The sequence below is a fragment of the Dipodomys spectabilis genome, unplaced genomic scaffold, assembly GCF_019054845.1.
Source record: "Dipodomys spectabilis isolate Male_0828 unplaced genomic scaffold, ASM1905484v1 ptg000341l, whole genome shotgun sequence".
Classification (NCBI taxonomy): domain Eukaryota; kingdom Metazoa; phylum Chordata; class Mammalia; order Rodentia; family Heteromyidae; genus Dipodomys; species Dipodomys spectabilis.
The window spans coordinates 514,837-586,391 of record NW_024871018.1 but is presented as its reverse complement, the minus strand read 5'-3'; the positions used below and the strand labels follow the sequence as shown (position 1 = coordinate 586,391).

The 71,555-nt window shown below is 50.9% G+C and overlaps 1 non-coding gene and 1 pseudogene across 1 annotated transcript; both read right to left on the bottom strand.

Annotated features, from left to right (window-relative positions):
* Positions 1–10,266: 10,266 nt before the first annotated feature.
* Positions 10,267–10,373, bottom strand: LOC122095242. Its single transcript, XR_006145077.1, has one exon. It is a non-coding gene; the product is annotated as a U6 spliceosomal RNA (small nuclear RNA).
* Positions 10,374–33,987: 23,614 nt separating this feature from the next.
* LOC122095232 lies at positions 33,988–46,643 on the bottom strand (annotated as a pseudogene).
* Positions 46,644–71,555: the final 24,912 nt, after the last annotated feature.

The following is a 71,555-nucleotide window of genomic DNA, read 5'->3' as shown; positions in this document are numbered from 1 at the left end:
TCAGTGGTAGAGCGCTTGCCTTGCATGCATGAGGCCCTGGGTTCAATTCCTCAGCACCACATAAGCAAAAAGAAAAAAGCCGGAAGTGGCGCTGTGGCTCAAGTGGTAGAGTGCTAGCCTTGAGCTGAAGAGCTGAGGGCAGTGCCAGGCCCAGAGTTCAGGCCCACGACAGGACCCAAAAAAACAAAAAAAAGGAACTGAAAACGTAAATAACTGCATTGACCACCTTGCCCTAAAAGACATCTACAGAATATATATTCAGTATCAGTATGTACATTCTTTGCAGCAGGTCATGGAAGATTCTCCAAAATAGAACCCATCCTATGTCACACAGAAATTCTGTCCAAATTGAAAGAATAATTAATTGAATTCCCATAGCTTGTCAGACCACAGCAGAATAAACACAATTAAACAGCTAAAGCAAAAAAAAAAAAAAATTGTCAAACCTATGAAAACTGAACAACACATTGCTGAATGACCAGTGGGGCACTGAAGAGATTAGAATGGAAATCTGAAAGTTTCTGGAATTTAAGAAAAATGAAGACACAAAATACCAGCTCCTCTGGGACATATTAAATGCAGTACTTACAGGAAATTTTATAGCTTTGAATGCCTACATCAAATAATTGGGGAAATCTCAAATCAGTATTTTTATTAAGTACCTAAAGCTCTTTGAAGAGAGGAACAAGTCTAAACCTAAGTAGGCTGAAACAAATAAAAAAGTTAATCAGAAATAACTAAATAAAGACAAAATAAAACATAGGAAGATCAACCAAACAGAGTTGGTTCTTTCAATAAATTAACAGACTTGACAGACCCTTACCAAATCTGACTAAGATGAGACCTTATATAGATTGGGAGGTCTTTAGTTGCTCTGCAACATACAACGGCCTCATACCTCAAATATTCTTAGAGCCCCAAAATTAACCCCCCCAAAAAAACAAATCCTCATAGAAACAACAACCCTCATAATATAAGTGAGCTTAAGATTTAAGGAGAGACCTCTCTGAAGAAGAAATATGAATGGCCAATAGACACATGAAGAAATATGCAACATTTCTCGCCATAAAAGAAATGCAAATCAAAGCAAAATTGAGATTCCACCTAACCCCAGTTTGAATGACCATAATGATGTGGCCAAAAAGGAACATTACTACACTATTGGTGGAAATGTAAACTTGTTCAAATACTCTGTAAAGAAGTATAGAGGTTCCTCACTGGAGCTCCCCTATGATCCAGAAATGATGGATCAAGGAAATGTTGTACATATTCACAACAAAATTCTATGCTTCCATCAGAATGATTGACATTGTCCCATTTGTAAGGAAATGGAATCATTTGGAAACATAATAATTTAAACAAGTCAGACCTAAAGAATCATAGGCTACATGTTTTCACTCATTTGGAAAAACTAGGATATGTCTAGGATATTCACAGTAGCTCAATAGCAATATGCATATCACCATAAAATGATGCTTATCAAAATGAGCTCCAAGAAATGGATACAAGATGATTGTATAGTGAACTGTTCTTAGTTATTTCTATTTAGTTTTCCCCTTTGGTTTATTCCCAGTAATCACTGTTTTTGATTTCTGTACCCTTTGTCTTACACATAAGTTAATCTGATTTGGGGAAAGGAAGGGAAATCACAGAAATGGTGGGACAAAGATTAACCAAAGCAACAGTGATATTTACTAGACTCTATGTTAGAAATAAACTTTACAACTTTGTGGGAGTGGGATGTCAGGGTTGGGGGAAGCAGAAAAAAATGAGGAAGGGGTAACACTGTTAAAAATGTACTCATTTGGGCTGGGAAGGTGGCTCAGTGGTAGAGCGCTTGCCTTACATGCATGAGGCCCTGGGTTCGATTCCTCAGCACCACATAAGCAAAAAGAAAAAAGCTGGAAGTGGTGCTGTGGCTCAAGTGGTAGAGCACTAGCCTTGAGCTGAAGAGCTGAGGGACAGCGCCCAGGCCGAGTTCAGGTCCCACGACCAGACCAAAAAAAAAAAAAAAAAAAGTACTCACTACTTATGTAACTGTAACCCACCTCTCTGTATATCACCTTCATAATAAAAAACAAAAACAAAACAAAACAATTAGCGAACTCAACCAAATACAGAAAATTAAAGACAAAAATGAGACAACATAACAGATATAAGCAAAATTGAGAATATTATAAGAGAATACTTTGAAAATCTTGTGCCAATCACCTGAAAAATCCTGGGGAAATTGATGCTTTCCTATACTGGATCTGAAACAAGAAGTAAAACATAAAAAGAAATGAAAATGAAATGTCAACAAACCACTTCCCATTCCAGAAAAATCTACGACTCAATGAATTTACCATGAAATTAAGGCCTGCAAAGAACTTACAATACACAGTTATAACTCTTGAATGGAATAGAAAGGGAAATGGAATTATCAAACACATTCTATGAAGCTAGAATTAGACTCTTCTCCAAATCACATAGGGACTCACCAAAGAAAGAGAACTATGAACCCAACTCTTTGATAAGCGATGATGCAGTGGACTTTCTAGCAAGAGCAATAAGCAAGAGAAAAACATAAAGGGGATCCAAATAGGGAAGATGTAAAACTATCCCTTTTTACAGATGTAATGATCCTGTATTTAAAGGACCCTATAGCTTCCTCCTTCAAGTTACTAAAGGTGATGCTAACCTTCAGCAATGTAGCAGGGTATAAAAACCACAAGAATTAGTAGTTCTGTGTTACCAACAATGGGAAGATCCATGCTGAAATCCAAAAAACAACCTCATATGTATTAGCTTTAAAACCAAATCAAATCTAAACTAAACAAAACAACAACAGCAAAACTAGGAATTAATTAATTTAAGTAAAATGTGAAGTACCTCTACTGTGAAAACATCAAAACTCTAAAAAGGGAAATTAAGTAGACTCAAGGAAATGGAAAATCTTTTAATGCTCCTGGTTGGAAGAATTTACATGATGAAACTGCAATGCGGCCCCCCAAAAATTGACAATGCAATACTCATCAAAATTCCAACTATATTCTTCAATGCAATAGAGAAAGCAATCCAAATTTAATATGGAATTAATAAATTATAGGTGAAACAGAAGGCTTAGAAATTAATTCATGGGCCTATCATGATCTCACACACACACACACACAGTGGAATTCTACTCACCCATCAGAAATGATGACTTTTCACCAGTCTTAAGGAAAATGAAAGGCTTGGTAAAATTATACTAAGAGCAAAGAGAACAGAATGCAGACTCAGAGCAATATAGGTTTCATGGATTCATTCATTTATGTTAGCTAGAAGGTGCCCACAAATCTACAAGTAAACAAGACTGATTCTACCTCGTCACAGTAAGAATGGCCATTATCAAGAAAACTAACAGTAGCAAAATAGCAAATGCTGACATGGATGTAGTCAATTGGGAACTCTATTACACTGTTGGTGGGAAATTAAACTTCTTCATCCACCGTGGAATGCAGTACGGAGTTTCCTGAAAAGACTAAATATAGATCTCCCTTAAGACCCAGTAATTCCCCTCATCAGCAGTAATTCAATAAATAACAAGCAAGCTCACATGAAAGCTATCAGCATAACCATGTTCAGGGCCCAGGCCCAGTGTTCAAGGACTGGAAAAAAAGTTACCACTTCTGGTATTTGTTTTTAAAAATATGAACTTTTGACATAAGAAACCAGATCATTCCATTTGCAGTAGCTAGGATAGGACTTAAATGTCGTGGGTGATAAAATGGCTTCTTTGTTGAATGTTAGGAAAAGATGTAGGCAGTCCAAGAAAAGGGAGATTTTTTTGTTGTTGGTTGAGGGGCTTGAAGTCTGGGCTTGGGCACTGTCCCTGAGGTCTTCAACTCAAGGTGAGTTCTCTACCTCTTTTTTTTTTTTTTTTTTTTTTTTTTGTCGGTCGTGGGGCTTGAACTCTGGGCCTGGGCGCTGTCCCTCAGCTCTTCAGCTCAAGGCGAGCGCTCTACCACTTGAGCTACAGCGCCACTTCCGGTTTTCTGGTGGTTTATTGGAGATAGGAGTCTCATGGTCTCTCCTGCCCGGGCTGGCTTTGAACCGTGATCCTCAGATCTCAGCCTCCTGAGTAGCTAGGATTACAGGCGTGAGCCACCAGCGCCCGGCATGTTCTCTACCTCTTGAGCCACAGTGCAACTTCTGGTTTTCCTGTGGCTAAATGGAGATAAGAGTCTCTGGGACTTTCCTGTCTGGGGGCTTTGAACTGCAGTCCTTAGATCTCAGCTTCCTGAGTAGCTAGGATTACAGTTGTGAGCCACTGGCACTAGGCTAAAAATGGGGGGATTTTAGAAAAGAAAGTCCACCTCTTTACCTGTGTCTAAACCTCAGATATCACTATTAGAACACTTCATCCTCAACTCATTTCACCAGACATTTGTAAATTTTCTCTTTCCCTTTATGTAGGAATACTGCAGTCAATATCAACTCAGCTGTGGGACTGGATCAATTGTATGTTAATTGCTAGCACCTAAATCAAGAACTGTTACATCAAAACAAATGAACCCCTCACTTGGAATAATTGTATTCTTTTTATTGCAAATCTGTGCTTTATCAATTCCTAAGGTGATATTGGACATCCTAACAGGGTGATGACATTTTCTTTCTCTTCAGCAATTGTCCTTCTCCCATATGTGTTCAAATATTTAAGATTTCAAAGATTTCCATTGATAATTCATTAAGCTGACCTCTAAGATAATGTGCAATTCTTGAATTTGGTCTGCTGTCTTGTTCTTACATGCACAGGCTTTCTATTATTTATTTGTTCTACAAGGAATTCTACTTTCCAATCTTCGTGTGATCAATTTTAGTCCCTTTCATCAGTCTTTCTGACTCTCTCTCAGGAGTCTGATTTGAGTCTGTCTCAAAAAAATATATTAGTTATCAGCTAAATGACTCTCAATTTCTGTTTCTGGCCTGACTTCATGTAGGCTGTGATAGCAGCCCTGACTGGCTGTGCTTACTGCAGTGTTTTTTGTTTGTTTTGTTTCTGGTTTTGTTTTGTTTTGTTTTAGAGGTCTAGGATTACTATTCAACGTAGTAGCTTTTCTGGGCCCCTGTAATCCCCTGGCCTAGAGTCAATGGGGTTAAGATGATTGATAATTGTAGAATACACTTTGAACTATTACATTAATTCACAGAATTAAAAAAGTAATAATATATTATTTGTTTAAATTCTGCTTCTCAATTTTACAATTCATGATATATATTAGTAAAATTAGATTCACTTTCTTCTTTTCTATAGATGCTAAAAGTAAAATTATACATTAAACATTCAACATTAAGAAATCAATAATAAGTAACCTATTATTAAAATGATATAGTACTAAACTGTGATTTGAATTATAGTTCTAACAAATTGTGATGTAAACAACAATTAATAGAATTATGGGTAATATTTTTTAAACTTACCAGCTTTTTGTTTCCTAATTGTCTCATTTGTAATTTTTGGTCCAAGCCATCTCTTCATCCTTATTGTTTAGTTTTCTATTTTATCTCTACTGGTTTGTATTTTGTTTTCCCTTTTTAGTGACTGACATGAGGCTGAAAATCTGTATGCTAGTTAATTACTTCCTATGTTAAAGTAAAATTATTGTTCTCCACAGCTGTTCTACTCTTTGTATAGTATTTTCCCCTGTCCCATATCCTGTATTGCTGCTCTCATGTATTTTATTGTATTTTTATTGTGAAAATACCATACAGAGGGGTTACAATTACATGGGCAAAATAATGAATACATTTCTTATTAAGCATTGTTGTCTCCTCCTTTGTTTCCCCTTCCCATAGCTTCTTTATTTTACTTTTTTTTTAAATTTTACTGTCAAGGTAATGTACAGAGGGGTTATACTTACATAAGTAAGGTAATGAATTCATTTCTTTTCTAATTTGTTATCCCTTCCCCCATTTTTCTCCCTCTTCCCTCCCAACAGCCCCTCCAGATTATTTCCAACATATTTTCTTCTGTGTATCACTGTTGCATAGGTTCCCGCTTTATCCTTTGCCTCACCATTTTTCCCTTTCCCTTCCCTAGTTCAGATTAACATATTTACAATAACCAGGGTATCAAAATCAAATACTGTGACTACAGGGGATACACCATAGTTGGGGAAAACACAAAAGGATAAAAAGAAATCACACAATACATTAAGAACAAAAACAACAAAGAACATGTCTTGGAGTTCATTTCACTTAGAATCACCTTATACGATCATATGTACATAGCTATAGGGCTATTCTGCTCATCTACTAAGATTATCCTTGATGTACACAATAATGCTCCCCTATTACTCAGTAATCCCACTGCTGGGCATTTAACCAGGTGGCCACAAGCAAGGCCACACTAAAGCTACCAGCAAAATTATGTTTATCACAGTATTATTTACCATAGCTAAGATATGGAATCCATCCAGATGCCCCTCAATAGATGAATGGATCAAGAAAATGACACACACACACACACACACACACACACACACACACACACACACACACACACGGAATACTATGCTTTCATCACAAAGAACGATACCACCTCATTTGTAAGGAAATGGAAGTTCTTGGAAAAAATTATATTAAGTGAAGTAAGCCAGACTTAAAGAAACATAGGTCCCACGGTTTCCCTTATTTGTAATAATTAGTTTACACCAAGGATAATCTCATGTCCTATGTTGAGCATACAACATTATTGCTATATTGTTTGTTATTATTTCTGCAAACAGGCAGGTATATTTAAAGAATTATGCTCATTTTATCCATTACTGGAGGAAGAGCATCCAAAAGAGCAACCCCTACTAGGAAGAACAATTCCTACTTATTTAGCTTCATTCCTATGTAAGGCCAGTGTTGTCCCCTGTATCCTCATGCTGTACATTACAACTCTATACCGGTTCATCCTGTATATCTACTATCTTCTACATTGTGACCTAAATGCCCCAGCAATTCCACTTTGCTTTACTTTTCAAAAAATTTCACTCTTAATGTTTGAGGTTGGTGTGTGTGTGTGTGTGTGTGTGTGTGTGTGTGTGTGTGTGTGTGTGTGTGTGTGTTTACAAAAATCAGAAGACAATATTTTTCCTCATTTACAATACATCTTTCAGGTCATTATAAGTTGTGGCTAATGGGAGAAGTCTCTTGCTATTTTAAGGATGAAACAGAAAAATATATTTGTGCATGAACCACAGTTGTTTATTAGTCTGTAGTTGAACACTGAATTTCGATTTATATCTTGGCTGTTGTTGTGAATAATGTGAATAACAATGAACTACAGATATATTTATGAGTTACCCAGAGAGAAATAATCACATGATTGGTGGGTCAGGTGATATTTCAACTTTGGATTTCTTTAGAAAACTGCATACTACTTTCTACAAGGAGAGTATTAACCTGTATTTTGACCAAGAGTGTAGAAAATTTCCTTTTCTCCACACTCTCACCAGCCAACCTTATTACCTTTTGAGTTTTTTTAAAGGGCATGTTTTTACTGTGTGCAATACCCAAGATGACCTCAGACCCAAATCCTTTTACTCCAACCTCCTAAAAGCTTCGAATTACAAGTCTTTACCACCACACCTGGTTCCTTTGATTTTTTTGATAAGAGTTATAATAGTTATGAAGTAGTATCATAGTAATTTTGAATTACATTTCTCTAATGACTTTTGTTTACAAAACATTAAGCCAGCATAGAAGTTGTATTAAACACAACTTTGTAAACTCACTGGCGATTTTCAGAGCTTTTTGGTAAACATATCTATTCAGAAATTTTGACAATTTTTAATCGTTTCTTGTTAATCTCATCTTTAATCTCTCTGTACAAAATCAATAATTTCAAGGTAGTAGAAAGGAAAAAATAAAGCAACTCCTAACATTTTTCAGTTTTCAATAACATGATATTGCTTAAATCATTTTCTGTTAATGCTTGAGACTATATAACTCAATTTAGTTAGACCTTATACAAGGCTATGTATTTTATTTTACGTTGATTTTTCTTTCCAAAGCTTGTGTGACTAATTTCCCTTGGTTTCTTTCTGTCTCATGTAGTTCAGATTTCAAACTGAAGAATAAATGGAAGGAACAAACAAAAAAAAATACAGTTCCTCTCATCTGATGATGCCTCTACAAGAATGAGGAAAGACCTATGATAGAATATCAAAAAGACAATTCATTCTTCTAGGTCTTCTTTATCTTTGTGGTGTAACTTAAATGATGTAACTTAAATAGAAGGAAGCAAACCAAAAACTTAGTTCCTCAAATCTGATGATGCCTCTACATGAATGAGAAAAGACCTATGATAGAATATCAAAAAGACAATTCATTCTTCTAGGTCTGCCTTATCTTTGAGATGTAACTTAAATGATGTAAAACACAATATACTGCTCAGATACTTTTGTTTTATCAGTTTTGTACATTTTCTTTTGGACTTCATCTCAGTCTACAACATTCCTTCATTATTATGTCCCTTATATTTTTACACTAACAAGACTTAAGATAACCAGTTTGATTTACAGCATGAGAAGTTATCTACCCGGCTTCCTTGGAAGTAGAGCATGATTAATAGATAATATTGCTCACTACATGTAATGGTTTCTGTAATACTTATGACATTCTATTTAGTATTTAAAAAAAACTTCTGGCTAAACTCAAAGCTCATGCATAGAAGTTTATGTTAAGTATTTTACAAGTTTTATTTCTCTTAATTCTTAAGATAACATTTGCTATAATGCTAATGTTATTACTATTTTAGTGTTGGGAAAAATTGTAATTAAAGGCACTAAGTGCATGGCCCAAAGACACACAGTGAGGAAGGAAATGAGTCAAAGTTTCCAAAAGTCTTTCAGCAATACACAAAAGGTAGGTAAATTCTTTCCATTCTCTTACACTCTCAATTCAATATTCATATTGTCCAAGAAATTATAGCATAGCAAATATTGCCCATGGTGATTGTTTTCTATCACATTTTGTCTTCAACACAGACTGTGTTGGTGACATTGGGTTATCATGCACAGAGCTGAGCTTCTAAATTGAGGTCCAAAGAGAGACAAATTTCTTCTGTCCCACAGTTCCAGTTTCCTTTTTTAAAAAGTACCAAAACTTTTAAATATCATCACTTACTATCTTTTAAGAATCCAAAAATGAAATAAATTCACATTTAATCAATCCAAAATGTTTTAAAAGTAGGAGATAATTAAACAGGCCCCCATGAAGTAAATTTTCTTCTACTTTTAAAATTATGCTGAAAGCCTTGTATTGGCTAGTCACACCTGTAATCCTATCTACTCGGGATAGCTACTCAGGAGACTGGGATCTGTGGATAACCATTGGAAGTCAATCAGGGCCAAAAAAAAAATTCATGAAATTATTTTTCAAAATTTTTATGAACTAGCAAAGACCCAGGAAAGAAAATGTAGCTCATATAGTACCTCACCAACCTAGAGAAGAAAGGCCTAGCAAGACCTTTAAGCCCTGATTTCAAACTCTGAGCATGCCAACACACATGCATGCATATGCGTTCACGCGCACACATTTTTTCCCTTCCCCTCCCCAAATTAGAGAAGTGTACATACAAGAGGCAGATGCACCAACTTCAAATACAGAGAAAACAAGGGTTATAGCATGGGGGAGGAATATACAAAGAAACGAAAATTCACATCGCACATTATAAGTATGTTAGTAACAATAGCAAGAAACAAAAAACTACTTGTTTCCCTATCGTGGGGTTCAATTCCCTTAACATTATCATTTCTGTTCATATGCACATAGCTTTTGACCTTGTCTGCTTACCCCAGACATATATTCGTTATTGAAAATAAGGGAAACCATGGGACCTGTTTCTTTGGGCTTGGCTTACTTCACTTAATAAATTTTTTTCCAAGTCTTTCCATTTCCTAACAAATGGGGCAATGTCATTCTTTCTGATGGAGGCATAGAATTCCCTTGTGTATATACATCACATTTTCTTGATCCATTCATGTAGTGGGGACAGCTGGTTGGTTCCATATCTTAGCTATGGTAAATAATGCTGCAATAAACATAGTTGTGCTGGTAGTTTTAGTATGGTCTTGTTTGTGATCATTTAGTAAATCCCCAAAAGTGGGACTGCTGGGTCAAAGGGGAGCTTTATGTGGAATCTTTTGAGGAACCTCCATAATGCTTTCCAGAGTGGTTAAACAAGTTTACACTCCCACCAAGAATGTTGCATGGTTCCCTTGTGGCCACATCCCCTCCAGCATCTGTTGTTGTAAAAATATGGAACACACCACGAATTTGCATATCGTCCTTGCGCAAGTGCCATGGTACTCTTCTCTGTATTGTTCCAATGTTAGTGTACGTGTGGCTGAATTGAGCACAGAATATTTTTTATATCAAAAGTGCAATTGTGGGGGCTGAGAAGGTGGCTCAGTGGTAGAGCGCTTGCCTTACATGCATGAGGCCCTGGGTTCGATTCCTCAGCACCACATAAGCAAAAAGAAAAAAGCTGCAAGTGGCGCTGTGGCTCAAGTGGTAGAATGCTAGCCTTGAGCTGAAGAGCTGAGGGACAGCGCCCAGGCCCAGAGTTCAGGCCCCACGAATGGACCCCCCAAAAAAAAGTGCAGTTGGATTTTATTAAACTAGACAATTCAACAAAAAGTAAGTTCAAAAGAATTGTCATGAAATTTTAGAACCATATATTTCTTACGTAAGCACAAATTTAAGAATAAAGTCAAGATTGACATATCAAAAACAAAATAATTCCAGATATCTGTTGCTCAAGAAATGTGTAGGAGGGGGATTCAATTATTCTATACAAGGCACTTGTCATAATGAACACTGCACCAAGTGTTAAGGTTTGTTAAAAGTTTTAATGTTTTAAATATATTTAATTTTGGGAATTTGTTTACATATGCCAAAATTAGGACTGTTTGGCAGGTATAAAACTTTTCCATAAAGTATTTAAGATTTATGGTGGCAGACATATACTACTAAGTATGTACATTTCAGAGTTTCGAGAAACTTTATTAATGAGAAGTTGCAAAGTTTTTGTGTAAAGAAGCAGAATGAAGTGTTAACACTTTGTTAACTACACAGGCTGTTAAAACTTTAGGGCTTCCTCAGTTTATAAGTTAACAAGGAAAAATGATGATATAAGCCATAAACAAATAATGAGAAGAGCCAAAAATAGTAATCTTAGTGGATAGCTTTAAAGACTACTCATATTCTATAAAACTCTTGTTGAACATCACAACCTCAGTCAGTGTTAAATGTACAGGATTATGAGAAAATAGTAAAATCTAATATGTAGTACACTTCAAATAGTGAAAACAGTGATAATATTTTTGTTTTTTATTTTATTAATTATTAACATTTAATTATTGTTTTCTTTATTTGTAGCATTGTTTTACTTGTTGAAATATAGTACAACTTCTATGGGGGGGTCCGGTCGTGGGGCCTGGGCGCTGTCCCTCAGCTCTTCAGCTCAAGGCTAGCGCTCTACCATTTGAGCCACAGCACCACTTCCGGCTTTTTTCTTTTTCCTTATGTGGTGCTGAGGAATCTAACCCAGTCCCTTATGCATGCAAGGCAAGTGCTCTACCGCTGAGCCACCTTCCCAGCCCTAGTACAACTTTTTGTAAATCATCATTAGGAGGTACTTTGAGAAGGTTACTTGGATGGTCAAACCAATTTTTATAGGTGCATGTTAATTTACAAAGACGAAAATTAAGATCAAAATATTTATCTAAAAAATTATCAAATAGAGTCTGAGTCAGAAGTTTTGATAAATGTCCACACCTAAAATTTTATCCCTAGGCTGAAGCAGCGGTATTACAGAGTTAAGGCCAAAACAGTGATAGACTGTGGTTTGTTCTTTATTTTGATTTTGTTGGTCATGGGGCATGAACTCTGGGGCCTGGGAGTTGTCCCTCAGCTCAAGGCTAGCGCTACCACTTAAACCACTGCACCACTTCCATCTTTTTTTGCTTATGTGGTGCTGAGGAATCAAACCCTGGGGCTGATGCATGCAAGACAAGCACTCTACCACTGAGCCACCTTCCCAGAAACTGTGTTTTAAAAAATCATCTAAACAACATTTGCTTTCTGCTTTGGGTAATATAATGAGAGATATTAATATATTTTTATATTTTTGTGAATTGTACTTCTAAATTTATACTAACTTCAGCCACTTTATCCTTTTCAAAGTCATAAATATCTCTGAGAGTTTGCTTCAGTGAAGATTGTTTTTGCATTTATAATTTCTTCTGAGTTATTTTTATTTTTATCAAAATAACTTTATATTTCATGTTGATTTGTTATCATATATCAAATACCTTCAAATGTACACATAGAGTCTAAAGATAGCAGTATGAATATTCTCATACAGCTCTTGTTTGTCTGTTATGCACTTCTAGTATTGTGATATTTCTCTCTCTCTTTCACTCTCTCCCATTTCCTTTCCTTCTCTTTCATGCTCCATGTCTGGTACTTAGAATTTCGGCTGGTCTACTATTATCCTTCAGGATCCACTAGTTTTGTGGGAACATGATAGCGACCATCAGTTACCCTTGCATTCTTTAAGAGTTATAAGAGTGACTTGATATTGTTCTTTGCCATAATAAATGGCAAAACAGCAGATCTAGGAATTCCTTTTCACTTTTACTATTATAAATTTTATCTCATAGGAATCATTGGGATGGATAAGATACTGTTAACCTGTGACCTAAAAGTTCTTTTTCTTTTACAAACAACCTTTTTCTTTTATTATCAGTTAGTAACTACATATAATGAAAACAAAGCTAGCCTATGGAAAGTGGACCGAAGTTGCTCACAGGGATGAAAAACAAAGGAATGTGGGAAGTGTGTACAAAGGATGCCCATCATAGAACACAGATCCTAGGAGCAATTTATCTTGTACACTTTGTGAGAAAGACAATGTGCTGTGAACTATAGATTAAATCACTGAACAACTGATATATATATGCACATATTTTTGTATATGTATATTTATTTATATATGCACACATATGTGTATATGCCCTTATATGTACACATGTATGTTACTGTACACACAAATACACACGTACATGTACACATGTATACATGCACACATGGAGAAAGACACATAGATACAGTCAACACAAATTTCACTAGTTGTTGAATATGCCTCAAATGGAATGCTTGGAACACAGCATGTTCAAGATGTATTTGTCTCTAAGCATTTTTTTTACCACTCTCTTATCTCTTAAAACTTGTTCATTTAGAGAGATTCCACTTGCAAAATGCAGTACAAGTGATAGCAAATCACTCAGAAAACTCAGTAAGTAAAGTTCATATGGTGTTTCCTTGCTCCCCACAGAATGCTTGCTCTTGTAGAAACTCCAACAATCAAAGTAGCAGGAGAATGCCCTGGTAAAGAATAAAGTTATAAGGCTTTAAATGGCATCCTTACTTGAGCTTTTTCCAAGGACTGGATTCTACACATACATTTAACCAACTCATGTGAAAAGTCTTATGTGAGAAATGCTGACTAAGGTCTTGCTGATTTCCTGACCAAGAAAATAAGAAAAAAAGAAAATATTTTTAATGTTTTAAAGTTTGAGAATAATTTGTAACCTGTCAATAAATGTGTAGAACACAATTATACCAAGTAACAAAAAATGATGGTGTTTCATTTATGTGCTCTTGGCCTTGATGAGTGATTTTAGGTGTGTCTTCACAAGTAGAATCAGCATAAATCAAGCTAGCACTTCTTCATTTAAGATATAAGGAAAGGATACAGGTTGACCCATTCTAACAATGAGGTGTACAAGTCAGTCTATCAAGGGGTGGGGGGTGAATGGGGAAGTTGGGGAGGAGTGAAGGAATGGTATGGTAGAGGAAAAACAAATGAGGGGGTAACAATGCTCAATAAGAAATATACTCATTACCTTACTTAGGTAACTGTAACTCCTCTGTACAGTATATTTACAATAAAAAATATATATTAAAAAGATACAAGGAAAACTTCTGTACTTATAGGAAGCTGTATTTATCACTCAATATCAGTAAGGTATTCGTTTTAGGACCAAAGGTATATGAAAACTTTGGATACTCAAATTCTCTACATAAACACAGTATATTATTTACTTTAGAATCTGCCCATAAGCTAGTGCAGAGTAATTGCTATGAAAATTTTTACTACATTCTAGGTTTGTAATGAAACATAAAAATATATGCACTATCAACAGATACAAATTTTTTCAGATAAATGTTGTTTGCAGTTTGTGGATGGAATTAGGAGAGCAATTTTGAAAAGCACAAATTTCATCACCAAGACCGGTCTGCAAATTTTAACAAGGAGCTAATACAGCATCATTGAATAGTATGGAACTCCAAGGAGAAATACTTGAATTGAGACATTATCAGAAAAGGTAACCACAGGGGCTGGGAAGGTGGCTCAGTGCTAGAGTGCTTGCCTTGCAATGCATGAGGCCCTGGGTTCGATTCCTCAGCACCACATAAGCAAAAAAAAAAAGTCAGAAGTGCCACTGTGGCTCAAGTGGTAAAGTGCTAGCCATGAGCTGCAGAGCTGAGGGACAGCGCCCAGGCCCAGAGTTCAGGCCCCACAACCGGACTCAAAAAAAAGAAAGAAAGAAAGAAAGAAAGAGAGAGAGAGAGAGAGAGAGAGAGAGAGAGAGAGAGAGAGAGAGAGAGAGAGAAAGAAAGAAAGAAAGAAAGAAAGAAAGAAAGAAAGAAAGAAAGAAAGAAAGAAAGAAAGAAAGAAAGAAAGAAAGAAAGAAAGAAAGAAAGAAAGAAAATGTTACCACACAAGGACTTTTTAGAAATGCAGCTGCTAGATTTTCATGGAGAGCTTTCATAACACTTTGTGAAACACAAATCAGAACCTCACTGAAGTGTAGATGGATTTCCCTCTCCTTCCTGTCATGGTTAGTCATTATCAATCAACATATAGCTAATCTTGAATTATCCTCTAATAACAAAATGTTGATGGAGTGTTTATATGCAGAAAACCTGGGAAGGCTAACTTTTTCCAATTAGGACATTCTGTATTCTATGACCCAGCAGAGAGTAAACTAGGTAAGCATCCATTTACAGCCTTCTGAATAATTCTGATTCTGCCCACATCAGTTATCTATCCATACCTGTGCCTGAGCGAGAGGATTTTAAAAGAATTTAGTGATTTACAATTTAAACTTAAATATGGAATGAAATTAGTTCCAATGCATTACATTAAGATATTTAGAAACAACTGGAAAACCTAAAGGTCTATTGTTGGGTCTTCGTGCGTCTTTGGATGGATGGGGTCCGAGGAGAGGTAAATGCGAAGTGAAGTGGGGCTGCTCGCCCCATTCCCCAGCACCCCATAGCCCAGTAGCCCAGGAGACAATCAGACTCAGCCGGGAGTCAAACCAAGCAGGAACTCGTTTATTAACAGGGAGCAACCCCTTTTTAAAGCAAAAGACTGCATGGGAGGAGAGGAAATGGAACCAACCAATCACTGAAAGGCCACACCTTATCATGCACCTAAGCTTCCATGAGATGTTTACACACTGAACCTAAACAAATCCAGCTCTGCCCACTCAACTTCCTCTCAGGGCCATCTTTGCTATCCCCCACAGTCTATAAGATTTATTTTTATTGAAAATGAAGGAATATTGGAATTTGGTTCTCTACAGTTTAAGAAATTTGCAGCAGATTTGATACTTATTTAATTTTGTATATTGAAAGGAACAAAAGCCTCAACAATATGTCAATACTATCCTCTTATTTATCTCTAAAGGTTTATGCTTCTGGTCTCTTAATATTAAAACTTCAAAAAATTATCTTTAGCAAGTTGTGCAAAGGGGTTTCAGTTCATCATGTCAGTGTTGAATAGAGTGTATGTGCATTTCAATGTTCAGTGCATCTGGATCATTGTCAAACTTTCCATTTTTCTTCCTTCCCTTATCCCAACCCCACCTATCCCTTCAAGTTTCCTACTTATATTCTCACATATGTCCATTGAGTGTTATAACTGTATTAGTCCACCATTTCCCTCTCCATCCTTCTGCCCTACTTCCTGTAAGCCTAGATCCCCTTTTAAGACTTGTTTCAACTTCATGGTATTTTGTTAAATATCTCTACCTTTGGCATTTGGCTATGGGCTTGCCACATCCTCTCTTCCATGTTTGACCACATAAATGAGTATATTTCTCCACATTTCTAATCTCTGAATGGCTGACATAGGTCTATTTTACTATTCACCTTCTGTCCTAAATTTAGAATTGCACCTTCAGGGCCATCCTAGAGACCTTTATTCTTCTCTACACACTGAAGATGGAAAGGAAATAATTTCCATGCTCTCAGCATTATGCTATCCATCATGAATTTTCATCACGTATCACTTCAGCAGACTATGTTTAGGGACAATCTTCAATTTCTGATGATAGGAGCACGAGTCAGTTTTAATTATGCAGATTCCACTATGTAGTGAGCCCTGTAGTCTTCTAAATTTTCAATAAATTTCGAGTAACTTTTTATTAATAATTTAAAAAGTTTTATTTCAGTATTTGAAATACTGCCCCAATTATTTTAAAAGTTTCACAATAAGCTAGACTGAACTTCCCCCCATTTTCCCCACTAGTTCAAGTTAAGTCTCCTTTGGCTTTATTGTTTGAGAGGCCAAAGGAAGAGGGTAAACAGAGAGATGATATTACTCAGATATCTTCTTCCTCTTCTGTTTCTGCTATTCTTGTTGAGAGGAAGACTGTAGCAGGGAACAAGAGTGATGCTTGACTTCACCATACAAGGGAGCATTCCTGGCATGTCAATGATTGTTTCTCAGAATAATTTAAACTGCTTACTCTTGCCTTCTCTGTAACAGTAACCTAACTATGGCTTCCTTGGTGTGGGAGGAAGCACACTAACAGGTTACTACCTGTAAACTGGTATTTTATATCTCAGCTTACTACCAAAAATATAAAGCTTTGGCTACATAAACGCAAAGGTACTGATTGTCCCACAATACCTTAGTGAGCAGTAGACAATTCTACCCAGCTACCCTCTCCTCTCATATCCTCCCTTTCACTCCCCTCCACTCATTTACCCATCCCTTCTTTCTTTGTCTCTCTCCTCCATATTAATCTCTATCTTCTCTCTTTTTCTTTTCCAGTAGCAAGTGATTTGGTTTATCAGACAACACATACACAATTGAACAAATATTTATTTCTCCTCTTTTTGTGATTATTTATTCTTAAGAAGTGAGTTCTAGCACAGCACCAGTGGCTTACACCTAGATACCCAGTAGGTTCAAATTTGACAATTGCAATTCCAAGCTATTTTAAGTAGATAAAGCTAAGAGATTCTTTTCTGCACTTCTGGTAAAAGGAAGACGTGAAGTTATAGCTCAGTTGGTATAGAGCAAACATTGAGAATAAAAGCCCAGATAGAGCTCAAGGCCAGGAGTTCAAACCCCAGTGCCAGCACAATATTAAAAAAAAAAAAAACAAAAACTGAGTCCTTTGTCCTAGAAGGGATATTTCTCCAAAAATTCATACCCAGGGCAATTTTCAAGGCCCAAGACTATTTGTAAGGCTCTTTCACATCTTAAACCGATTCCTCTGCTTGATTCACATTATGGAAAATAGGAGTCACCCTTCACATTTAAAGTATGTGCATTGCTGAACAGCTCTTCACATTTTTAATGTAAAGGAAGCATCACAGGAATTCACCTCACTTGGGTGAGTTAGGTTTGACTCACTGACAGACTTTTGCAAGTAAATGAGGGTCTGTTTGCATGTAAAGAAGTCTATACAGATGGTTTTCTAGGAGAGAGAACAAGGTAGCTGTTGTCCAAGTTTGAATCAGAGTAAGTTTATTCCTATGATATGGTAAAGGGAAGCTCATCTCATAGAACATTATGCAGACAGTAATTTCAAAAGGATTAAAAACCCATGTCTATGTTGTGAACAGCCAAGTTTTCACAAACAAAAAACAATTTCCTGAGCCATGAAAATATAAGTTAGAGCAAAGGGAACTATGTTAAATATAGTTAATGGCTAAGTGACATGTGTAAAAGAGTTCTGTAATCACAACTAAACTATAAATTTTTCATCATGTGCCTAACAAGAATCTCTAAGATAGGCCTGCCTAAATCTGTCATAGAGGACTGGGTTCATGCAATTATCAGTTTTGTTTAGGGTCCAATATCTTCTACAGTTGCTTGGGTTGCAAACCGCTCACACCACATGCAGTGTCTGGAAAAACGTGCTGTCTTGCTAGGCACCTAAGGGATTTTTGTGCCACTGTGAATATTTATCGTTTTTTAATTATACCTGTCAGTGTGAAGTCATTTCATGATAAGAATAATAGTTTCTGTACCCTTTGTTCCACTAACAAATCTCAGATATAAATATAGCAGGGAGCCTGTAGCTCATGCATATAATCCTAGCTACTAAGGAAGCTGACATCTGAGGGTCACAGTTCAATGCCAGCCCAGGCAGGAAATTCCAAAGATTCTTATCTCCAATAAACCACCAGAAAACTGTAAATGGCACTATGTCTCAAGTGGTAGAGCTCTTGCCTTGAGCAGAAGAGCACAGGGACAGCACTCAAGCCCAGAGTTCAAGCCCCAAGACTGACCAAAAAAAAAAAAGTATGCATATATATATATATGTATAAATGATGAGATGAATTACATTTAAATATAAGTCAATATTTATGGTACTCATTTAAAATATAACTATATGATATATTTATAATATATACATATATTTATGTATAAGATCATATTGGCTTAGGGGTGTTTGTGTGTTCGTATGTGTGTTTGTGTGTGTGTGTGTGTGTGTGTGTGTGTGTGTGTATAAGTGTCCGGGATACCTACCCTCATCTCTGTGGTGCCTCATCCTCCCAGCAGGGAGTGCATCCAGGATCTTGACCCCAAGGAAGGTGGATGGGGGAAGGTACCTAAGGTCACATCCAGGTGGATGATCCGAATTCTGTCCTGCAACCTAAGCCTGGACAGATAAAAGAGAGGAGAGGTTTAGGGGAACATCAAGGGAAGCCCCTTACCTTTGGCTACAAGTACAGCAGAAAACTGTATCCATCTTTCTTAGTAGTCAGATAAAAGGTGTACACTGTTCATTTATTTTATGATTGTGTTAGTCTTAGGACTTGGATTCAGGGTCTGGGTGTTATCCCTGAGCTTCTTTTGTTCAAGGCTGAGGCTCTACCACTTGAGCCACAGCACATCTGGCTTGTGTGTGGATTTGGAGAGGGAGGTGATTTATGGGAGATAAGAATCTCCTGAACTTTCCTGCCCATCCTGGCTCTGAGTCATGACCATCAGACCTCAGCCTCCCAAAGAGCCAGGATGATGGATGGGAGCCATGAGCCTCTGACCACCACCATCCATTTATAATGCCTTAGGTCCAGGGCCAGGCCACCCACACTACACCTCCTTGTTGGGAGTAGGAAGCAGACATGAGTGGGTTTGATACTTCAAAAGCTTACTTATCTTTGAGCATTGTTCTGGGTCACTCTGATGTGGCTTCCTTCTTATCCACAGCAATGACTTGGCTCTGTCACAAGAACAAATGTCCTCCGGGAGGTGTCAGGTCTTGGGTCTTTCCTCAGCATCCCACCCCCCTAACCAAAACTACACTCCTCAGCAAAAGGTATTAGACATGGAGTGTTTTCATTGTCTTATAGCCAGGCCCTGACCAGATAGGTGGGGGTATGGGTCAGAGTCCCGGGATTGTGCTGGGCAGAGGGACAAGGCAACATCTCCTCATCCACTTTCTTTCAACGGTGTAGCAGAGGGATGTGAGGAAGGACTCAAGGGATGGACAACGAATAACCATCACAATCTAGCCGGGGCACAGAGGGGCTTACCTCATGAAGCTGGTTCAACAGCCTGAGCGAAACAGCTCCTGACCCTCAGCCCACCTCCAGAATGAGAGGGACACCTTCGGTTCCAGCCACATGGGGATGCTGGGCCACCTCCTCCAGCACCTATTCAACCAGTCCCTGATAGAGAAAGAGAGAGAGAGAGAGAGAGAGAGAGAGAGAGAGAGAGAGAGAGGGAAAGAGGGGGGAGAGAGAAAGAGGGGGAGAGGAGAGGGAGAGAGGGGGGTGAGAGAGAGAGAGAGAAAGAGGAAGAGAGGGCCAGAATTACACTTAAGCCAGGTGCTGGTGGCTCAGGCCTATAATCCTAACTACACAGGAGGCTGAGATGTGAAGATCATGATTCACAGCTAGCCCAGGCAGGAATGTCTGTGAAACTCTTATACTCAAAGAACCAACAGAAAACCGGAAGTGATGCTGTGGCTCATGTGGTAGATCGCTAGCCTTGATCTAAGGAGCTCAGGCACAGCATCCAGGCCTCAAATTCAAGCCTCACACATGACAAAAGTGGAGCTCCCACCAAAAGAAATGGGCTGAATAACACTCACTGTCCTAGGAAGTATGGCAGAGAAGTCAGGCCGAGCTTCCTGTCAGCTGGAGGTCATGAGTAGGTCACCTGGCTTCTCAATGCCTTATTTTCCCCAGCTGCAAGACCGAATACAGTGAAGGATCCCTTCCTCATGGGGATAGGTTAATGATGAAAGACAGCCATGTTTTGTTTCATAATCCTATACCTGTTGCAAGATTAATAACAGACCCCATCTGAGCCCTTTCTAGGTAACTTCCTGTCATATGCTCACAGAATTTTTGAGAACCATATCTTACAGCTGCTCCCTCTGTGCCTGGCCCAGCTCTAAAGAGCCCTCTGTATTAGTCCCTTCTTTCCTCACAACTGTCCCGTGAGGAGACTGAGGTCCAATGGTCGACATCCAACCCAGAGCTTCACCTGTGGTCAAGAATCGGCTGCTGTGGACTAAGAGATTTGGACAATCCATCTAAAATGATAACTGAGTGGGGCGCTAAATGTCTACCACCCCCACCCCACACACACACAAACACACCTCCACCGTCCTTTGCAGGCAAAGATGTTTTACTTTCTTTCTTTTTGTTGGTTGTGGGGCTTGAACTCTGGGCCTGGGTGCTATCCCTGAGCTCTTCAGCTCAAGTCCAGCACTCTACTACTTGTGCCACAGCACCACTTTCAGTTTTCTAGTGCTTTATTGGAGAGAAGAGTCTGAGGGTCTTTCCTGCCCAAGCTGGCTTTGAACCGTGATCCTAAGATTCAGCTCCTGAGTACTTAGGATGACAGCCATGAGCCACTGGCACCCAGCCAAAGATGCTTTTCCATGCCTGTCATCCTATCCCCTCAGGAGACTGAGATCTGAGGACTGCAGTTGGATGCACCCTTGGCAGCAAAGTCATTGAGAACTCTTACCTCCAATTAAACACGCAAAAACATTGCAAGTGGAGCTGTGGCTCAAATGGTAGAGTGCTAGCTTTGAGCATAAAAAAAGGGATGGGACACAGGCCCTAGTTTTAAGCTTTTTCTAGCATAGACGCACCTAAGAAAAGGAAGCAGGTGAGCACATGGGAGCTCAAAGCTCACACATAATACTCAAGACTCACAGAATAGACCCCACCCTGCTCTGACTCTCTAGATTCTATGTCCTAGATCATGGCAGTCTTAGATGGGACTGACCATGCACCAAGTCAGGATGTTCAAGTACAATCTCATACTGAGGATCCCGTGACCTCATCAAGGACTCAAGATCTCTCACTGTCCTGCCTCGACACTGGGCAGTCAGGTGAGATCTAGTTATACAACTACAGGATATGGGAATGAGAGGATTGCTAAGCCAAGGGATGCAGACTGGAGGGCTCTAGGTCCCTCTCTCTCAGGGAGGAGAAAAGGGCCCATCCATCCCAGGAATGTTCCTGGGTTGTGAGTATTCTCAAAGAAACAACCCTGCTCCGAGCCCACTGCCTCTGGTTTTCCCACTAGCCTCGACCTTCAGTCGGCCCTCTCTGAATCCAAATCTGCCATCTAGATTAATGGCTGAGCAAGGAAAGAGATCCACCTTACCTCTGAGGATGGCAGTCACGGGGCCCTAGAGTCCCATAAAGGAAGTCTGAGGGCAACACGGGTCTGACTCTCGCACTCATTCCCTGGGTGTCCTGTTCCAGTGGCCCGCTTACCTCTGTCTCTGGTCGAGGAATGAACACTGCGGGTGTCATCTTCAGATTTAGCCAGCAAAAGTCCCAGTCCCCAAGGATGTACTGCACAGGCATCCTGCAGTGGATGACAGCCAAATCGTCAACGGTGAACCTAGAGTGCCAGGACTTTTCATAGGCATGTGGCTGGGTCGAAGGCTCTATCACTGATGGTCTAGGTTGTCAGGTGAGGTCATGGCTTCAATGGCCTGACACACTTCATCTGGGATTGTCCTCCCTCTTCATCTTCCTGCTGATCCCTTGCCACCCCCCTCTTGACACTCCCTCACCCTATACCTCCTTAGCCCTTGGACAGTTTCTTCTTATCTGACCAGAAAATAAACTTGGTGAGCCAGGGGAGATTGAAACTCTGCGACCCACCCTGAGCCCTAGGGTCTACCCGAGGCTGTTTCCCTCTGCAGTCAGCAACCACTCAGATCTTGGATGTCATGAAGTTGCTGATGTCATGAACGGGTCAGTAGCTTGGTCCTACATACTAGCTTTAGGCTCAGAAACTATCCCCACAGATATTGTGAATGGTTGGCTCCCTTGATCCAGGGACTCCAAACCAAGGCTTGCATGCTCCCTTCTTCCTTCCTTTCCTCCTTTTCTCCCTCCATCCTTCACTCCTCTCTTTCTTTTTCCTTTCTTTGGTCACTCCTGGGCTTGAACTCAGAGCCTGGGTGCTGTCCCTGAGCCTTTGTATTCAAAGCCAACAGTCTACAGCTTGAGCCTACTTCTGGCATTTTCTTTTTGGTAGTTAGTTGGAGATAAGAGTCTTACAGGCTTTTCTGCCTGGGCCTTAAGCTTCAATCCTACTATTTCAGCCTCCTAAGTAGCTAGGATGACAGGTGTGAGGCACCAGCATCCAGCTCAAACCAAGATTTCTTCATGTGCTGTGGAACCAGAACTGGAACCTTTCATCGTGTATGACCCCCTTCCCTTCCCCCCCCCCCCCCAGGACCTGGCAAACACTGTAACGGTTTGTTGGTGAATGAGCATCTGTCTATGACAATACTACAGAAATGTCCCATCCAATTCAGGTAAGCATCCTGGGTGGGGGTAAAGCCTGATGTAGCTCTCCAACAGTTCTCCCTCCTCCCTCTTCCCACCCTCTTGGTGCCACCGCACTTAACTGTTTTGGTTCTAAGGACGTGAGCCATGATGTACTCACTGTATTCTGGGGCCTCTGGGATGCCTATCTTCTCAAGGATCTCTGTCCAGCGGCTGACCAGCTCTGTGGCACTCAATTCCCCACTCAGCTGTGAACAAGGTTACCCTGAAGTGAAAGCCTGGCTCAAGAGGCCTCCTCTCCACTCCCTGGGGCCAGACAGGACGGTCCACCATATCCGGCCCCCAAGTTTCATGTTCCAGAGATAGGATCCCTGAGGCATCCCAGGTCTCTGAATTTCCCAGAGTCCAGTACAGGTCCTGGGAATTGTCTCTGCTCACAGCTAGTAGGCTGCAGATGGCGAAGTCACAATCTCTGCTCCCCACAACATCCTCAACTGTGGTGGTCACCCTAGAGAGAGCTGGAGAAGAATCGGCAGCTGCCGGAGAAAGGCAGTCAAGGCACGACGTTCATAGCAGGAGACCATCTGGCTTGGGAACTCTGCTTGTGCTGCTTTGAACGTCATTGTTTGGTAGCTGAAATGGTCCATCTAATTTGACCCAGAATCCCAAGCATTAGTTAGAAATTGCCAGCTTCAAGGAAAAACCCTGGAAAAGCTGGCATTTCACATGTCCCAATCAAACTTAAAGGGTTCCATAGTTAGTGGTCCCCTTTTCCTTCCAGACAGCCTACAGCAGGTTATAGAAAATGGCATTCAGAGAGCCCTAGCTAACTGTCATGTCCTGATCCCAAGTAGTCTCCAGCAGAGGGAACATACTTGCCTACCATTGCGCAGCTGGAAACAGCCCAAGAGGGACACAGCTTGGAGTCTGCAGGACTCCAGGGAGGACTGCCCACCAGTGCACTGCCCCTGGAGGGAATCCATGCCACCATTGGGGGCCTGGAGCCCCATGCCAAGATGCCCACGTACACCGTCAATACCCTGGGTAAGATTCCCCTCTCATCCTCGGTCGTGGTGAACCATCTGCCATGTCACACTGATCATAACTTCCCAGACCCTCCTAGATTCACAGCCCCTGCCCTACTACCTCTCATCTCGTTCCCTATTTATGTTTGGCAGACTCCTTCCCAACCTTGAATTAGCTCCAACTATACACACCAAAGCAGACTGGCTGGCTGGAAGAGTGCCCCTGTGATCACAGTAGCCTCATGAGCCTTCTGGCTGAAGACAGAAGAGCAGGTGTCCACATTGGTCTGTGGTTCACACAGGCCTCCTAGGAGAGACCCACGCAGGCCCAGCAGTTACTGTGGACTGCAGGAAAGGGGAAGAAAGAGGTGGAAAGGAACATCTACTGAAATCTTCCCTAAAGGAGCCATGAAATGGTGAAAGAGAAAACAAAAATTGTGGCTGGTCTCCTAGTGGGCATTAATGAAAAAAGAACAACAAATAAAATGCTTTTGCTCTTTTTAGACATGGTGACTTAAATATATTTTCATTGTTCTCATCCTCCTTGCTTTCCTAACAAACACACACACACACACACACACACACACACACACACACACACACACACACACACACACACACAAACAAACACAGACTCAGAGCAGTGCCTCTCCGGAGTTTGTTTCTCATCTGGGCAACGTACCAGCTTGAGTACAGGGGTTCCTTTGTCAGAACCAGGGGCAACCACCCAAGGGGAACAATGCTCTAATAATGTAGAACCACCCTGCCTCCCCATTTTTCCAGGGCCAGACTCTTCCCCTTGGGAACAACCAGCCTTGACTCCCCATTCACCAAAACCCTAGGCCAGGACGCTGGGTGAAGGAGTCCTGAGACATGTGGCTCCTCAGAGCCTGGACAGAAAACAAAGCAGGGGGTCATGGTGCCTCCAGAGAGGTGTCTGACCTGGGGTGGGGGCGTTGTTGGGGACTTTGATGGGGTTATAAAGGCTATATACATGGATAGACTCCCTACTTTCAGCCTATATACTTCGGGGCGACTTGGCAGATCTTGGGGAGGATGAGAAGACCAGATGGACTAGGAGCACTAGCAGAAGCTGGCAGAGCTGGGAAATGTGATCACCCAGTCAGAACTGTTGACAGCTGGGGTTGGGGGTACAGGCTGGGTGTATGTCTGTCAGAAGGGGTGTGTATTTCTCCCAAATATCCACCTTCTATCTGACCCCAGCACCCTCACCTCTCTAGTGGGCTCTTCTGGGAATGTCCTCAGGTGAAAGGGTGACTGAGCACAGAAGACAAGGGCTCACACAGCAAGGGAGGGGCCTATCTTCTGCATCCAACACCCCCCTCCCCAGCAAAAAGGAAAAGACCTAAGAAGGCAGGTGTGGAGGTGCAGCTCCCACCTCTGACTAAAGCCACAGGTTCCCACCAGGGAGAGGAAGGGTGCAGATGCATGGCTGTGTGGCTCCCACTGCTCCAGCCAGGGGCTCTGTGGTGTCCCTGGATGGGTGCTCCTCACCCATCCTTGCAGCTCCCATTTTCATGGGACACTGGATGCTAGGGATGGGGGTGGGATCCTCAGGTCGACACCCAGCTCCAACCCCCATCCCTGGGGTGCTTTTGTGGCAGAGCCAGGGCGGACTGTGGGGTGCTGGGGAGGTGCAGGCAGGACAGGAGAGGGGAGGCGAGAGGCTGACTTCCGGGTCTGCGGGGGTTGCGGGGAAGGGGTAGAGTGGTGGAGTCACAGGGTGCAGGAGTCACGTGAGGTGCTGTCCCGCAGGGCGGCCACTCACGTGTACTGCTGGAAGAAGCTGTAGGCTGTGACTCTGGGTGCGCACCCTGAGTCTGAGGGCCCGGGGTGGGGACCAAGTCAGGGCCACAAGCCAGACAAGGGTGCGCCATCTCCACCAGGTGACTGCAAGAGGCTCCACCAGTCAGAGCCTGCAGCACGTTTGAAATGCAGCACTGCTGGGAAGGGGCGGGGGCGTCTGCTGGCGCGTGGTGGGGCAGCTCTCAGCCTCTACTCCTCCTCAGCGGCTGCAGGCCCCTCAGTGGCCTTGTCCCCTGTGGCTGCTGCCTCTGCCTCAGCAGCTGCTGACTCTGCCTTGCTCCCCGAACTGGGACCTCAGACTCAGGGGCGCCATGGCTGCTGCAGGGGCTACGCGCGGCCATGGCCTGCCATGCAGGCTCCACATGCTCTATGCAACCAGCCAGGACCCACGCTGTGACCTGAGCAGCCGCCAGCCACTGAAGCCATTTCCACTGGTGCTTGTGCTCATGCTCACTCTTCTCCCAGCTCTCTTTCTGCCCCATACTCCTCTCCTGGGCCACCCCACCCCTGCTGTGCACATGCCCCAGCCCCCTTGGGCCTCTGGCCATTGCTGCCACCAAAGTGCGCTCCTGGGCCCCGCCCCCTCCTCCCCTGGGCCCCGGCCCCCAGCCCTGGCCACAATTGCAGCCCTGACTGGGCCCTGAGTTTTCTAGACCATGGCAATTGCAGCCTTACCTCAGCTCAGCACTACCCCCCACCCCCAGTACTTGCCCGGGGGATTGAATCTCCCCTCAGCCCCACCGCTGGAGGAGACTCTCTTCCATCCCCCTCCACTCCACACACCAAGCAGGTGCATGGTGAAATTTGTGTGTGTATGTGTGTTTGTGCTTGTGTGTGTGTGTGTTGGGGATAACTATCTCTCAAGGACTCAGAACATAGCAACCTTTGGGGTGACTCAGCACACAGCACACTTCCAAAAACAGCACAAAGCACCCTGTGTAAAGGACTCAGCACACAGCTCCCTTTGAGGACTCAGCATGTAGTATGCTGGGTAGAGTACTCTGCACACAGCACCCTTTGAAGGGCTGAGTATAAAGCACCCTGTGTAAAACATCTAGTGCACAGCACCCTTCGAAAAACTCAGCACATAGAACAATTTTGAAGGACTCAGCACATACCACACTGTGGAAGCACTCAGCACAGAGCACCATTTGAAGGACAGTACAGAGCACCCTGTGTAAAGGACTCAGCACACAGCACTCAAAAAACTCACTTCATCCCTCTCTTCGCAAGGGCTCAGCACATAGCAGGACCCTTTGGGATGCAGTAGCTCACCACACTTTTTGAAGGACTCAGCATACAGTACGTTGTGTAATGTACTCAGCACACAGCACCCTTTGAAAAACCCAGAACAGCCCACTTTTCTCAGGGACTCAGCATATAGAACCCTTTGGGATGACTCACCAAATCTTTTTGAGAACTCAGCACAAAACCCCCATGTGGGAAGGACCCAGCAAATAGCACCCTGTGAAGGACTCAGCACATAGCTGTATGTCACAAGTTCAGCTGTAATTAGAATTAGGGTGCTTTCTTCAGTATCACCATTCTTCAGAAACACTTCACAAATCCTACTAGTTCACAGTTAGACAACCTGTGTTTTATGGGGGAAGGTCAGCTGGGGGTCTTGAAGTCAAAGCTTGGGGGCCCTGTCCCTGAACTCTTTGGTTCAAGGCTAGAGCTCTATCACTTGGAGGCACAGCTCCAATTTTGTTTTGGGGGATTGTTCTTTGACAGGTCTTATAGTGATAAGTAAGGCCAAGTTGGGGTATCTGTAGGCAAAGGCTCTTAGCTCAGCTTGGAGCTGACCTCTCCCTTTTTGTGTCCCTGGTAAGCCGGGCCTCCTGGAGCTCGCTTGGCCTAGGGTGGAACAGACCTGCTCTGGCATGAGCAATCAGGGTGAGCAAAAGTCAGCTTGGCCCTGGTCACTTCCTCAAATTGAACTCTAGAGAATGATGGCACGGGGCCACATGTTTCACATCTGGCCCCCAGGGTGCAGGAGTAGCCCACCATAGGGATAGTATTTGAGAGTTGTGTTTACTCTTGCTTCCTTGGGGGCCCCCATCATGATTCAAAGCCACCCTGGACAGGAAAGTCCTTGAGAATCTTACCTACAATTAACCATCAAAAAGCAAGTGAGGCTGTGGCTCAAGTGGCAGAGCCCTAGCCTTGAGCAAGAAAACTCAGGGATAGAGCCTAGGCCCTGAGTTCACACACACACACACACACACACACACACACACACACACACACACACACACACACCACGTGCATGCAAAATCAGAGATTTCTACACTACAATCTTTTCCCCACTAAGCCTGGTGGCTGCTGGCCTAGGTGTTTGATGCATACACCACCACCTACTTCCTATTTATCTGAGGAATGGTCATATGGGTTTGGGAGGGGGGAGAATCATCCTAGCTGAGAATGTGGCTCAGTGGTAGAGTGGTCATCTAGCATGCCTGAAGCCCTGGGATCTATTCCACACAGAAAAAGCTGGAAAGGGAGGTGGGGCTCAACTGGTAGAGTGCCAGTCTTGATCAAAAAGAGCTCAGGACAGTGGCCAGGCCCTGAGTTCGAGCCCCAGGGCTGCAAGAACAAATCTTTGTTGAAGGCTTTTTATTTTGCTTTGAAAACAATTTATTCTTTGTGATAAGCATAACATGGGCCTCTTTCCTGGCCACCAATGGGCCATTAGATATCTCTTGAGTTTGGCTCACCTCCCGGCAGCCTCTGCCTTACCCGACCCCCAGTTTAACCTTCCCATCACCCGGCTGATGGAGGCCTGAGAGAAACCCACCTGGCCACCTACTTCTGGTGGCTGCCAAGGCTTTTGAGAGTCAGTATGTCACATAGAGAGTCATCATCCGCAACAGTCTACAAGAGAAAGTGAGGGAGCACGCCTCCCCTGAGCCTGGGAGCTGTGGGCGGATCTGGATGTGCGGCATCTGGGGCAGGACCTGCTCCTTGAGGGAGTCCACTACGGGGTCAGGAAGCTGACCTCTCCTCTGGCAGTTTCCATGCTGTCTTCAAGTTGCAATTCTTCAAAACCTTTCTGCTCCTCCCTCATTTCACCCACCACAGGCCCTGAGGCGTCTGAAGCAGTGCTGGTGGTGGGGAGTTCAGCCTGTGCTGGCATCTGAAGACTGCTGTGTGTGCCTTCCCTTGTGAGGAGTGACAGCAGCTCCTGCAGCACTCTCCTCCTCTCCATCTTCTCCTGGGACAGCAAGTGCATGCACTCGGCTTTCTCCCAACACAGCTCATTCAGGACCAACATCTGCTCTTTACATACCATGAGGGACTCCTCAATGATTTGGATGTGTGCTAACAGCTGGCTGCATCAATGGGGGAACTCACCTGCTGGACTCTGGAAGTCTACCTCATCAGGCAGGTCATGGACAAAGCAGATTTTCTTCTCAGATGCCCATGTGTCCTGCTTCCCATGCATGCTGTGGTGGCAGCTCATGGGGCAGAGGGCCTGTGGCTCCAGCTCAGTCTGGCACTGAGCTGCTGGGTTGGCCAGGGGGTGCCTGCAGCTGGCACACACTCCTGTGGCAGGATTTTCCCCCTGTGGATCTCAGCCTCCGAGTGTTCTAACAGAGCCTAGTCCATCTACCAGGCAACATGGAATGTGGGCATGGCCACCATTCTTGTATCCCTTTGGTCAGAAAGAACCATGAACTAATGGTGTGGCCAGAATCCTGTGATGCAGGCAGCATGGGCAGAGTCAAGATGACAGTGGCTCCCCCAGCCCCTTTCCCAGGGAACTCTGTCCAATTCAGCTGGGGACAAGAGGGTGACATGCTTTAGCTGGATGGCTGCATAGATTGTTGTGTATGTCTGTTTGTTGCCAGTCCCGGACCTTGAACTCAGGATCTGGGCACAGTCCATGAGCTGCTTTTGCTCAAGGCTCGCCCTCTACCACTGGAGCCACACGGCTCTACTTCTGGCTTTGTTGGCACTGAAGTTGGACAGGGGTTTCAAGGACTTTCCTGCTTAGGGTGACTTTGACAATAGCCTTGTAGGTTTCAAGGAGGACCTGCGCTGCTGCTGCTGCTGCTGGCCACCCTGCTCTGCGGCCTGGGCCCAGGAGGCTGGGGTGAGGCCTTGGTGGTTTCTAGTCCCCCCACCCTCTTTGGTGGTTTGTAGTTCTCCCCCCTTGGTGATTTCTAGTTCTCCCCTTGGTGGTTTCTAGTTCTCTCCTCTTTGGTGGCTTCTAGTTCTCCCACCTTGGTGGTTTCTAGTTCCCCCCAGTTTGGTGGTTTCTAGTTGTCCCTCTTTGGTGGTTTCTAGTCCCCCCCCTTGGTAGTTTCTAGTTCCCCCTCTTTGGTGGTTTCTAGTTGTTCCTCCTTGGTGGTTTCTAGTTCTCTCCCCCTGGTTGGTGGTTTCTAGTTCTCTCCCCCAGTTTAGTGGTTTCTAGTTCTCTCCCCGTGGTTGGTGGTTTCTAGTTCCCCCCCCCCAGTTTGGTGGTTTCTAGTTCTCTCCCCCTGGTTGGTGGTTTCTAGTTCCCCCTCCTTGGTGGTTTCTAGTTCCCCCTCCTTGGTGGTTTCTAGTTCTCCCCCCTTGGTGGTTTCTAGTTCCCCCTCCTTGGTGGTTTCTAGTTCTCCTCCAGTTTGGTGGTTTCTAGTTCTCTACCCCTGGGTGGTTTCTAGTTTTCTCACCTTGGTGGTTTCTAGTTCCCCCCCCAGTTTGGTCGTTACTAGTTCTCTCCCCCTGTTCGGTGGTTTCTAGTTCCCCCCTCCTTGGTGGTTTCTCTCCCCCTTGGTGGTTTCTAGTTCCCCCACCTTGGTGGTTCTACTTCCCCCCCAGTTTGGTGGTTTCTAGTTCTCCCCCCCTTTTTGGTGGTTTCTAGTTCTCCCCTGTTTGGTGGTTTCTAGTTCTCTCCTCAGTTTGGTGGTTTCTAGTTCTCCCCCCCTTTTTGGTGGTTTCTAGTTCTCCCTTGTTTGGTGGTTTCTAGTTCTCTCCCCAGTTTGGTGGTTTGTAGTTCTCCCCTCTTTGGTGGTTTCTAGTGTCCCCCCCTCCTCTCCTGGTGGTTTCGGGTTCCCCCCCATCAGGGCCCGGGGCTGGGCTGGGGTTGTGGGGTGGGGAGGTGGCAGTGGATTTTCAGGTTGGGCCAGGTTGTTGGAGGCCGGGGCCTTGTCCTGTTGGCCTGTGTGTCTCTGTGTCTGTCTGTCTGTCTGTCTGTCCGTCTCCTCTCGGTCTGTCTGTCTGTCTGTCTGTCCATCTGTCCATCTGTCAGTCTGTCTGTGTCCCTGTCTGTCTGTCTGTCTCTGGGTCTGTCTGTCCATCTGTCCATCTGTCCGTCAGTCAGTCTGTCTGTGTCGGTCTGTCTCTCTCTGGGTCTGTCTGTGTGTCCATCTCCTCTTGGTCTGTCTATGTCTGTCTGCCTGCCTCTCGGTCTGTCTGTCTCCTCTCTGTCCATCTGTCTTCCTTTTTGTCTGTCTGTCCGTCTGCATCTCAGTCTGTCTGTCTGTGTCTCTGTCCATCTGCTTCTGTCGGTCTGTCGATCTCCTCTCAGTCTGTCTGTCTGTCTGTCTCCTCGCAGTCTGTCTGTCTTCCTCTTGGTCTGTCTGTCCACCTAGATGTCCATCTGCTTCTCCTGTCTGTCTGTCCATGCGGTCTTGGTCATCCATCCATCCCTTGTCTGTCTGTCTGTCCCTCAGTCTCTGCATCTGTCTGTCTCTATCTGTCTGCAGGTCAGTCTGTGTCTGGGCCCCTGCCTGTCCGTGTGTCTGTCCGTGTGTGTGTGTCCATGTTTCTGTCTGTCCATCTCCTCTCTGTCTGTCTCATTGTCTGTCTGTCTGTCCATCTGTCTCTGGCTCTGTCTGTCTGTCTATCTGTCCATGTGTCATCCTCTTGGTCTGTCTGTCTGTCTGTCCGTCTGCCTCTCAGTCTCTCTGTCTGGGTCTGTCTGTCCTGTGTCTGTCTGTCTGTCTCCTCTCTGTCCATCTGTCTTCCTCTCTGTCTGTCTGCCTCTTGGTCTGTCTGTCCACCTGGCTGTCCATCTGCTTCTTCTGTCTGTCCATCTGTCTGTCCTGTCTTGATCATCTGTCCATCCCTTGTCTGTCTGTCTGTCCGTGTGTCATCCTCTCGGTCTGTCTGTTCGTTTCTGTGTCTATCTGTCTCCCCATCCATACGTCTGTCCCCAACAATTGTCCTCTTCCCCCCTCAGGCCAGGCCGACTTTGACCTCGCCGACGCCCTGGGTGACACCGGTGAGTCCTGACCTCTCACCTTTCCCCCCCCCATGGCTTCACCCTGGCCGCTAGGCCTCACATGGGGCCTTGATCCAGCTGTGGGCCTGAATCCCATGTGACCCTTTGCCACCCCCTGAGGCCTTGGGATCAGGGGTTGGGGGGGTCAGGGGAGGTCAGGGGTCACCACCCTCTCTCTCTTCGCCTGCAGATCCCACCCCGAAGCCCATCTCGGATGAGTGGGGTCCTCCCACACACACAGCAGGCCCACCCAGGGTGGGGAAACTGAGGCACGGCCCACTCCTGACACACAGGGCTATGCCCACAGCTGCCTGACCCGCCCAGGCCGTGACCCCCGGGTCGGGATGGAGGTGAGCGGGGTCAGGGGGTTCAGGGGGAGTCAGGAGTCAGGGGAAGGGGGGGGATAAGGGGAGGGGGGAGGCCGGCCTCCATCCTCCCTCGCTCTCTCTCTTCCCGCAGACATCTACCTACCGACGCCGGCCTCCACCCCAGCCCCAACCCCTGCCAGGCACAGGAGGTGAGGACATGGAAGGGGGGAGGCCCGGATATGGAGGCTGGGGATGGAGAGGCCTGGATGTAGAAGCCTGGATGTAGGGAACCCAGTGTGGAGGCCCGAATTTACGGACCCGGATGTAGGGACCCAGACATGGGAATCTGGATGTAGGGACCCGGATGTGGAAGCCTGGATGTAGAGACCCAGATGTGGAGACCCCAGTGTGGAGATCTGGATGTAGAGACCCGGATGTGGAGACCCCAGTGTGGAGACCCGGATGTAGAGACCCGGATGTGGAGACCCCAGTGTGGAGACCCGGATGTAGAGACCCGGATGTAGGGACCCAGACATGGGATCACAGATGTAGGGACCTGGATGTGGGTACCCCGATGTAGGGACCCGGATGTAAGGACCCGGATGTGGAGGCCGAGCTCCCAGGGCTGCGTCTCTCCTCCCCATCCACCCCAGGTGCTGGCGACGAACACGTGATCCACGGAGACCCTCCAGGGTAAGTCCCGCCCCCTCGGCCACCCCACTTCCGGTCCCCTCCTGATCTGGGCCCAGGCGTGTATTGGGACTTCCGGTCTGCATGAGAACTTCCGCTCCTGACAGTATGTGAACTTCTGGTCCAGAGTATCAGAACTTCCGGTCCTGATTGGGAACTTCCGGTCCCTAGTATATAACAATTTCCGGTCCCGACTGAGGACTTCCGGTCCCTAGTGTATATGAACTTCCGGTCCTGACTATGGGGACTTCCGGTCCCTAGTGTGTAAGAACTTCCGATCTTCACTGTGGAGACTTCCGGTCCCTAGTATATAGAAACTTCTGATCCTGATGGGAAGGGCACTTCCGGTCCTGATTGGAAGGGCATTTCCGGTCCCTAGTATGTAGGAACTTCTGGTATTGACTGTGGAGACTTCCAGTCCCTAGTATATAACAACTTCTGGTCTTGACTATGGGGATTTCCGGTCCCTAGTATACAAGAACTTCTGGTCTTGACTATGGAGACTTCCAGTCCCTAGTACACAAAAACTTCCGGTCTTGACTAGGGGCACTTCCTGTCCCTGTTCATGGACAGTTCCTGTCACGGCTGTGATAGCACTTCCGGTCAGGCACCTTTGTCCCTCCCCCTTCGCCTTGGCTCGCTTCCTGTTTCCGGACACTTCCCGACCGAAAGCTGCAGGGGGATGCCCCACCCTCTTCCTGGGTGTGTTCTCCCCCCCATTTCCGGTTCCGCCCCCTCCAGGCAGTGCGCTGGCCCGAGTCGTGTCCCCTGTCGTGTCCGTGGTGGTCGTGGCCCTGGTGGGCACCGCCATCACCTACTTCTAATCTGGAGGTCGCAGACGCTGCTTCCGGGCTGCGGGCCGGGATGCAGGTGGGAACTGCCCCCTCCCAGGATGAGGGGGGGCGCAGGGCAAAGCCTCCCATGATCCCCCGCGGGCGCTGTAGCCTGTGCCTCCCTTCCCCCCCAGGCCCCGCCCCGGTGTGAGGCTGGATTCGAACCCGTGGCCTCCAGCAGCAGGCAGAAGAGTAAGAAGGAGCCTGGGGGGGAGGGACGAATAAAATCAACGTAAAGTACACATGCGCACTGTCAGGCCTGTCTGCCCCGCCCATCTTTCCATGGTGCATGCGCAGGCTCCGCCTCTTTGGAACCACTTCCCGCACATGCGCGTTGCGTGTGCCCAGGCAGCGTTTCCCTTCCCCTCTGGTGCCTACTCAGTGTGGAGATAGGTGCAGGGCGGGACAGGATGGTGATGGACAGCTAGAGTGTCCAGTCAGTCACTTGTGGGCGGGGCTTTGGCTTGACAGGACCTAAGACAGAGTAGGAGGAGGGGCCTGGAGGTAAATGACACCCTGTGTGGCCATCTAATTGCAATGGGCGTGGCCTGAAGTCGACAGGACACTTGATAATAAAAGGGGGCGTGGCCTGAAGGTGACAGACAGGACACATGATTATACAACAAGGGGGCGTGGTCTGAAGGTGACAGACAGGACAAATGTCCACACAACAGCCAGGGGGCGGGACCTGGAGGAGACAGACAGCCCCTGTGGCCTTTCAACAGCCATTGGGCGGGGCCTGGAGGTGACAGAGAGCCTCTATTGCCTTCCAACAGCCAGAGGGTTGGACCTGGAAGAGACAGACAGCCCCTGTGGCCTTCCAACAGCCAGGAGGCGGGACCTGGAAGTGAAGGACAGCCCGTGAGCCCATACATTCACTAGTGGGCGGGACCTCTGGGTGATGGGCACCCACAGCGTTCATAGAGCTAGCCACGAAGAGGCGTGGCTTCACACATATCGACTCTCCAGCTATTGGCTTGGCAGGGGGCGGGACCCAGGGATGATGGACAGCATGCCCTGCCTTTCAATATCACCCAAGGAAGAGGCGGGACTGGACCCCCAGCTTCCCTGGGCGGGGCCAAAGGATGGAGAGACAGGCGTGTCAGCCAATCAGAGCAGGGGGCGTGGCTGGAGGAGTCCCCCGGGGAAGCCAATGGGTCCCTCCCTCCAGAGAAGACCCAGATGTTGTGCAGGTGCAATGCATCCTAGGCCTAGGGAGACACAGACCTCCGACCTCGACTTATCCTACCGCCATAAGGAGCTATAGGCCCATCTGGGTCAATCCCTGGAGAGGTCATTGGGGTCCCCTGGGACAGGCACAGAAGGGGAAGAGGTCGCAGGCCTGGTCATCCACCCATCCATCCACCCAACTACCGCCCCCCCTTAGAGTGGTCCAACATCCGGGTACCCCACGTCTCCAATCCCGCTGGGCCAATCTGAATCTGAGTTCAGGTAGTTAGGGGCAGGACTGTCGTGTGAGGTCCAATCAGCAGCGAGTTGGATTTGTGGGGGGGCTAAAGGGCGTGTCTTACAGCTGGACAAATGACAAGTGAATTAGGAAAGTGAGGGCAGGGCTTTCATGGAATAGGCCAATCAGGTGTGAATCTAGGTGGTGGGATGTCTTGGAGGAGGGCGAGACCAAGCCTGTATCCTAGCAACCCACCGGAAATGGTCTTAAATGGAAGGCGGGAATAGTCCAATATCCTAGCAACCACTGGAAATGGCCTGAAATGGAAGGCGGGACTAGTCCAATACCCTAGCAACCACCAGAAATGACCTGAAATGGAAGGTGGGACCAGCCCTGTATTCTAGCAACGACCGGAAATGGTCTGAAATGGAAGGCGGGACCAGTCCTATACCCTAGCAATGACCAGAAGTGGCCTGAAATGGAAGGTGGGACTAGTCCTATACCCTAGCAACGACCAGAAGTGGCCTGAAATGGAAGGCGGGACCAGCCCTGTATCCTAGCATCAACCGGAAATGACCTGAAATGGAAGGCAGGGCCAGTGCCCGGCTTCTGACCCCGGTGACCCCTGACCCTGCTGTGCGGTGCCGTGCTCACGAGGTTTTATTGTGTGAGAAGTTAGAGGACATAGGCCCGGATGTGAGAGGGCCCCAGATGGGAGGCTGGGGAAAGGCCCCAGATGGGAGGCCCAAGGTGGAGGTCCGGGATGAGAGGCTCAGGATGTGAGAGTCCCCGGATGTGGGAATCCCTGGGTCTGAGAATCCCCAGATGTGAGACTCTCTGAATGTGAAAATCCCCGGATGTAAGAGTTCCCCAGATGTGAGAATCCCCGCATGTGAGAGTCTCTGGATGTAAAAGTCCCTGGATGTGACAATCCCTGTATGTAGGAATCTCTAGATGTGGGAATCCCCGGATGTGAGAATCCCCGGCTGTGGGAATCCCCAGATGTGAGAATCCCTGGATGCGAGAATCCCCAGATGTGGGAATCCCCGGGTGTGAGATTTCCCCAGATGTGGGAATTCCCTGGTCTGAGAATCCCTGGATGTGGGAATCCCCGGATATGAGAATACCCGGATGTGGGAATCTCTGGATGTGAGAATTTCCGGATGTGAGAGTCTCTGGATGTGAGAATCCCCGAATGTAAAAGTCCCAGGATGTGAGGGTCTCTGGTTGTGAGAATCCCCGGGTGTAAAAGTCCCCGGATGTGGGATTCCCCGGATGTGTAAATACATCCCCGGGAATCCCTGGATGTGTCACCAGAAGTGAGAATCCCCGGATGTGAGAATCCCCAGATGTAGGAATCCCCAGATGTGAGAATCCCCGGATGTAGGAATCCCCGGATGTAGGAATCCCTGGATGTGAGAGTCTGTATGTGGGAATCTCCGGATGTGGGAATCTCTGTATTTGAGTATACCCGGATGTTTAATACCCGGATGTGAGTCCCCGGATGTGAGAGGCGCAGGCCAGGATCTGCCGTAGCCCCGGGGAAGTTGGGGGTTGGGGGTCGGGTCGGGGTCAGAGGTCGGGGATCAGGTGGTCGCAGGCACAGAGCGGTCCGGGCGAGCAGCAGGGCTGCAGGCGCGGGCTCCAGGTGTTGTGTGCAGGGGCGAGGGGCGGGGCCGCGAGGGGGGCGGCGCGTGCGCAGCATCCGGGCCACCGCGGCCTCCACGCGCCTGCGCATCGCCATCGGGCCCTGCAGCGGGCGAGTCTCCCCCGGGTCCGCCGTCAGGTCAAAGAGCAGTGGCCGCCGGTGGCGAGTCATTCGCCGCCCCGAGCAGGCGCAGGCAGGGAAACCGAGGCAGGTGCCCGAGCCCGGCGGGTCGAAGCGTGGAGTGAAGAAGTGCAGCTTCCACACCGTGCGGCCTGCGGGGGGTGGGGGAGTAACATCCGGGGCCTCACATCCGGGGATTCCCACCCGGGAATTCACATCCAGGACATCACGTCCAGGGATTCACATCCGGGCATTCACATGCAAGACCTTACATCCAGGGATTCCCATTCAGGACTTCACATCTGGGTATTCACATCCGGGGATTCCCATCTAGGACCTCACATCCGGGGATTCACATGCAGGACCTCACATCCGGGAATTCACATCCGGAACCTCACATCCAGAACCTTACATCTGGGGCTTCACATCTGGGGATTCACATCTGGGGCTTCACATCCGGGGATTCACATCCGGGGGGCCCACATCCGGGCATTCACATGTGGGACCTCACATCCGGGGACTCACATCCGGGGATTCTCATCTGGGACCTCACATCCAGGGATTCCCATTTGGGACCTCACATCCGGGGACTCACATCCAGGGATTCTCATCCAGTACCTCACATCCGGGAATTCCCATCGGGGACTTCACATCCGGGGATTCCCATCTCATGACTTCCATCCAGGTCCTCACATCCCGGGATTCCCACATCCCGGGATTCCCACATCCGGGTCTCCCACCCCCAGGCCTTGCATCCGGGTCCCTGCGCGCATGCATGCAGCTCCCTCCTCCGCCCCAGGGCCCAACTGAGGTCGAGGCACTCACTTGGGTGGTCGAACCAGCGCACGGCGTGCAGCCGGGCCTCGCAGTAGTGTAGCAGGAAGTCGTGGCCTGCGGCCTGCGCCGTCCCCAGCAGCGCGGCATCAGGTCCCGGCCGTCCACCTCCCTGCGGGACCCGGATGTGCAGGCTTCTGGGCACTCAGAGACCCGGATGTGCAGGCCAGAGCCCCCAGAAACCCGGATGTGCAGGCCAGAGATCCCAGAGACCTGGATGTCAAGGCTTGAGCCTTTAGAGACCCGGATGTGCAGGCTTCCGAGCCCTCAGAGACCTGGATGTGCAGGCTTCTGAGGCCTTCAAGACCCGGATGTCCAGGCTCCTGAACACTCAGAGACCCGGATGTGCAGTCTTCTGAGCGCTCAGAGGCCCGGATGTGCAGGCCAGAAATCCCAGAGACCCAGATGTCCAGGTTTCTGAGCCCCCAGAGACCTGGATGTGCAGGTCTAAGACCCAGGCCTCTGGTCTTAGAGACCTGGATGTGCAGGCCTGAGGCCTCAGAGACCCAGATATCCAAGCTTCTGAGCGCTCAGAGACCCGGATGTCCATGCTTCTGAGCCCCCAGAGACCCGGATGTGCAGGCCTGAGATCCCAGAGTCCCGGATGTGCAGGCCTGAGCCCTCAGAGACCCAGATGTGCAGGCCTGAGCCCTCAGAGACCTGGATGTCCAGGCCTGAGACCTGGGCCTAGGTACTCAGAGACCTGGATGTGCAGCCCTGATGCCTTAGAGACCCGGATATGAAGGCCTGAGTCCTCAGAGAACCAGATGTCCAGGCTTCTGAGTGCTCAGAGGTCCAGATTTGCAGGCCTGAGCCCTTAGTTACCCGGATGTAAAGGCTTCTGAGCCCCCAGAGACCCGGATGTCAAGGCCTGAGCCCTGGGTCTTGGGTCTTAGAGACCCGGATGTGCAGGCTCCTGAGCCCCCAGAGACCCGGATGTGCAGGTCTGAGCCCTCAAAGACCCAGATGTGCAGGCCTCAGCCTCCCCCCCTCGGGATCCCCGAGGCCCCGGATGACCCCCCTTCTCCTCCACCCCATGGGGACCCAGGCAGGCGAACTCCTACCTGTCCGCCGGAACCCAGCCCCCGGCCAGGCGCACCACGGTGGGGAACAGGTCCATGAGGCTGGTGGGCTCAGGCACCAGGCGCCCTGCGGGCAGTGTCCCGGGCCAGCGCACCAGCCCAGGGACCCGGATGCCGCCCTCCCAGCCGCCCATGCCTTTGCCACCTGCAAGGGGGGGGCGGAGGGCAAAGGTCAAGGGGCGGGGTCGGGCTGCGTGGGAGGCCCCGCCCACCCTGCCTCAGTTTCCCCCTCGCCTCGGTGCACGCCGTTGGAACCCCCGAGGCGGGCGTCCCCAGCCCGGGCCTCCAGTGAGGCACCGTGGTCCGACGTGAAGTAGACGAGGGTGCAGCGCCCCAGCCCCGCACCATCCAGCGCTGCCAGCAGTCGCCCTGCGGGGGGGGGGGGAAATGGGTCCGTGCCTCAGTTTACCCCCAGCATCCACCGTGCCTCAGTTTACCCAACATGCATCATGACTCAGTTTACAAATTTCCATCGTGCTTCAGTTTATCCTCAATGCCCAGTGACTTAGTTTACCCAACAGGCACCGTGCCTCAGTTTACCCCCAACGCTCATCGGGCCTCAGTTTACCCAAATGCACTGTGCCTCAGTTTACCCCCAACATGCACTGTGCCTCAGTTTACCCAAATGCACTTTGCCTCAGTTTACCCAAGTGCACCGTGCCTCAGTTTACCCTAAACATGCACCGTGCCTCAGTTTACCCCTATATTTGGGCCTCAGTTTACCCAAGTGCACCGTGCCTGTTTACCCAAATGCACCGTGCCTCAGTTTACCCCAACCCGCTGACCCCGTCCCCGTGCCTCAGTTTACTCCCATCCCGGTGCCTCAGTTTACTCAACCCACTCACCTCGTCCCCGTGCCTCAGTTTACCCAACATGCACCATGTCTCAGTTTACCCAACATGCCCAGTGACTCAGTTTACCCAACATGCACCATGCCTCAGTTTACCCAAATACACCGTGCCTCAGTTTACCCCAATACCCAGTGACTCAGTTTACCCAACATGCACCGTGCCTCAGTTTACCCCTATACTCGGGCCTCAGTTTACCCACATCCACCGTACCTCAGTTTACCCAAATGCACCGTGCCTCAGTTCACCCTGAACATGCACCGTGCTTCAGTTTACCCAACATGCACCGTGCCTCAGTTTACCCAAGTGCACCGTGCCTCAGTTTACCCCCAACATGCCCAGTGACTCAGTTTACCCAAATGCACCATGCCTCAGTTTACCCAAACCCCGTGCCTCAGTTTATCCCCAACACACTGACCCCGTCCCCGTGCCTCAGTTTACCCAAATGCACCGTGCCTCAGTTTACCCCAACCCATTGACCCCATTCCCATGCCTCAGTTTCCCCCATCCCGCTCACCCCATCTCTGTGCCTCAGTTTCCCCCAACCCACTCACCCCACCCCTGTGCCTCAGTTTCCCCATCCCGCTCACCCCGTCCCCATGCCTCAGTTTCCCTATCCTGCTCACCCCACCCCCGTGCCTCTGTTTCCCCCATCCCACGCACCATGCCTCAGTTCCTGCCCCCCCGCACTCACCCACCATCCAGTCAAGCTCCTCCACGTTGTCGCCGTAGGCGCCGTGCGCACTGCGGCCCCGGAAGGCAGGTGAGGTGACCAGCGGGACGTGGACGTGGAGGAAGGAGACGAGGAGGAGGAAGGGGCGGGCCTGGTGCCTGCGGATCCACGTCAGACCCCGCCCCCACCATCAATAACCTCACTGATAACCGACCTGATCAGGTATTGCCAATAATCGATCAGATGATCGATAATTGATCCTGATCTGATCAGATATTACCAATAATCGATCCTGATCTGATCGATAATACCAATAATCGATCATGATCTGATCGATAATACCAATAATCAATAGTGATCTGATCAAAAATACCAAAATCGTGATCCGATCAGTTATTACCAATAATCAAACAGATCTGATCAGTTATTACCAATAATCAAACATCTGATCGATATGACCAATAATAGAACATGAGCTGATCAGATATTACTAATAATCGAACAGGATCTGATCAATAATACCAATATTCGATTGTGATGTGATCGATAATACCAATAATCGAACATCATCTGATCGATAATACCAATAATTGAACATGAGCTGATCAGTTATTACCAATAATCGAACATCATCTGATCAGTTATTACCAATAATCGATCATGATCTGATCAATACTACCAATAATCGATCATGGTCTGATCTGAGGTCTACCAGATGTCTCTACAGATCTACTAGATGGAACATCCGGGGACCTGAGGTCTACCAGATGTCTATAGAGATCTACTGGATGTACATCCAGGGATCTAAGGTCTACCAGTTGACTATAGAGATCTAGTAGATGGAATTGGTCCCCCTCCCCGACCCCAGGCTGACCTGTGGATGAAGGCCTCAGCCTCCCACAAGAAGAGCCCCGCGCTGGCCTCAAACCTCAGAGGCTGCTGGACGACCTGGTGATCCCTCATCAGGAAGCAGTCAGCATGGACGATGAAGATACCCAGGAGGTGGGAGGTGCAGGCCAGGAGCAAGGCCCCACATCCGGGGCCCAGCACCCAGGGCACCCAGCGCAGGCCCAGCAGGCCCGTGACCTTCCCAGCGGCCAGGCAGAGCAGGGAAAGCAGCAGCAGCTGAGCCCCCAGGTCCAGGGGCCCTGGCAGACGCGCTCGCTTCTCCGAGGGCTCCGCTTGCAGGCAGTCCCCCATCAGGGTGAAGGGGACCCCGAAGAAGGAGTCAAACCCGTGGTTCAGGGGGTGGTGGCAGTGGTCAGTGGGGGACTCACAGTTGAGGCCCAGGTGCCATTTGCCTGGAGGGGAAGAGATGGATGGATGAGTGAATGGATGGGTGGATGGATGGGTGGATGGATGGGTGGGTGGATGGTTGGGTGGGTGGATGGGTGGGTGGATGGATGGATGGATGGATGAATAGGGGAATGGGTGGGTGGATGGATGGATGGATGGATGAATAGGTGGATGGGTGGATGGATGGATAGATGAGTGGATGGATGGATGGATGGGTGGATGGGTGGATGGATGGATGGATGGATGGATGGGTGGATGGATGGATGGATGGATGGATAGGTGGATGGATGGATGGATGGGTGGATGGATGGATGGATGGGTGGATGGATGGGGGATGGGTGGATAGATGGATGGGTGGATGGATGACTTCTTTCTTACCTATGAGGCCGGTGGCATATCCCTGCTCCTGCAGGATCTTGGCGAAGGTGATCTCGGAGGTGGGCAGCCCGCCCGACACGGCTGCCCACTGCAGCACGCGCGCCCCGTTGGTGGTCACCATGCCTTCCAAGAGAGAGGAGAAGGACCCTAGGTCAGTGATGATGGCGTCCCGGGTCAGGAGGGGGTATCTAGCACCTTCAGGGGGAAGGCCTGCTGTGTCTGGGATAGCCTGGGACCTGCGCACCCGGGGTGGAAAGGACCCCAGCCCTGTGAGCCCCCGGGGGAAACCAATATGGCATCACTTCCGGTTTCCTGGCGTTTCAGGGGGGAAGTCCCAGAGTCTCAGGAATTTGAACCTGAGATCCTCAGAGTAGTCCTCCCCTCCCTCTGATGGACCTCAGTGCCCTAGATGTTGAGCCTCAGTTCCCTGGATGTTGGACCTCAGGTCCCCGGATGTTTGATGTTAGTATCCCGGATGTTGGCCCTCAGATCCCCGGATGATGGAGTTCAGTGCCCTGTATGGTGGATATCAGGACCCCAGATGTTGGACTTCAGTTACCCGGATGTTGTAGCTCAGTTCCCTGGATGTTGGATCTTACAACCCCGGATATTGGAGCTCAGATTTGAGTATGTTGGCCCTCAGATCCCCAGATGTTGGAGCTCTGTTCCCTGGATGTTGGGGCTTAGGTTCCCGGATGTTGGATCTTAGTACCCCGGATGGTGGATGTCAGGTCCTCGGATGTTGGAGTTCAGTTCCCAGAATGTTAGGCCTCAGATCCCCGGATGTTGGATCTTAGTACAATGGATGTTAGAGATAAGGTCCCCAGATGTTAGAGTTCAGTGCCCCGGATGTTGGTGCTCAGATCCCCGGATGTTGGATCTTAGTAACTGGATGTCAGAGATGAAGTCCCTGGATGTTAGAGCTCAGTGCCCTGGATGTTGGTGCTCAGTTCCCCGGATGTTAGGCTTTAGATCCCCGATGTTGGGTCTCAGATCCCCAGATGTTGGATATCAGGTCCATGGATGTTGGATCTTAGTACCCCGGATGTTGGCTCTCAGATCCCCGGATGTCCCGCCCCCACCTCCCCCCCACCGCCCCCTCCATTCCCCAAATGTCCCACCCCCCCATACCGACCCAGGCGCACAGGGTAGCGTCCCGTCAGGAAGGCCGCACGGCTCGGGCTGCAGACGGACGCTGCCGCCAGGTGCTGGGTCAGCCGCACGCCGTCCCGGGCCAGGCCGTCCAGGTGCGGGGTGCTGTGGGGGGAGAGGAAAACTGAGTCACAGCCTAGAACATACGGGGACCTGGGGTCTAACATCCGGGGATCTAATGCCCAACATCCCAGGAGCTGAACTCCAACATCCAGGGCCCTGAGATCCCACATCCGGGGATCTAAGATCCAACATCCGGGAACTTGAGATCCCACATCCGGGATACTAAGATCCAACATCTGGGGACCTGAGGTCCAACATCCTGGGATCTAAGGTCCAACATCTGGGGCCCTGAGATCCCACATCCAGGGTACTAAGATCTATATCTGTGGACTGGACTCCTACATCCGGGGATCTAAGGCCCAACATCCGGGGACCTGAGGGCCTACATCCGGACAACTAAGATCCAACCTCTGGGACCTGAGCTCAAACATCTGGGTACCTGGTCTCCAACATCTGGGACACTAAGATCCAACATCCAGGGATCTGATATCCAACATCCGGGGGCCTGATCTCCAACATCTGGGGTACTAACATCTAACATCTGGGAACCTGATTTCCCACATCTGGGTTATACTAAGATTTAACATCCGAGGACCTGATCTCCAACATCCGGGGCACTAACATCCCACATCCGGGGATCTGATATCCAACATCCGGGGACCTGATCTTCAACATTCAGGGAACTGAGATCTAACATCCTGGGAATTGAACTCCAACATCCGGGGACCTAACATCCAACATCCGGGGACCTGAGGTCCACTAGATGTCTATACAGTTCTCCTGGTGGAACATCCGGGGAACTGAGCTCTAACATCTGGGGTACTAACATGTAACATCCGGGGACCTGATATCCAACATCCAGGGCAGTAAGATTCAACATCCGGGGACCTGATCTCCAACATCGGGGACCTGATCTCCAACATCCGGAGCACTAACATCTAACATCCGGGAACCTGATTTCCCACATCCGGGGCATTAAGATCTAACATCCGTGGACCTGTCCTTCAACATCCAGGGCACTAACATCCCACATCCGAGGATCTGATATCCAACATCCGAGGATCTGATATCCAACATCCGGGGTACTAACATCTAACATCGGGGACCTGATATCCAACATCCAGGACACTAAGATCTAACATCCAGGCACCTGGGCTCCTACATCCAGAGGAATAAGATCCAACATCCGGGGCACTGAGCTACAACATCCAGGGTACTAATAGCTAACATCCGGGGACCTGAGCTCCCACATTCGGAGCACTAACCTCCAACATCTGGGGACCTGAGCTCCTACATCTGGAGCACTGAAGTCCAATATCTGGGGACATAATCTCCCACATCCGGGGTACTAAGATTTAACATCCAGGAACCTGATATCCAACATCCAGGGCACTAACATCCAACATCCGGGGACCTAGTCTCCAACATCCGGGGTACTAACATCCAACATCCAGGGAACTGAAGTCCAACATCCGGGAACCTGATTTCTCACATCCGGGGTATTAAGATTTAACATCCGGGGACCTGATATCCAACATCCGGGGCATTAAGATCCAACATCCGGGGACCTGGTCTCCAACATCCGGGGACCTGGTCTTCAAATCCGGGGTACTAACATGTAACATCCGGGGACCTGATATCCAACATCCGGGGCACTAAGATCCAACATCCGGGGATTTGATATCCAACATCCACGATACTAACATCCAACATCCGGGGAACTGAGTTACTAGATGTCTATACAGTTCTCCTGGTGGAACAGCCAGGGATCTGAGCTCCCACATCCGGGTAACTAAGGCCCTACATCCGGGCCTCCCCCTCTGCTCACCGCAGGCTGCGGTTCCCGAAGCTGCCCAGGTCGCCCAGGCCCAGGTCGTCGGCCAAGAGCAGCAGGAAGTTGGGGCGCGAGGGGGCGGGGCCTGCGCAGGGGCCAGGGGGGAGGAGGAGGAGGAGGAAGGCGAGGGGTGGGGCTGCGCAGCTGCTGTGCGACCTGAGGAGGAGAGAGAGGAGGAGGAGGGGTGGATGGGTGGATGGATGGGTGGATGGATGGATGGATAGGTGGATGGGTGGATGGATGGATGGATGGGTGAATGGATGGGTGGATGGATGGATGGTTGGATGGATAGGTGGATGGGTGGATGGATGGATGGATGGGTGAATGGATGGGTGGATGGATGGATGGTTGGATGGATAGGTGGATGGGTGGATGGATGGATGGATGGATGGGTGAATGGATGGGTGGATGGATGGATGGTTGGATGGATGAGTGGATGGGTGGATGAGTGGATGGATGGATGGGTGGATGGGTAGATGGATGGATGGGTGGATGGGTGGATGGATGGATGGGTGGGTGGATGGATGGATGGGTGGATGGATGGATGGGTGGGTGGGTGTATGGATGGATGGGTGGGTGGATGGATGAATGGATGGATGGGTGGATGGATGGATGGGTGGGTGGATGGATGGATGGATGGATGAATAGGTGGATGGGTGGATGGATGGATGGATGGATGGGTGGATGGATGGGTGGATGAATAGGTGGATGGGTGGGTGGATGGATGGTTGGGTGGATGGGTGGGTGGATGGATGGGTGGATGGATGGGTGGATGGATGGATGGGTGGATGGGAGGAGGGATGGGAGGACTCCCCCTCCCTCCAGGCCCTCTCCTGACCAACATGGCGCCCAGGATCGCGTCCTTCCCATGATGCTCCCCGTTTCCTGGAAGAGAAGGCCGGAAGCAGGAAGTGGGGAAGAGCTGAGGAACATCCGGCCACCCCAGGGCCAGGCTGCTGTTGCCCCCACCAGTACATCAGCCCCTCACCTTGTCTTTCCAGGCTTGTGGCAGGGCCCTGCAGCCCCCACCCCAGGGCATGGTGGGACATCCGGGGGGGCTCCAAAAAGCAATCGAAGCTCCCCCACCCCGGGTCCCCACACCTCTCCCCGTGTTCCCCAGAGGACGAACTCACATCCACAGTTCTCTGCCATCAGCGCCTGGGCCTGCTGCTCTCCCTGCCAGCCAGGAAGCTCGCAGGGGTCAAATGTCCACGTCACTCCAGCAGCCAGAACTCCACAACCCCCCTCCAAAATAAAAGTCCCCTTGTTCCTTGGAAAGGAACAGGATGTGGTGCTGAAGGGGAAGGCAGGGAAGGAAGGGAAAAGCCTGGAGTTGCTGGGCTGGGCGCCAAGAAATTGCCAGGCCTGGCAGAGGCAGGAGGAAGGGGAGGAGGGAAACCTCGAGAACTACATGGAGGGCTGCAATAAGAGTCAGGACCGTCAGGGAGCGTGGCCTGTGCCCAGGGGGCGTGGCCTGTGCTCAGTAGGGCGTGCCAGAGCTCAGGAGGGTGTGGCCTGGGCTGGGGAGGAAGTGAGGGACTCAGGAGGGCTTGGCCTGCGCTGGGGGGCGGAAGTGAGGAAGAATTCCATCCAGAAGCAGCATGGCTGCTTTATTGCCTCCGAGTCTGGGAAAGGACCCCAACGGCCAAAGCGCAGCTGGAGCCGGGGGCCAAGGTGTGGAGTGCCCGCTCCGCCCACATCTGGGTTCCACCTCTCACATCTGGGTCTCAACCCCTCACATCTGGGTCCCAACCCTCACATCCGGGTCCAAACCCCTCACATCCGGGTCCTGGCGCCTGCCAGTGGACCTGGAGTTAAGTAACATCCTGGTACTCGCCTCCACATCTGGGTTCCCGTACCTGGAGATCCCTAACATCCGGGTACCGACCCCACATACGGGTTCACGGACCTGGAGGTCCCTAACATCTGGGTACTCACCCCACATCCAGGTTCATGGACCTGGAGGTCCCTAACATCTGGGTACTCACCCCACATCCAGGTTCATGGACCTGGAGGTCCCTAACATCTGGGTAGTTCCCATTCCACATCTTGGTCCTGGACCCTCAGTGGATGTGGAGGGACCTGACATCCGGGATCCCCACACCACATCTGGGTCCTAGACCCTGTCAGTGGAAGGAGAGGAGCATGACATCCGGGACTCCACACGCCACAGCCAGGCCTGTGGATGTGATATCCGGGTCCTGCCCAGCACATATCTGGGTCCCTGCCACAGTCCACATCCGGGTTAATGGACGCGGACTTACATAACATCCGGGTTCCCCATGCAACATCAGGGTCCTGGCCCCTCAGTGGACCTGGAGATAGGTGACATCCGGGTCCCCCAGTCCACATCCGGGTCCTGGCCCCTCAGTGGACCTGGAGATAAGTGACATCTGGGTCCCTGACGCCACATCCGGGAGAGTGGACACGGAGGAGGGTGACATCCGGGTCCCCCAGTCCACATCCGGGTCCTGGCCCTTCAGTGGACCTGGAGATAAGTGACATCCGGGTTCCCCAGGCCACATCTGGGTCAGTGGACACGAATGAGGGAGACATCCGGGTCCCTCCCAGTCCACATCCGTGTACTGGCCCCTCAGTGGACATGAAGGAAGGTGACATCCGGGTCCCTCCTAGTCCACATCCGGATCCTGACCCATCAGTGCATCTGGAGGAAAGTGACATCCGGTTTCTCCATGCCACATCCGGGTCAGTGGACATGGAAGAAAGTGACATCCGGGTTCCTTCTAGTCCACATCCGGATCCTGGCCCCTCAGTGGACCCGGAGATAGGTGACATCCGGGTTTCTCCCAGTTCACATCTGGGTCCTGGCCCCTCAGTGGACCCAGAGATAGGTGACATCTGGGTCTTTCCCAGTCCACATCCAGGTCCTAGCCTCTCCGTGGCCTCTGGTCGGACTGCAGCTTCTGTACAGCACATGCAGGTTTGGAGCCCCACATCCGGTCATCTTCCAGCTGGGGCCCAGGAGTCTTGCTGGAGCCGGACATCCGGGTCTCACGCGCTTTCCCGGCAACCGAACCCAGCGGCCTAAAGGCAGGAATGAAGCCCCACATCCGGGTCTTCTCGGTCTGTTGCCTGGCAACCGAACACAGAGGCCTAGACGCTGCGGTGGAGCCCAATGTCCTGGTATCTTCACTTGGTTGCCCAGCAACCGAACGCCGCGGCCTACCGGCGGGAATGAAGCCCCACATCAGGGTCTCCTCAGTCCGTTGCCCTGCCATGGCACCCAGCGGCCTAGTGGCGGGAATGAAGCTGAACATCCGGGTCTCTGGCACACGGGGGTCGTGTCTGGGCGGCGCCCCGGGGTGGGCGTGGCAGACGTAGGCGCCGCGGTCGCATCGGAGGCGGTGCGCACCTCCAGGCTGCCGTCAGCGCCCAACTTGAAGCGGCCATGCCTCTGCGGCCCACGCAGCACCAGCCCGCCGGGCAGGCGCCAGGACACCGGAAGCGTGGAGGTGGGGCAGCGCAGCCGGAAGCTGCCGCCCAGCACCACACGCAGCGCCGCCCCCGGCGCCGCCCCAGGGGGTGGAGTCAGCGCCTCAGAGGGCAGAGTCGGTGCGTCAGGGGGTGCAGTCAGCGCCCAAGATGGCGGGGCAGGCGGGCCAGGGGGCGGAGCTGCCTCAGAGGGCGGAGCCAGCGCACCAGGGGGCGGAGTCAGCGCCCAAGATGGCGGGGCAGGTGCGTGATGGGGCGGAGCCGGCGCAACAGGGGGCGGAGTCAACGCCTCAGAGGGCGGAGCCGACGCCGCAGGGGGGAGAGCCCGTGCCCACCATTGCGGCAGCCGCACCCACATCCGGGCTTCGCCCGCTGGGTTGTGCGCCACGCACACCACGGCGTCGCTGCCACCGCTGTGCAGCGCACGCACATCCGGGATTTCCAACGTCCCGCGCGCATCCACGCTGATCCCTCCCCCCGTGTGACTGCGATACGGGACTGGAAGTACCAGCCCACCCGGAAGTTCCCACAGCAGGCGGGGCTCGGGGATGCCATCCGCCTGGCAGCGCACACGCAGACGCACCACGGGGGAGACCCGGATGTCGTCGTTCACGTCGTCATGGACGTCAGGTGTGACCCGGATGCGCGGCGCCCACAGCTGCACGTGTAGGCGCACGGTGGCGCGCCAGCCCCGCCCCGCCACGCACGTGTACGTGCCTGCGTCGGCCCGCTGCACCCCGCGCAGGCGCAGACGCCCGTCCGGCAGCACCCGGAAGTGGGCGTCCTCCGGGCCGGAAGTGAAGGCCATGGGGCGCAAGGCCGGCGTCAGCCATGTCACCGCGCGCGACCCTCGCGTCACTGGGCACGTGAGGGTCACTGGGGCGCCGTAGGGGACGGAGAGCTCAGGGGGCAGCAGGGTGGAAGTGGGAGAGGAAGAGGAAGCCGGAAGTGAAGCAGGAAGTGAAGGGGAACCAGGAAGTGAAGAGTAACCAGGAAGTGAAGAGGAAGAGGAAACAGAAAATGAAGAGGAAGAAGGAAGAGGCTGAAAGGAAGAGGAAGAAGAGGAAGAAGGAAAGGAAGAGGAAGAAGAAACATGAGAGGAAGCAGGAAGAGATGGAGAAGAGGAAGAAGAAGGAAAGGAAGAGGAAGCAGGAAAAGAATGTGAAGAAGAGGAAGAAGGAAGAGACTGAGAAGAGGAAGAGGAAGGAAAGGAAGAGGAAGCAGGAAAAGAATGTGAAGAAGAGGAAGAGGAAGGAAAGGAAGAAGAGGAAGAAGGAAGAGACTGAGAAGAGGAAGAGGAAGGAAAGGAAGAAGAAGAAGAAGGAAGAGATTGAGAGGAAGAGAACAGGAAGGGATGAGAGGAAGAAGGAAAGGAAGAGGAAGAAGGAAAAGAAGAAGAGGAAGCAGAGGAAAAGGAAGAAAATGAAGGATGGTGAGAGGAAGAGGAAGGAAGAGATGGAGAGGAAGAGGAAGAAGGAAAGGAAGAGGAAACAGGAAATGAAGAGGAAGAGGAAGACGGAAGTGACTGAGAGGAAGAGGAAGAACCCGCCCCAGGCCCCGCCCCCCCAGCTGTGGTCACACATCCGAGGTCTAACCCAGGCCCCAGGTCCCAGTTCCCCACACTCCCATCAGGCCTCGCGACCCGAACATCCGGGTCTCCCAGGACACCGGATGGGACCTGGAGGCGGTGGTAGGCAGTGCAGTCCTCCCTGGGGTCGGCGTCCTGGGTCACGGGGGTCACGGGAAGCCCGGGTTGCAGATAGGAGGCACCTGGCCCAGCCATCAACTCCACGCGCAGCCGTGCATGCGCGTCGCCCGCCGCGTTGCGCGCCACGCACACGTACTCCCCCGCATCATGTGACGTCACCGGACGCACGGAGAGCGTGCCGTTGGAAAAGGTGCGGACCCGGATGTCAGAGCTGGGGAGGGGAGGGGAAGGGAGGGCAGGAAGGAAGGAAGAAAGGAAGGAAGGAAGGAAGGAAGGAAAGAAGGAGGGAAGGAAGGAGGGAAGGGTAAAGGAAGGATTGGAGGGAAGGAAGGAGAGAATGTAGGGAAGGAAGGAGGGAAGGAAGGATTGGAGGGAAGGATTGGAAGGATTGGACGGAAGGAAAGATGGAAGGATTGGAGGGAAGTAAGGAAGGATTGGAGGGAAGGAAGGAAGGATTGGAAGGAAGGAAGGATTGGAGGGAGGGAAGGAAGGAAGGATTGGAGGGAGGGAAGGAAGGATTGGAGGGAAGGAAGGATGGAAGGATTGGAGGGAAGGAACGAAGGATTGGAGGGAAGGAAGGATAGAAGGATTGGAGGGAAGGAGGGAATGTAGGGAAGGGAGGTTGGAGGGAAGGATTGGAAGGAAGGATTGGAGGGAAGGAAGGAAAGCTTGGAGGGAAGGAAGGAAGAAGGGAGGGAGGGAAGGAAGGAAGAAGGGAAGGAAGGAAGAAGGGAAGGAGGGAAGGAAGGAAGGAAGGAGGGAAGGAAGTAATAGGAGGAAAGACCATAAGGAAGGGAAGACAAATTTGAAGCCAATGTTAGTTATTCGCACATGTGACATATGCATCCAATACTCATCTTGTATCGATCCCTGACCGATCATCTATCAATGATCGATCACTAGGGTTCTACCTTGCGATCTGGCAAGCCAGGACCTATCAATTACCTATTCACTGCTAATGGATCTACCATCCCCACCTCATCTCTATCAATATTTAATGGATAATCGATTTGTTATCTATGGTCTACTGTGTCTACATCATCTGTCTAATCCATCCTCTATCAATTAACTATCTATCAAGGGGTATCATCTTTATCCCAACTATGGGTGGATAGATGGATGGGTGGATGGATGGATGGATGGATGGGTGGATGGATGGATGGGTGGATGGATGGGTGGATGGATGGATGGGTGGATGGATGGGTAGATGGATGGGTGGATGGATGGGTAGATGGATGGGTGGATGGATGGGTAGATGGATGGATCGATGGGTGGATCGATGGATGGGTGGGTGGATGAATGGGTGGGTGGATGGATGAGTGGATGGGTGGACGGATGGAGGGATGGATGGATGGATGGGTGGATGGATGGATGAGTGGATGGGTGGATGGATGGATGGATGGAGGGATGGATGGATGGGTGGATGGGTGGGTAGATGGAGGGATGAATGGATGGGTGGATGGATGGATGGATGGGTGGGTGGATGGATGGATGGAAGGGTGGATGGGTGGATGGATGGATGGATGAGTGGATGGATGGATGTATGGATGGGTAGATGAACGGGTGAATGGATGGATGGATGCCCCCCACTTCCCACACTCACCTGCTCCCAGCATCCACCAGGCGCCCGTCTGGCAGCCTCCAGAACACGCGTGGGGCGGGATCCCCGCGCGCGTGGCAGTGCAGCGTGAGGTCAGCGCCGTGGGGCACGCGCGTGGCGATCGGGCCTCGGGGTCGGACGCTGGGAGGGAGACGCGCGGGCGCGGGCGTGACTTCGACGTGCACAGTGCGTCTCGCGCTGCTCAGCGCGTTGGCGGCCACGCACTCGTACTCACCGGCATGGCGCGGGGCCTGCAGGCGGCGCAGCACCAGCGTGCCATTGGGGAGGACGTAGACGTCACTGAGTCGAGGGTGCGTGTGCGCATGCACGGGTCTCGCGTGGGTCCCGTCAGGCAGACGCCAGTGCAGGGCCACAGGGGGCCAGGCCTGGGCTGTGCAGGGCAGGTGCAGGGTGAGGCCCGCGTGGGCCGACACGAACTCCGTGGGCGCCTCACGCAGCACGGGGGGAGCGGGGGAGGCATGCATGACATTTCCACGTGTGTCAGAGCCACGCATGCGCGCTTCATGTGTATCAGGTGAGTGTGGAAGGGATGTGATCGTGTCCCTTTCACGAGTGATATTTACACGTGTGACCATCGTGTGAGTTTCAGATCCACGCGTGACATTTCCAAGCGTGTCCATCGTGCCAGAGTCAGATCCACTCGTGTCCGTCCCACACGTGTCGGGCGCCGCCGGGGTCAGCTCCACGCCTGGGGATGGACAGACGGACGGAGGGAGGGGCAGAGGGACAGGGCGTTGGATAAGAGCCCCTGTGCTGGTCGGAGACAGTGCTCTGTCCCTCTGTCTGTCTGTCCGTCCGGCTGTCCATCTCCGTCCGTCTGTCTATCCATCTGTCTGTCAGTCTATGTCTGTCTGTCTGTCCCTCTGTCTGTCTGTCTCTGTCAGTCTGTCTGTTCGTCTACTTGTCCATCTGTCCATCTGTCTGTCCGTCCGTTTCTCTGTCCATCTCTCTGTCTGTCTGTCTATCCATCTGTCTGTCAGTCTATGTCTGTCTGTCCCTCTGTCTGTCTGTCTCTGTCAGTCTGTCTGTTCGTCTGTCTACTTGCCCGTCCGTCTGTCCATCTGTCTGTCCATCCGTTTCTCTGTCCATCTGTCTGTCCCTCTGTCTCTCTGTCCCTCTGTCTGTCCATCTGTCTGTCCCTCTGTCTCTCTGTCTGTCCATCTGTCTATCCATCCATCAGTCCATCCGTCTATCTGTCCATGTGTCTGTGTCGCTCCGTCCACCCATGTATCTGTCTGTCCATTCATCTGTCCATCCATCTATCTACTGTCTTACTGTCTACCTATCTGTGTATCCTTCCTTCCGTCCATCTCTCTCTCTCTCTCTCTCTGTCTATGGCTCTGTTTGTCTATCTGTCCATTGCTCTGTCTATCTATGATTCTGTCTATTTGTCCACTGGTCCATCCATCTAGCTATCTGTCCATCTGTCCACCTGTCTCTCTATCTATCTGTCTGCCTGTCTGTCTGGTGTCTGTCTACCTATCTGTCTATACATCCATCGGTCCGTCCGTCTGTCTACCCACCCACCTGTCCATGTTATCTCTTTCAATCCATCCATCCATCCACCCGTCTGTCTATCCATCCATCTGTCCATCTGTCTCTCTGACTGTGTATACCTCTGTCTGTCTATCTGTCCATTGGTCCATCTATCCATCTGTTCATCTGTCCATCTGTTCGTCTCTCCATCCATTCTTCTGTCTATCTGTCTCTATGGCTCTGTCTATCCGTCCATTGGTCTGTCTGTCTGTCTATCTGTCTGTCTGTCTGTCTGTCTGTCTGTCTACCTATCCATCCATTTAACCATGTATGTTTCTATCTGTCTGTCTGTCTATCCGTCCATCTGTCCATGTATCTCTCTGTCTGTCTGTCTGTCTCTCTATGGCTCTGTCTGTCCATCCTTCCATTGGTCGGTCTGTCTGTCTGTCTCTTTCTATCTATCTGTCCATGTCTCTGGTGTCTGTCTGTCTACGGCTCTGTCTATCGTCCATCAGTCTATCTGTCTGTTTATCCGTCCATCAGTCCATGTATCTCTCTGTCTGTCTGTCTCTCTATGGCTCTGTCTATCTGTCCATTGGTTTATCTGTCTGTCTGTCTACCTATCTATCTGTCCATCTGTCCTTCTATCTATCTACTATCTGTCTACCTGTCTATCCGTCCTTCTGTTCGTCCATCTGTCTACCTGTCTCTGTATCCATCTGTCTGTCTGGTGTCTGTCTACCTATCTGTCTATACATCCATCAGTCTGTCTGTCTGTCTACCCATCCATCTGTCCATCTATCTCTTTGTCTATGGCTCTGTCTGTCTATCTGTCCATTGGTCTGTCTATCTATCCATCCAGCTGTCTGTCTGTCTACCTATCTATCCATCCATCCAACCATGTATGTTTCCATGTCTGTCTGTCTCTCCATTCATCTGTCCATGTATCTCTCTGTCTGTCTGTCTATGGCTCTGTCTATCCGTCCATTTGTTTATCTATCTATCTATCAGTCTATCTGTCCATCTGTCTGTCTACTGTCTGTCTACCTGTCTATCCGTCCTTCTGTCCATCTGTCTGTCTGTCTCTCTATGGCTCTGTCTATCCGTCCATTCATCCGTCTATCCACCTATCTGTCTGTCTGTCTGTCTATCCATCCGTCCCTCTATCTATCTGTCTGCTCTATGTCTGTCTGTCTGTCTGTCTGTGCGTGTGTGTTTGTCTCCCCAGTCATCCTGTGCCCCACACAGCCAGGAACACAGACAACAGACAGACAGACAGAGTAAAGGACTTCGCCCCTCCCCTCCCCATGCCCTCTGACCTGTCCATGCCCTCTGCCCTCCCAGTGACCTGACCTCCCTGTGACCTCTCCATGACCTCTGACTACTCTGTGACCTCTGACCTCCTGTGACTCCTGGCTTCCCCATGACCTCTGACCTCCCAGTGACCCTCCCGAGACCTCCCCGTGAACTCTCCATGACCCCTGAGTTCCCCATGACCTTTGACCTCCCATCCACTTCTCACCTGCCCATGGCCTCTCACCTCCCCGTGACCTCTCCATGACCTCTGACCTCTCTGCAACAGCTGACCCTACTGTGACCCCTGGCTTCCCTGTGATCTCTGACCCCCCGTGACCCCTAACCTCCCCGTGACCTCTGACCGTATTGTATCCTCCCTGTGACCTCTTACCTCCACCTCCTATCTGGCTCCCCTCAGTCCCCCGCCCCCACGCCAAGAGCCTGCAGGAGACAGATGGGTAAACTGAGGCTCACCCGTGTCCAGCTCGTTCCAGACGCCACGGGGCGGGGTCACGGCGGGCGGGGCCGGGGGGTTGCGGGTCAAAGGTCCCCGGGTCACCATCGGGGGAAGCCGCAGGATGGGAAGGGAGGACATCCAGGGCACGGCCATGCAGGGTCATGACCACGGGGTCACGGGGGTTCACCGTGGGGCCCGGCCGGGCGCGGTGAGCTTTGTGCTATCGCCCCTGCCTGCGGCCGCCGCCAGGCCTCCTGGGAGCCGGAAGTAAGGAGGCCGGAAGTGAGGAGGACGGAAGTGCAGAGGTCGGAGCAGTGGATGCTCGAGGGGTGGAGGCCGGAAGTGGGGATGTCCGTGTCGAAACCGGAAGTGGAGAGGTCCATGGGGAGACCGGAAGTGTGGAAGTCAGAAGTGGGGATCTCCGAGTGGTAACCGGAAGTGGGGTGGTCTGACTGGAGACCGGAAGTGGGGAGGTCTGTGGGGAAACCGGAGGTGTGGAAGTCGGAAGTGGGGATCTCTCAGTCGAAAACGGAAGTGGGTAGGCCGAAGTAGTGGAGGCCGGAAGTGGGAATTTCTGAGTGGAAACCGGAAGTGGGGAAACAGGAAGTGGGGTGGTCCGAATGGAGACCGGAAGTGGGGATCTCCGCGTGGAGACCGGAAGTGTAGATCTGCGAGTGGAGCCCAGAAGTGGGGATGTTCGAGACAAAACCGGAAGTGTGGAAGCCGGAAGTGGGGTGGTCCGAGTGGAGACCGGAAGTAGGAATTTTCGAGTGGAAACTGGAAGTGTGGAAGCAGGAAGTGCGGGGGTCCGAGTGGAGACTGGAAGTGAGGAGGTCCGTGGGGAGAGCGGAAGTGGGTAGGCGGAAGTAGTGAAGACAGGAAGTGGTGATGTTCGAGTGGAAACCGGCAGTGTGGAGACCAGAAGTGGGGTGGTCTGAGTGGAGACCGGAAGTGGTGAGGTCCGAGTGGAGACCAGAAGTGGGTCGGCGGAAGACACAGAGACCGGAAGTGGGGATATTTTTGTCGAAACCGGAAGTGTGGACGCCGGAAGCGGGGAGGTCTCCGTGGAGACCGGAAGCAGGGCGGGTGGGGCCCGGAAGTCGCCTGTGGCGCGGCCGCGAACGTGCGCCAGGATGCGCGCCCAGTGCTCGGGCCAGATATGCTCGGCAGCCACTGGTGGGCGCAGGCGGCGTGGCAAGGCAGGCTCGAACCCGCGGCTGGCGGGGGCAGCACGCGGGATGGGAGGGAGATGCGGAGGCGGCGGACGCCGCTGCTGCCCGCGCCCGGGGCCGCCCGTAGGACGCCAACGCCACAGCCATGCTTCCCCGGTGCCCGGGCCCAAGCTTGGCACACCAACAATGACGTCAGCACCGCGCGTCGCCCCCGCAGCCGCTTCCGCAGCGGCACCCGCCATCTTGGAATCCGCCATTTTTGAATCAGCCATCTTGGCCTCCACCATCTTGGAATCTGCCATCTTAATTCCCTCCATCTTGGATTCCTCCATCTTGGATTCCGCCATGTTGGTTCCCTCCATCTTTGATTCCACCACCTTGTTTTCGGCCATCTTTATTCCTTCCATCTTGTTTTCCGCCATCTTGATTCCTTCCATCTTGGATTCTGCCATGTTGCTTTCCCTGATCTTGTTTCCCTCCATTTTGGATTCCGCCATCTTGGCGTCCACCATCTTGGAATCCGCCATGTTGGTGTCGGCCATGTTGGATTCCACCATGTTTTCGGCCATCTTGGTTCCCTCCATCTTGGATTCCTCCATCTTGTTTCTCTCCATGTTTGATTCCGCCATCTTGGCATCTGCCATCTTCGTTTCGTCCATCTTGGCTTCCGCCATCTTAATTCCCTCCATCTTGGATTCTGCAATCTTGGCTTCCGCCATTTTGTTTCCTTCCATCTTGGATTCCGCCATCTTGGTTCCCTCCATCTTGGTGTCCACCATCTTGTTTTTGGCCATCTTGGAATCCGCCATGTTGGCGTCGGGCATGTTAGATTCCGTCATGTTTTCGGCCATCTTGCTTCCCTCCATTTTGGATTCCACCATCTTGGTGTCCACCATCTTGGAATCCACCATCTTAATTCCCTCCATCTTGTTTTCCACCATCTTGTTGCCTTTCCTCTTTGATTCTGCCATCTTGTTTTTGGCCATCTTGCTTTCCGCCATCTTGGATTCTTCCATCTTTGATTCCGCCATCTTGTCTCCCGCCATCTTGCCCCCCGCCACCCCACCCACGCTGACGTCGGTGTCCCAGCGCGCCAGCCCCAGCGCGTTGGCGGCCACGCACACATAGCGCCCGGCGTGCCGTGGGCCCAGCGTGGGAAGCGTCAGCGTCCCGTCCGCCCCGACCCCGACCCCGTCCGTCCCCAGCTCCGTCCCCGCCCAGGCCCAGCGCCCGCCTGGCAGCAGCCAGCCCACGCGCGCCGCGGGCTCCGCCTCCGCCCGACAGCTCAGCCGCAGCGCGACGCCCGCAGGCAGTTCCAGATCCGTGGCCGCTGGCGCCCGGGACGCCACCACGAACACGCGCTGTGCCCGGCCCGCCATGGCGGACTCAAAGCCACCGTAGGCCGCAGGGCCCGGGGCTGCAGACGGGGTGTAGGCTGCAGGGGCTGTGGCTTCAGAAGGGGCGGAGGCCGTGGTGGCTGTGGCTTCAAAGCTGGTGTAGGCATCGGGGCCCGTGGCTTCAGACAGGGTGTAGGCTGCGGGGCTTGTGGCTTTCTCCTCAGTGTCGGCCTCAGATCCTATGGCTTTTTCCTCAGCGAAGGCCTCGGATTCTATGGCTTTATTTGCACCATAGGCCTCGGATTCTATGACTTCATTCACAGCGTAGGCTTTTTCTTCACCATAGGTCTCAGATTTCCTGGCTTTTTCCTCAGTGTAGGCCTCGGATCTCATGGCTTCATCTGAGCCATAGGCACTGGATCCTTTGGCTTTCTCCTCAGTGTAGGCCTCAGATCCTGTGGCTTCATTCACACCATAGGCCTCGGATTCCATGGCTTCCTCCTCCGCGTAGGCCCCGGACCCCGTGGCTCCGTCCCCGCCATAGGCCACGCGCCGTGCCTTGGTTTCCCCACGGCGCCCCACGCGGGCCTCGCAGCGGTACCAGCCAGCGTCGGCCTGGTGCATCCTGTGGATCTCCAGTGTTGTCCCCCCATCATGGCCGCCATCCTCATCGCCCCTCAGGATGGAGCCGTCGGGCCGCGTCCAGGCCATGCGTGGTGTTTCCGAGCCCTGCGCCGCACAGCGCAGCCGCAGCGTCTGCCCCAGGGTCACCACGTGCACGTCATCAGGGTCATCACGGGGGTCGAGGGTCACCCAGGGTGCGTCCTCCGGGTCCTCGGGGCCACGCACGCACGCCGTCCACGTCAGACGCATGCGTGGCCCACGCAGCCCAGCCCAGCACAGCGTCAGCTCGGGCTGCAGCAGCCAGGCAGGCCGCGCCCACAGCCGGGCCACCACACCTGGAAGTGACGTCGGCGACGATGACGACGCGCCAGGGCGGTGCACCAGGCGGTAGGCCTTGCCCACATCCAGGTCATGGACATCCGGGAAAATGGCCTCAGGGTGGGCGTGGCCTCCATCCTGGTCATACCTGGGGCCTACATCCGGGTCTCTGTCCTCAGAGTGGGCGGGGCCCTCATCTGGGTCATTGACATCAGGGTCTCTGTCCTCAGGGTGGGCAGGGCCCTCATCCATGTCATGGACATCCAGGTCTCTAGCCTCAGGGTGGGCGTGGCCTCCATCCTGGTCTCTGTCCTCAGGGTGGGCGGGGCCCTCATCTGGGTCATTGATATCCGGGTCTCTGTCCTGAGGGTGGGCGGGGCCTACGTCCTGATCATACTCATGGCCTACATCCGGGAGTCTGGCATGCTTGTAGGCGGGGCCTACATCCGGGTGTCTGTCCTGCTGGTGGGAGGGGCCTACATCCGGGTCTTGGGCTTGATACATATAGCCTACATCCGGGTATTTGTCCTGCAGATGGGTGTGGCCTACAACCGGGTCTCTGTCCTGAGCGTGGGCAGGGCCTACATCAGGGTCTCTGGCTCCCTGGTGGACATGGCCTATATCAGGGTTCCTGGTTCGATGGTGGGCATGGCCTACATCCGAGTCTGTGGCCTGATACAAATGGTCCACATCCGGGTCTCCGCCCTGACTGTGGGCGTGGCCTACATCCGGGTCCCTGTCCTGATACAGCTCATCCCCATCAGCGTCTCCGCCCGAGGGTTGGGCGTGGCCTTCCCCGGATCCATCTCCCGGGTCCCTATCTGCGTGGGCGTGGCCCGGCGCCTCCGGGTCCCAGCGCAGCATCAGCGCGACATCATCAGTGTCGTCATCGCCTCCCAGCAGGCGGCGGGCATGTGCGAGGTGGGCAGGGTCGGCGTAGCAGGCGAGGGCGGCGCTGAGCGTCAGGCGCACGCGCACAGGGACATCGGGGGCGGGGCCGGGCCGCACGTCGAGGTCGCCGGGCGCGCGCCGCAGGCGGCAGGTAAGGCCGGCGGCGCGGCCACGGGCGTCTGTCAGCCTCAGCCGCACCTCGCCCACCTCCTCCCTGTCCTCCACTTCCTCTTCCTCTGCCTCCACTTCCGCTTCCAGCGGCTCCTCGCCGTCTGCCGGGCTGGTGAGGATGCGCGGCGGGCGACAACGCATGCGTGGAGGCAGGCGACGCAGGTTCCTTCCCACAGCGCAGCACGCCTGCAGGGGGGGATGGGAGAAGGGCGGGGCTGACATGGGACACGCCCCCCTGGGGAGCCTCGGCCACGCTCCCATCGCGCCTGACTGGCTGGACCTCGGCCACGCCCCCCCGTGGAGCCTTAGCCATACCCTCACCCTGCCTGTGTGGCTAAAGCTGGGCCATACCCTCCCTGTGGAGCCTCAGCAACGTCCCTGCCCCTCCTAAGTGGCTAGACCTTGGCCACGCCCCCTGCAGCTCCTCACTAATGCCCAGCCACGCCCAGCCACGCTGCTGCCATTTTTTACTGGCTGGAGCTAGGCCACGCCCCCCTGGGCGCCTCGGCCACGCCTCCGCCCCACGTGACTGGGGGAACTCGGCTACTCACTTACGCCCAGCCACGCCCCCATCCTTTCTCACTGGCTGTAGTTCGGCCACGCCCCCTCTCTGCATCGCCTCAGCCCCGCCCGGCCCTCTCATTGGCCTGCGCTTGACCACGCCCCCTCTGCTCACTTCGGCCCTGCCCCTCCAGGTCCTCCATCCAGCGCGCACGGCAACCGCAGGCCCAGGGGTTACCCTGCAGGTGCAGCGCGCGCAGCGCGGGTGCCTGGGCCAGCGTGCCGGCGGGCAGCGCAGCCAGGTGGTTCCCAGCCAGGTGCAGCACGCGCAGCGTGCAGGCCGGGACCCCGCGCACGCGCAGCGTGGACAACGCCTCGGGCGCCAGCGCCGCCAGCTGGTTCCCGTCCAGACGCAGCAGCCGCAGCGACGCCAGCCCCAGCAGTGCCCGCGGGGGCACCGACTCCAGCCGGTTGTGGTCCAGGTACAGCCGGGACAGGCGCCGCAGGCCCCGCAGGGAGCCCGTGCGCAGTGCCCGAAGCTGGTTGTAGCTCAGCTTCAGCACCTGTGGGGGTGAAAGGGGGCGTTTCCGGGATCCGAAGGGCAACTTCGGGGTCACTTCCGCCCCACTTCCGGTCTCACTTCCACCCTACTTCCGTACCACTTCCTGTCACACTTCTGCTCCACGTCCGGCTTACTTCTCCCGACTTCTGCCTCTACTTCCTCCCACTTCCGAGTATATTTCCTCACTTCTTCCGGTCCCACTTCTGCCCCATTCTCACTTCCTCCCTACTTCCAACTCACTTCCGCCCCAGTTCCGGGTCACTTCCTCCCCACTTCCGGCTGACTTCCGCCTCTACTTCCTCCAAGTTCCTCCGCACTTCCGGCCAGTTACGGCCCTACTTTCTGTCACTTCCAGATCCAGATCCTCACCACTTCTGCCCCACTTCCGGCTCACTTCCGCCTCACTTCAGCCCCGACTTCCTCCCACTTCCTGCCCATTTCCTTCCTTATTTCTGCCCCACTTCCGGTCCTACCCATGGTCCTATTTCCACTTTCTTCCCCACTTCCAGCTATATGTCATTCCCCACTTCTGGGTCACTTCTACCCCCACTTCCTCCCCACTTCCTTCCCTATTTTCACTCCACTTCCGGATCCATATCCTCACCACTTCCGCCCCACTTCCGCCTTCCGCCCCTACTTCATCCTGCTTCCTCCCCACTTCCTTCCCTATTTCCACCCCACTTCTCACTTCCGGAACCATATCCTAACCACTTCCGCCCCTAGTTCCTCCCACTTCCGGCTTATTTTCACCCCTACTTCCTCACACTTCCTCCCTACTTCCCGATTTCCACCCCACATCCGGCCCTACTTCCACTTCCAGATCCATATCCTCACTACTTCCGACCCACTTCCGCTCCACTTCCTTCCCTATTTCCACTCAACATCTGGCTACACTTCCAGCCCTACTTCTTCCCAGGTCCTTATCCCTTTCCGTCTCACTTCCGCCTCCCTTCTGCCCCCGACTTCCTCCCATGTCCGTCTCTACTTCCTCCATTGATTCCCTACTTCCTCCCCACTTCCTTTGCTATTTGATCCCCATTTCTGCCTGTCTTCCTCCGCATTTCCCCCCTCCTTCCTCCCTACTCTTTTCCCACTTCCTTCTTCCTCCAACTTCCTTCCCACTTCCGGCCCTACTTCCTCCCACTTCCGTATCTATTTCCTCAAACTTCCGCCCCACTTCCTCCCCTACTTTGTCCCACTTCACTGCATATTTCTGCCCCACTTCCTACCAAACTTCCTTCCACTTCCTTCCAATTCCGCCCCACTTCCGCCCGCTCCCTGCGCACCTGCAGTGCGCCCAGGTCGCTCAGGGCACCCTCGGCAATGTCCGCGATCTCGTTTCCGTGCAGCAGCAGCAGCTGAAGTCTCGCAAGACCGGGGAAGGAAGCGTGCGTCAGGACCCGGATGTGGTTGAACCTAATTCAACAGGCGAGAGGACAGGAAGAGGAAATCAGGAAAACAGCCTGAAAACCAGCGCTGGGAGGGCAGGACTTTTGTTTCCGGGTCAGGGTCAAGAATAATGAATCATTACTCATCATCATCTTCCTTCCTGCCTTCCTTCCTTTCCTCCCTTGCTTCCTTCCTTCCCTCCCTCCTTCCCTCCTTCCTTCCTTCCCTCTTTCCTTCCCTCCTTCCTTCCTTCCTTCCTTCTCTACCTCCTTCCTTCCTTCCATCCTTCCCTCCTTCCTTCCTTCCCTCCCTCCCTCCTTCCTTCCCTCCTTCCTTCCTTCTTTCCTTCCCTCCTTCCTTCCTTCCTTCCATCCTTCCTTCCTTCCCTCCATCCTCCTTCCTTCCCTCCTTCCCTCCTTCCTTCCCTCCTTCCTTCCTTCCTTCCTTCTTTCCTTCCTTCCTTACTCTTCCTTCCCTTCCTTCCCCCCTTTCCCCTCCCCAGGCCTCACCCCAGGTTCACGCGCTCCATCTTGGGGTCCAGCATGTGGGGCACGGCCCTGAGGCTGCGGAAGGTGCAGTGGAGTTCGGTGGGGACGTAGCAGGCGCAGGTCCTGGGGCAGCGGGTGGCAGGGGCTGGGTGGGGGCCGCACAGGAGCAGCAGCAGCAGCAGCAGCGAGGCCCAGCGGTGGGGGCCCCCCATCCTGGGGCTGGGATGGAGGGGGGGAGGCTGGAGATGGAGGCCCAGGGGTGGAGGCCCAGGGAAATGGAGGCTGGAAGTTGGAGGCCCAGGGAAGGAGGCCTAGGGATTAGAGGCCAGGGTGGAGGCTGGGGATGGAGGTCCAACGGGGTGGAGGCCAGGGGTGGAGGCTGAGGAAGGAGACTGGAAGTTGGAGGCCCAGGGGGTGGAGGCCCAGGGATGGAGGCCTAGGGGAAGTGGAGGCCCAGGGATGGGGGCCTAGGGGTTAGAGGCCAGGTATGGAGGCTGGGGATGGAGGTCCAGGAAGGTGGAGGACAGAGGTAGAGGCTGAGGATGGAGACAGGAAGTTGGAGGCCAGAGAAGGAGGCCCAGGGATGGAGGCCTAATTGGGTGGAGGCTGGGGATGGAGACTGGAAGTTGGAGGCCCAGGGAAGGAGGCCCAAGAGGGTGGAGGCTAGGGACGGGGGCCCAGGGGGGTAGAGGAAAGTAGGCCAAATGGGGTGGAGGCTGGGGATGGAGGCCAGGAGTGGAGGCCCAAGGGGGTGGAGGCCCAAGGATGGAGGCCAGGGATGGAGGCTGGAAGTTGGAGGCCCGGGGATGGAGGTTCAAGGATGTGAGGTGACCTGTGGGGGTCAGGGAGACAATGGGGAGGAAGAGGAAGGAGAATGGGAAGAGGAAGGAGATGTATCAGAAGAACAGGAAGAGGAAGAAGGACATGGACACGAGGAAGAGGAAGGGGAAGAGGAAGAGGAGATGGAAGAGGAGATGGAAGAGGAAGAGGAGATGGAAGAGGAGATAGAAGAGGAAGAGGAGATGGAAGAGGAGACGGAAGAGGAAGAGGAGAGGAAGAGGAGATGGAAGAAGAAGAGGAGATGGAAGAGGAGACGGAAGAGGAGACGGAAGAGGAGACGGAAGAGGAGACGGAAGAGGAGACAGAAGAGGAGATGGAAGAGGAGACGGGAGAGGAAGAGGAGACGGAAGAGGAGACGGAAGAGGAGATGGAAGAGGAGACGGAAGAGGAGACAGAAGAGGAGATGGAAGAGGAGACGGAAGAGGAGACGGTAGAGGAGATGGAAGAGGAGACGGGAGAGGAAGAGGAGATGGAAGAGGAAGAGGAGATGGAAGAGGAAGAGGAGATGGAAGAGGAGACAGAAGAGGAAGAGGAGATGGAAGAGGAAGGGGAGATGGAAGAGGAGATGGAAGAGGAGATGGAAGAGGAAGAGGAGATGGAAGAGGAGACAGAAGAGGAGATGGAAGAGGAAAAGGAGATGGAAGAGGAAGAAGAGATGGAAGAGGAGACCGAAGAGGAGACAGAAGAGGAGATGGAAAAGGAAGAGGAGACGGAAGAGGAAGAGGAGATGGAAGAGGAAGAGGAGATGGAAGAGGAAGAGGAGAGGAAGAGGAGATGGAAGAGGAAGAGGAGACGGAAGAGGAGATGGGAGAGGAAGAGGAGACGGAAGAGGAGATGGGAGAGGAGACAGAAGAGGAGACGGAAGAGGAGACAGAAGAGGAGACGGAAGAGGAGACGGGAGAGGAAGAGGAGACGGAAGAGGAGACGGAAGAGGAGATGGAAGAGGAGATGGAAGAGGAGATGGAAGAGGAGACGGAAGAGGAGACAGAAGAGGAGATGGAAGAGGAGACGAAGAGGAGATGGAAGAGAAGATGGAAGAAGAGACAGAAGAGGAAGAGGAGACAGAAGAGGAGATGGAAGAGGAGATGGAAGAGGAAGAGGAGACGGAAGGGGAGATGGAAGAGGAGACGGAAGAGGAGATGGAAGAGGAGACAGAAGAGGAAGAGGAGACGGAAGAGGAGATGGAAGAGGAGACGGAAGAGGAGACGGAAGAGGAGATGGAAGAGGAGACGGAAGAGGAGACGGAGGAGGAGACGGAAGAGGAGATGGAAGAGGAAAAGGAGATGGAAGAGGAGATGGAAGAGAAGATGGAAGAGAAGATGGAAGACGAGACAGAAGAGGAAGAGGAGACAGAAGAGGAGATGGAAGAGGAGATGGAAGAGGAAGAGGAGACGGAAGGGGAGATGGAAGAGGAGACGGAAGAGGAGATGGAAGAGGAGATGGAAGAGGAAAAGGAGATGGAAGAGGAAGAGGAGACAGAAGGGGAGACAGAAGAGGAAGAGGAGACGGAAGAGGAAGAGGAGATGGAAGAGGAAGAGGAGATGGAAGAGGAAGAAGAGAGGAAGAGGAGATGGAAGAGGAGATGGAAGAGGAAGAAGAGAGGAAGAGGAGATGGAAGAGGAGACGGAAGAGGAAGAGGAGAGGAAGAGGAGATGGAAGAGGAAGAGGAGATGGAAGAGGAGACGGAAGAGGAAGAGGAGAGGAAGAGGAGATGGAAGAGGAAAAGGAGATGGAAGAGGAGACAGAAGAGGAGACCTAAGAGGAAGAGGAGATGGAAGAGGAAGAGGAGACAGAAGAGAAGATGGAAGAGGAGACGGAAGAGGAAGAGAAGAGGGAAGAGGAGACGGAAGAGGAGATGGAAGAGGAAGAGGAAATGGAAGAAGAAGAGGAGATGGAAGAGAAGATGGAAGAGGAGATGGAAGAGGAGGAGGAGACAGAAGAGGAAGAAGGAAAACACCAACTAACAGCAATACGATCAGGAAGTCTAGAGACACAAGGAAAAAGAGACCGGGAAGGCCTGCTCTGTCTGTCTCTGTCCATCTGTCTCTCCTTGTCTATCTCTCTGTCTTTAGCTTTCTGTCTGTCTTTGTCTGTGTCTGTCTGTCTCCCTGTCTGTCTGTCTCTGTGTTGACATCTGTCTGTCTGTCTCTTATCTGTCTGTCTGTCTGCCTCTCTGTCTCTGTCTGTTATCTGTCCATTGGTCTCATGTCTGTCTGGTCTGTCTCTCCCTGTCTGTCTCTGTGTCTGTCTGTCTGTGTCTGTCTCTTATGTCTGTCTCCTTCTGTCTGTCTCTTATCTCTGTCTGTCTGTATCTGTCTGTCTGTGTCCCTGTCTGTCTGTCTGTGTCTCTGTCTCTGTGTCTGTCTGTCTGTCTCTCTTATCTCTGTCTGTCTGTCTGTTCTGTCTGTGTTGACATCTGCCTGTCTCTGTCTGTCCGTCTACCTCTGTCAGTCTCTCCCTGTCTCTGTGTCTCTGTCTGTCTGTCTGTCTCTGTCTGTGTCTCTCTGTCTCTGTCTGTTATCTGTCCATTGGTCTCATGTCTCTCTGTCTGTCTGTTCTGTCTCTCCCTGTCTGTCTCTGTGTCTCCATCTGTCTGTACATCTCCGTCTGTCTGTCTGGGTCTCTCTATCTCTGTCTCTTGTCTGTCCATCGATCTTGTCTATCTGTCTGTTCCATCACTGTCTGTGTTGACGTCTGTCTGTCTGTTATCTCTGTCTCTCCCTGTGTCTGTCTACCAGTCTCATGTTTGTCTGACTCTGTCCATCTGTCTCTTGTCTCTGTCTCTGTCCGACTCTCTTCCTGTCCGTCTGTGTGTGTACATCTGTCTGTCTGGATCTCTTCTGTCTCAGTCTGTCTCTGTATGTCTTTTGTTTGTCTGTCCATCTGTCTCTGTCTGTCTGTCTTGGTGTCTCTTCTGTCTCAGTCTGTCTGTCCCCGTCTGTCTTCCTGTCTCTGTCCGTCTGTCTGTGTCTCTTCCTGTCTGTCTCTCCGTGTCTGTCCATCTCCCTTCCTGCCTGTCTCTGTGTCTGTCTGTCCATCTGTCTCCTCTGTCTGCCCATCTGTCTGTCTATGCCTGTGTCTGTCTGTCTGAGTCTGTTTCTTCTCTGTCTCTGTGTCTACATGTCTGTCTCTTCTGTCTGTCTGTCCCTGTCTCTGTCTGTCTGTCCCTGTGTCCGTCTGTCTCTCCCTGTCACTGTCTCTACATCTGTCTGTGTCCTCTGTCTGTCTGTCTGTCTCTGTCTTCCTGGCTCCATCTGTCTGTCTCTTTCCATCTGTCACTTGTCTTTGTGTCTGTCTGTCTGTCTCGTCTTTGTCTGTCTGTCTCTGTGCATCTGTCTCTCCCTGTCTGTCTCTGTGTGTACATCTGTCTGTCTGTCCCTGTCTGTCTCTTCTGTCTCTTCTCTTTGTCTGTCTGTCTCTCTGTGTCTGTCTGTGCTGGTTTCTCTCACGTCCATCTCTGTCTGTCTGTGCCTGTGTCCGTCCTTCTCTTCCTGTCTCTGTGTCTATGTCTGTCTATCTGTCCTGGCTGAGTTTGTCTGTCTGTGACTGTGTCTGTCTGTCTTTGTCTCTTCTGTCTCTGTCCATCTGTCTCTTGTCTCTATGTCTGTCTGTCTATGCCTGTGTCTGTCTCTATCCATTTCTCTTCCTGTGTGTCTCTGTGTGTACATCTGTCTGTCTGTCTGTGTGGGTCTCTTCTGTCTCAGTCTGTGTCTGTCTGTCTGTCTCTGTGTCTACATCTGTGTCCTCTGTCTGTCTGTCTGTCTGTCTGTTTCTGTCTGTCTCTGTCTTCCTGGATCGTCTGTCTGTCTCTTCTGCCTCTCTCCATCTGTCACTGTGTCTGTCTCTGTCTCATGTCTGTCTCTGTGTTGACGACTGTCTGTCTGTCTGTATCTGACTCTTCTCTCTGTCGGTCTGTCTGCCCCGTGTCTATCTGTTCTGTGTCTGTACATCTGTCTCTCTGTCTCTGTGTCTGCCTGTGTCTGTCTGTCTCCCTGTCTGTCTGTCTGTCTCTTATCTCTGTCTGTCTGTTTCTGTTCTGTCTCTGTCTGTCTCTTGTGTCTGTCTGTCTATTCTGTCTCTGTCTCTTCCTGTCTGTCTGTCCGTCTACCTCTGTCGGTCTCTCCCTGTCTCCATCTGTCTGTCTGTTCTGTCTGTCCGTCTATCTCTCCCTGTCTGTGTCTGTGTCTCCGTCTGTCTCTGTCTCTCATCTCTGTGTCTGTCTCTTGTCTGTCCATCAGTCTCATGTCTGTCAGTCTGTGTCTGTTCTCTCTGTCCACCTGTCTCCGTGTCTCCATCTGTCTGTCTGTCTCATGTCTTTGTCTCTGTGTATATGTCTGTCTGTCTGTGTCTCTTCTGTCTCTTGTCTGTCCATTGGCCCTCATGTCTCTGTCTCTCTGTGTCTGTCTGTCTCTTCTCAGTCTGTCTCTCTGTGCCTGTGTCGGTTTCTTCTGTCTCAGTCTGTCTGTCTGTCCCCGTCTGTCTTCCTGTCTGTGTCTGTTTGTCTCTTTTCTCTTCTGTCTGTACCTGTCTGTCTTTTGTCTCTGTCTGTCTGTGTGACTCTTGTCTCTGTCCATCTGTCACTTGTCTCTGTCTGTGTCTGTTTGTCCATCTGTCTCCTCTGTGTCTGCCCATCTGTCTGTCTGTGCCTGCGTCTGTCTATCTGAGTCTGTTTGTTCTCTATCTCTGTGTCTACATGTCTGTCTCTGACTGTCTATCTCTTCCTGTCTGTCTCTGTGTCTACATCTGTCTGTGTCCTCTGTCTGTCTGTCTGTCTGAGTCTGTTTCTTCTCTATCTCTGTGTCTACATGTCTGTCTCTGTCTGTCTGTCTCTTTCTGTCTGTCTCTGTGGCTACATCTGTCTGTGTCCTCTGTCTGTCTGTCTGTCTCATCTGTCTCTCTCCATCTGTCACTTGTCTCTCTGTCTGTCTGTCTGTCCATCTCTCTGTGCCTGTCTGTCTGTCTGTTCTCTTTGTCTGTCTGTCTCGGTACATCTGTCTCTCCCTGTATGTCTCTTTGTGTACATCTGTTTGTCTGTCTGTCTTTTGTCTCTTCTCTTTGTCTGTCTGTCTCTCTGTCTGTCTGTACCTGTGTCTGTCTGTCTCTTCCTGTCTCTGTCTCTCTATCTGTCCTGGCTCAGTTTGTCTGTCTGTGCCTGTCTGTCTCTTCTGATTCTGTCTAACTGTCTCCGTCTGTCTGTCAGTCCTGTCTGTGTCTCTGGCTCATGTCTGTCTGTGTCTCTTCTGTCTCTGTCCATCTGTCTGTCTCTGTGTCTCTGTCTGTGTGTGTTCTGTGTGTCTCCGTCTGTCTGTACATCTTCATCTGTCTGTGTGTCTCTCTCTGTCTCATGTCTGTGTCTGTCTATCCGTCTCTGTAACTACATCTGTCTGTCTCTTCTGTTGTCTGTCTGTCTGTTCTATCTCTGTCTCTTCCTGTATGTCTCTGTATTCACATGTCTGTCTCTTGTGTCTGTCTGTCCGTCTGTGCCTGCTTCTGTCACATCCACCTCTGTCTGTCTGTCTGTTCTGTCTGTGTCTGTCTTCCTGTCTCTGTCCATCTGTCTTTTCTCTGTCTCTGTCTCTCTGTCTGTGTCTGTCTGTCTCTATCCATCTGTCTCTCCCTATCTGTCTGTCTGTCTGTCCGTCTATCTCTGTTGGTCTCCCCCTGTCTCCATGTCTCCCTCTGTCTGTCTCTGTCTGTCTGCCTCTCTGTCTCTGTCTGTTATCTGTCCATTGGTCTCTCTGCCTGTCTGTCTGTCTCTGTCTTCTTGGTTCCGTCTCTTCTGCCTCTCTCCATCTGTCACTTGTCTCTCTCTCTGTCTGTGTCTGTCTGTCTGTCTCCGTCTCATGTCTGTCTGTATGTTGACGTCTGTCTGTCTGTCTCAGTCTGTGTCTGACTCTTCTGTCAGTCAGTCTGCCCCTGTGTCTATCTGTTCTGTGTCTGTCCATCTGTCTCTCTCTGTCTCTGAGTCTGTCTGTCTCTTATCTCTGTCTCTGTCTGTGTCTGTTCTGTCTCTTGTGTCTGTCTGTCTGTCCTGTCTCTGTCTCTTCCTGTCAGTCTCTGTGTTCACATCTGTGTCTCAGTCTGTCTGTCTGTCTACCTCTGTCGGTCTCTCCCTGTCTCCATCTGTCTGTCTGTCGGTCTGTTCTGTCTCTGTCCATTTGTCTCTGTCTGTGTCCGTGTCTCCATCTGCCTCTGTCTCTTATCTCTGTGTCTGTCTCTTGTCTCTGTCTGTCTGTCTCTCTGTGCTTGTGTCTATCTCTGTCTGTTGCTGTCTCTCCATGGCTGTCCATCTCCCTTCCTGTCTGTCTCTGTGTCTACAGCTGTCTGTCTGTTTCTTGTCTCTGTCTGTCTGTCTCTTCTACCTCTCTCCATCTGTCACTTCTCTCTGTCTTTTCTGTCTGTCTGTCTCTCTGTGTCTGTCTGTGCCAGTTTCTCTCATGTCCATCTCTGTCTGTCTGTCTGTTCTGTCTCTGTCTTTGCCTGTGTCTGTCTGTCTCTTCCTGTCTCTGTGTCTCTATCTGTCCTGGCTCAGTTTGTCTGTCTGTGCCTGTCTGTCTCTTCTGTTTCTATCCATCTGTCTTTCCCTGTCTGTCTGTCTGTGTCTCTGTCTGTGTCTCTGTCTGTCTCCATCTGTCTGTCTGTCCTGTCTCTGTCTCTCCCTGTCTGTCTGCACATCTTCGTCTGTCTGTGTGTGTCTCTCTCTGTCTGTCCATCTCTGTGTCTATATCTGTCTGTGTGTCTCTTCTGTCTGTCTGTTCTGTCTCTGTGTCTTCCTGTCTGCCTCTGTTCAGATCTGTCTCTTGTGTCTGTCTGTTTACCTCTGTCGGTCTCTCCCTGTCTCCATGTCTACATCTGTCTGTCTCATATTTGTCTGTCTGTGTCTGTCTGTCTGTCTGTCTCTATCTTCCTGTCTCTGTCTGTCTCTTCTGCCTTTCTCCATCTGTCACTTGTCTCTGTCTGTCTGTGTCTGTCTGCCCATCTCTCTGTGCCTCTGTATGTCTGTCTCTATGTCTATCTGTCTCGGTGCATCTGTCTCTCCCTGTCTGTCCCTGTCTGTCTGTCTCTTCTTTGTCTGTCTGTCTGTCTGTCCCTCTGTGTCTGTCTGTGCCAGTTTCTCTCACGTCCATCTCTGTCTGTCTGTCTCTGTTTGTGCCTGTGTCCATTTGTCTCTTCCTGTCTCTGTGTCTCTGTCTATCTGTCCTGGCTCAGTTTGACTGTCTGTGCCTGTCTGTCTCTTCTGTCTCTGTCTCTCTCTCTGTCTCTGTGTCTCTGTCTGTCTGTCTGTCTGTCTGTGTGTCTGTCTGTCCTGTCTCTGTTTCTCCCTGTCTGTCTGCACATCTTGGTCTGTCTGTCTGTCTGTGTCTCTCTCTGTGTGTGTGTCATGTCTGTGTCTGTCTGTCCATCTGTGTGTCTACATCTGTCTGTGTGTCTCTTCTGTCTGTCTGTCTGTCTGTCTCTGTCATTGTCCATCCCCCCTCCCCCCTCCCCAGGACTAAGTACTAAGTACTCAGCACCCCATTTCCCCCTGGCTTCCTATCACCCATCACCCTCCTCCTCCTCCTCTTCCTCCCTCCTCCATCAGCCCCCCCTCCCCGGGATGCGAACCCGGGGCCGGAGCTCCTCACCTACCTTTCCGGGTTGGGGGTTCACTGGAGATCCGGGTCTCTGGGTTGGTCCTGGGGGGGTGGGCGGGGAGAGGGGGTGGAGGTGGCTTTGAACCACGATCCTCCAGATCTCAGTCTCCTGAGCAACAAGGAAGGCTTGGGGAAGAATACGCCAACGACCGTCACCACCACAGTAACAAGAACAACAACAACAATAACCATTGTGACAATAATAATAACTATAATAACAATAACAATGACAATAATAACCATAATACCCATAATAGTAATAACCATGACAACAATAACAA